Here is a 72,089-nt window from a genome sequence, read left to right on the forward strand (position 1 = left end):
GAAGAGTGAAACAGGTGGTATCACTATACCAGATCTTAAACTATACTACAGAGCAATAGTAAAAAAACAGCGTGGTACTGGCACTAAAACAGGCTGGTAGACCAATGGTACAGAATAGAGGACACAGAGACAAACCCACAAAATTATAACTACCTTATGTTAGACAAAGGTGCTAAAAGCATGCAATGGAGAAAGGATAGCATCTTCAACAAGTGGTGCTGGGAGAACTGGAAATCCATATGTAACAAAATGAAATGGAATCCCTATCTCTCACCATGCACAAAAGTTAACTCAAAATGGATCAAGGATCTAGGAATCAAACCAGAGACTCAGCGTCTAATAGAAGGAAAAGTAGGCCCTAATCTCCATCACGTGGGGTTAGGCCCCAAGTTTCTTAATAAGATGCCTATAGCACAAAGAATTAAAACCAAGAATCAACAAATGGGACTAATTCAAACTAAAAAGTTTTTTTTTTTTCTCAGCAAGAGAAATAATATGTGAAGTGAATAGGGAGTCTACATCCTGGGAACAAATTTTTACCTCTCATACATCAGATAGAGCTTTAATCTCTAGGGTATACAAAGAACTCAAAACATTAAACAACAACAACAAAAATAACCCAATCAACAAAGGGCCAAGGACCTGAACAGACACTTCTCAGAAGAGGATATAGAATCAGCCAACAAATACATGAAAAAATGCTCATCATCTCTAGCAATCAGAGAAATGCAAATCAAAAGTACTCTAAGATACCATCTCACTCCATTAAAAATGGCAGCCATTATGAAGTCAGACAACAACAAGTGCTGGCGTGGATTCAGGGAAAAAGGTCCACTCATACATTGCTGGTGGGACTGCAAATTGGTGCAGCCAATTTGGAAAGCAGTATGGAGATTCCTTGGAAAACTGGGAATGGAACCATCATTTGACCCAGCTATTCCTCTTCTTGGACTAGTCCCAAAAGACCTAAAAATGGCATACTACAGGGACACAGCCACATCAATGTTTATAGTAGTACAATTCACAATAGCTAGACTGTGGAACCAATTTAGATGTCCTTCAATGGATGAAGGGATAAAAAAATGTGGCATTTATACACAATGGAATATTACTTAGCACTAAAAAATAACAAGATCATGGCATTTTCAGGGAAACGGATGGCATTAGAGCAGATTATGCTAAGTGAAGTTAGCCAATACCAAAAACAACAAATGCCAAATGTCTTCTCTGATATAAGAGAGGTGACTCAAAATGGAGTAGGGAGGAAGAGCATGAGAAGAAAATTACCTGTAGATAGGGAAGAGAGGTGGGAGGGAAAGGGAGAAGGGGAATTGCATGGAAGATGGAAGGAGACCCTCATCATTATACAGTATACAGGTATGAATGACAATGTGAGGGAAAAAAAAGAGAAGTGTGTCACATTAGATTGGGTAGAAAGAAGTGATGGGAGGGGAGGGCAGGGGAAGGGGGAAATGGAAGGACAGCCAAATAAAATAGACATTATTATTGCTGTGGGTATATATGTGACTGCATGATCAATGTAATTCTGCAACCTGTACACTTAGAAAAATTGAGAAATTATATACCATCTGATTCAAATGTCATCTTGATATGTCAATATCATGTACTGTCATGTGTAACTAATTAAAACAAATAAAAAATATTTTCCATAAACATAAAACAAAAATGCAATACATGTTTCTAATCACATTATTCCCCCCATGATGAATGACTACCTTCTGTATAAATTGACAGCAATAAATGTCTGTAACAAATATTTCCATAGCAAAAGTTAAAAAAAAGAAATATACTCAGAATTGAAAATTTGGGAGGTAGTGGGTTAAGACAGAAAAACACACTCAAGACTACATTTGTAAATGTCAAACACCATTAGTATGTTTGTTATCATTATTACCTACAAATGAAGAAATTGAAGTCCAATTTACTGTCTTGGGAAAAGTACTTACTCCTTCTATGTTTCGCACCTGCAACGTGTGGCTAATTATAGAGCATGGCTCACAGAACAGTGGCAGGAATTAAATAAGCTAATACATAAAAAGGTGGAGCAAAGTGCCTCTAGCTAACATGTGGTATTAAGGTTAGGTATTTATTTTTATGCTCATTTCATAAACACTCACGACACAGTAAAATGTCTATTTGTGAGGATACCTGGGGGTATGAAAAAATACTGAATCTTTTGCTAAAGATTTTTCTCAATAGTTTTAGGATAGTCTGATGGGGTGGATAAGCAAAATATATGTCAGAAGATATCTGAGTTCTTTTCTGACATTGATATAACATCCCACTTTAATATTTCTTATATATGTGCTGAGGCCTATTATAGGTTTGGTTTGTTTTCTTGTGTTTGTCTTGTGTTTTATGTGCCTTTCCAGTGATGTTGTATAAATGAAAACAGAGAACAGAGAACATCCTCCATGCAGACAAAGACATAAATATAGGTTTAGCATCTCTCACACTTGGGTTTTGTTTTGCTTTCCACTAAGGGAGAATCTTTTAGTTCTTCACATTAACATTTGTTTCTACGGGAAGAACCATGCCACATGGAGGCACTTAAGGCAATTGTATTTTGTACTTCAAGGTGGTTTCCTGTTCTTTGCTCAAATACATCTTTCCAAGGACTAGTCTTGCTTGAACAGTCTAAACTCTAAACCAATAATTTTCCAGGTGCTAGAAGCTACCAGTCGTGAAAGATTTCTTTATGAGTGGCAGGAGAGATTGCTTTATATTTTTAATAAGAACAATGAGACTAATTCTTCTCCTTGAAAAGGTCTAATTTAAGGCTGTTCTTTCACTTGCCCTTTCAACATCAAATCATCCTTATTCTCAACAGTTGAGAAATTTGGCAGAATTCATAATTAGCTTACAAGTCATGAAATCCTGAATGCAGACGTTATTTTTGCTCTAAACATTGTCTTGGAAAAATTATTGGCAGATGATTTAGCAGTCCAGTGTTCTTTGATGCATTTCTGTATGCTTTAAGCTTAGAGTCAGTGGTGCCTATTAAATCCCCAATAAATATTTGACAAAGAATAATAATAGCTTAAATTGTGTTGTGCATTATGTTGTTTTATTTGTATTATCTCATCTAATCTTCACCTGATGAGGTAGACACTGTTATTATCTTCATTTTACATGGGGAGAAACTGAAAAATAGAAAGCTCAAGTAATTTTCTCAAATCCAAGAATTTTTAGAGGTGAAATTATTAGATTATGAGAGGTTTGACTCAATCACTGGATTGATTCACACACACACACACACACACACACACACACACACACACACACACACACAGTCTGGCTTATGATTTCCAAACTATTATTTTTTCATTTATTGGTACCAGGGCTTGAACCCAGGAACACCTGACCACATCCTGAGCAATTTTTTTTATTTTACATAAATAAAATATAAAATAAAAATTGATATAGATTAACTGGATATAAACAGTTTGCAGGTAAGATGTGGCTGAAGGACTTAGGTCACTGGGGGTGTGACTTGGGGGTATATTTTGTTCCTAGGGAGCAGAGCTCTCTCTGCTTTTTTGTTGCCAGTGTCATGAGCCATTTTCTTCTGCCATATCCTACTGTCATGATGTTCTGCCTCACCTCAAGCCCAGGGGTCAGTAAAGTTGGCTCTCTATGAATTGAGATCTCTAAAGCTATGAGCCAAAATAAACTTTTCCTCCTTTAAATTGTTCTTATCAGATCTTTTGGTCACAGCATCACAAAAGCTGACTCAGACAATTGCCTCCTCTTGTTTGCAGGTCTTCAGACTTGGACTGGAACTGTACCACTGACTTTTTTGGGCATCCCACTTTCAAATAGCTGATTATGGGCCTTCTCAGCCTCCATAATTACATCAGCCAATCAGTCCCTCATAATGAACCTGCTTATATATATTAATACATCTCATATTGGTTCTATTTTTCTGGAGAAAAACTGTATTACTCAGGACTCTTTAGTTTTACTTGTTTTACTGCTATAACGGCCCCAAGTCTGTTTTGGGGGTTAGAGCATGAACTTTGGAGTGAGACTGACCTGGGGTGGTCACATACAAGTTAGGTGCTTTTGGGTAAGTTCCTTGCCAGCTAATATCCACGTAACTTTCTTCTTGCTACTTTTTTTTTTTTTACCTGAAAAATGACTTATATTTAGGTCAGTTTGCGCACCAAAATTAACTCCTGTGAAACTATCATGCCTTGTTCTCTGTCCCCAAGTAGGGTTCACTATTCCCTCCTCGGAGCACCATTTATGACACTTCTGTCTCTTGGCTCCTCTATATGATTCATGTAATTCCTTCCATATGGCATGTTCTCTTATCTCTGAGACTCTATACATGTTTCTTTTCTGACTTATGATACGATCCTTTGCCCCTTACTATACCATCTCCTCATTTTTTAAAATTTCTTAGTCATGTTTCTTCCTTGGGAAACAGCCTGCCTTAAACCCTATTGTAACACCTGATCCCAATTACTTTTTTATTTTTTTGATGTTTTTCTGATGGATTGTAAGCTCCATAAAGGCAAGGATGTATTTTTATTGTTTACTGATATATCTTGCATGCCCATCAAAATTTTGGACACACTCTTGATACCAAAATATTTGCTAGAGGAGTTAATGTATTCTACTTAACAGAGTCTTTTGAACAAATTGTTCTGACTTATGAAATCCATTTCATGCTTGCGGGGCTATAAGAATATGTATATGTGTATATATAAATATATATGTGAGTAACTGTTTGCCTATCTACCTATCTATCTGTCTGTCTTTCTGTCTGTCTTGATATGGCAATGTTCCATTACCCAAAAGAGTGAAAGTAAGCAGTAAGACTCCTGAAATGTACTGCATAGCATACAGGGAAGGTTCAGGGAATAAGCCTGTTTGGGAATATGCTAATATTATTTGCTAAAAACATTATTTTTTTTTCCAAAATGGATTGAACAATAAGATAAAGGAAAGTTTATGTTTCATGATCAGTTTTATTTTTGTATCAATATAGCTGCAAAAACTGAAGAAAAAAAAAAGATGCTGTTCCTTTCTCAAAAAAAAAAAATGGTGAGAAGAGATTAATTGGGGAATAATCATTGGTTTGCTGGTGACCATCTTACACCCTTAAAATGCTTTGAGAATATCTTCTTCAAAACTCAGCAAGACAGTAACACAGAATAGGGGAAAGATGAACTAGCAGATTTTCCAAACACAGGGTTTCTTTGCAGTATATGCTCTGCTGAAATAGATATTGCAGAATTATATTTCTTTGAAGATGAGAAAACTCCACAGAAGTTACATTAACAGGAAAAAGTTTCAGACTGAGCATAGATATTTGAGGATACTGAAACGGTGTCCCCAAGTGGTTATGTAAGCGCTAATGTCAGGCGTTCTCCTCCCACGAGTCCACCAAATAACAAATTCAAGATTATTGTGTTTGCTCACCTACTACCTGATCCTAAAACTCTGATGCTGTAGAAAACTGACATAGGTCACAGACAAATCCTCTTACAACATTTTTAGTATAAAATTGTGGGGAAAAGTTTAACAGATACAGAACGAAATGGTATATTTTATGTACTTACATAATAAAAAATTGAATCTGGAGATTACCTGTAAGTAGCAAAGATTTCAAAACATTCCTGTTCTCATATAGTGTTTATCCAATTAACTGAGGGATTGGAAGGAAAAATCTAAGGGAGAGAACCATAGTTTTCAGCCAGAGATCTGAGTCTTTAACATTTGGGTTATCCTATGTGCCTTCTTCATTATTCAGTTCTGATGGATACTTTCATTACTTTTTATTTAATGGTCTGTCTTCTCCCCAATTATGATGGGCTTTCCATTATGATCTCCATTTGTGTTCTTCCCTCTTCTGTGATACAATTATTGGCCCATGTCCAAAGCCTTATGTACTTTTTCTAGGTTTATGAAAAAAAATTCATTTTAAGATGCTGGAGATAAGATAACAAGTGAGTAATTAGTCTTTGACAATATTTGTATTCTTCTCTTCTTCCAGTATCCATCTACTACATTCCCAGCCTCTTACAACTAGGTGATAGTTCTGGCCACTGAAATACAAGCAGAGTGATGAGTACCATCTCCAGGCTGATTCTTAAAATCTTTGATGAAGATCCTTCTCTGTCATTTTTACCTCTGTGGTCTGGTGGCTGGCTCCAGAGGAAAGTTTTCCAGTACCAAAATAAAATGAGCACATTTATACTTTTGAATCATCCCCTAACTACATTAAAAATAGTAAAAAAAGCTGGTAAAACTAATTCCAATGATATATTTATCGAACATAATATATTATCATTTCAAAATGTAGTAAATCTTAAATTATTTGTTGTATAGTTTATAATCTTTTCAACACCATGCTTTACAATCTAATGTTTATTTTATACTTAGTATCTATGAATCAGATTTCTTTCACTATAACAAATACTCAAGATAATCAACTTATAAAGAAGAAAGATTCATTTTGGCTTAAAAAAAAAAGAAGAAGGGACTGTGCCTCCACACTTCCCTTCAGGGGCACACCGTCAATGACCTACACATTTCCCAGTAGACTCCACCTCTCATTAACATCACACTGGGGACTAAGCTTTTTCCACATGGACTTTGGGGGGCCATTTAAAATCAAAACTAGCATAGCACATCTCAATCCAGACTATATCCACATGTGAAGGGTTCAGTGGTTACATATGGTCAATGGCTATTCTACTGGGTAGTGAATTTCTGTAGAATGAAGTTGAGATATTGGAACAATTCTCTACTGGAAAGCCATGGTTCAATGAAGGACTGGGGGGAAACGACCTAAACCTGAACTGTGATGTGAGTCAGAGTAAGACATTGAGGTTCCTGGGTTTGTTTATTATCAGCTCATGCACTATTGAAGATTAGATTACTGAGTAGCAAATACTCACAACCTTTCTCCCACCTTCTCTTTACTTCCACAGTAGGAGTATATACTTCCCTGCATCACTGAACTTGGGCTTGGCTATTTGATTTGCTTCACAGAAAAAACAATGTGCTGGTGTTAAGTCTAGGCCTTAAGAGTATTGTATGATTATGATATACATTTTTTTTTAGCTTTTATTCTCTTTTCAAAAAACCTGAATTAGATGATCCACTGGTCCCAGAAATATTAAGTATTGTTTGCAACTCCATTTTGGGGTAAATTTTTATGCAGTGTTATATTGACAGTAGTTGACCGACACAACCATTCAAATAGAGATTCATTTCCCAAAGAAGAATGTCCATCCCACTACCAATCCACAGTTGTCTTTTCCAGTGGAATTTCCCATGTTATAGCTTCTTTTCTAGTCTTTCTTCCCTTTCATAAGCCCCTAACTCAATCTTTCCGTGTTAGCAGTTAGCAGTAGTGTGCTGTTTTATAATTATTTACATGTGCAATTTCAAAGGTTAGTCGTTGTCTTTTTAAAGCTTAAGATTTCAGTCTACAATTGTTCCTTCAGTAATTCAATGCTTCATTTTTTCAGCAATTGATTCCAGTAGCCATTCCAGTACCTTTAATATGTTTCAGGTACTGTTATTGTCTACACAGTGCAATAGTAAATAAGAACTGTTGTCATGGTATATAACACAAAAATATAATAAAAAGGGATGTAGTGTTGCTTTAAAGAAAAATGAAAATGATTGGAGATGGTGATTATTATTTTGAAGTGATTTCACAACCCTATATTCTATACCCTGAAGAAATATAAACCCTTTCTAAAATTTGCACCTATTGCTAGGAGCTTGTATTCTTATACTTCTTTGTGGCTTCCAACTGTTTCCACTGATTTAGTTCAGCTTAGGGTTATTTTTGCTTTCCTACTTGTCTTTTCTTTGTCCCATCCTGCATTAACTAAGTTAATTAAGCTAATATCACAGAAAGTGTTCACACAAAGGCATTTATGTGTAAGACTTTCTTTAAGGTATTAAGAATATGGAAGGATTTTCATTATGGAAACACAATTTAAAATTCAGTATTAGTTATTCCTGATTTTAAAAGTCTCAGAGTGAGACCTGAGCCTCTTACCACAAAATTTCATTGTTTACATTTTTCATCTTCATTCTTTTGTTCTAATTTCTAAATTCTGATTCTTATTTTCCTTTAGCAAAGCAATTGTGTTAGCTGTTTCCTTTCCCTGGCTCTGCCCGTCCAGGATACTAGTCTAATTTTTCTACTAAATAGCTTCCAAAGTTATTTTTCCATATATGGAAACACAGGGTTAGAAGTACCGCTTTAAAGTTACACAGTTAGAACATGTAGAACTGAGATTTTAATCTCAGATTTCTGACTTTAATATTTGCAAAGTTAAAACAAATTTTGTAATCATCTCACTTAAGTTAGAAAACACATAACTTCTGATAAGTTTATTTGCTTTCCAGAATCTGTCTAGTGGAAAATAACTTTATGTGATCACTTCCATATAAGCTGAGTCATTTCACAATATAAACTCAAAGAAGAATTTGTACATTGACATAACAATGAGATCTTAATTCTGGGGGTGGGTGAGCTACACATTATTAGGTGTCAGGGGAAGGCAGTTTTACCTGTGGCTCTCCTCTGTCCATTGATGACATCCATTGAACTATGAGTCATTTAGACTGGACATCACACAATGGCCTCTTGCTTTGACGTATCAATTGCCTATGTCTGTTGTCTTTCCATGGTCTTTGACCATGTACCATATGCACTGAGCTGGCTCTTCATCATTTTCTTGAGCCTCTTCCAGTCACCTTACTTTCTCTCAGTCACTTTAATTCCCCTTTGGGAAGAATTAGTAAATCTCATATGCTTTTGCCCAAACCAGACTAATAAGTGGAAAACTTGGAGACTATCAACACACTCCTTTAAGCCTTGCCCCTCCAAAGACTTGATGCAGCATTGGTATTAATGACCTGTAAAAGACGCTCACACCCTAATCCCTAGAACCTGTAAATTACCTTACTTCTGTGGCACTAAGAACTTCAACAAAGTGATGAAGTTAAGGATTTCAGAGATGGGAAGATTCTAAATTACCCAGGTTGACCCAATATAATCACACAGGCTGTTAAAATCTTTTTATATGTCAGAGCTGGAGAAGAAATTCTTCTACACCATTTTAACCTTTACCTTTACAGAGGTGGCTTCTCAGAGGAATAACTCCTGAATTTTTCATCAGTTGAAATTTCTCCTCCTCAGCGATTAATTCCAGTAGCCATTTTAATTCTCTGCCATGGTTGCTGACCTAGTCCCCTACCTAGCTCTTTTCCTACCTCCTTTCCAATTATGGACCATATGTGAAATGCTCTCAGTAACTCTATTCTAACCGTCTCTTACTGACATCTATTTCATATTTTTCAGATTGTCCATTCTATATTATTATACCCATCAAATTCTTGCTCTCTTCTGGTAAAACATAACCCAGACTAATTTTGCCTCTCCTTTCTCACCTTCAGTTCTCAAGCTGATTTACACTGATGCATATTTATGCTCTCTCAAGCTGAGTCTTTAGCATAACTTTCAACCCCTTGTCTTTGGTTCACTCCATCTCCCACTGCCTCACTGAGTTTTGCAAATATACATCTCTTTTCTTAATCCCTCTTTTTCTCAATTTTAAAAAGATATCACATCACTCATTTCAAAAAGAATTGAGACTGTCAGTCAAAAAGTTCCTCAACATTTTTCCCCTCTATCACTGGTTTAGGACTGTCATAGGAATTATACAAAATGAGGGGGGAAAATAAAGTATTGTTCTTGCATTTGAAGAGCTAAGAGAATTTACATTATCAAGTACAAAACAATTTCTATGACAGTTCTTAGTGTAATTCAAGCTGCAAAGGCATTGTGTTGAACTTTATTCAAATCATTAATAATCTGAAAGTCCTGAATTCCTAATTTCTAGGATTTTGATCCAAGCAGCAAAGTTGAGACTAGCTCAGGTGAAACAGCATGTAATCAGTAATTATTTGATTTATTATTAATCCTGTCTCTGACCAGTGGTAGGAGAAACAAAATGTCAGCTGTGGCCTGAAGCATTCTCAAGCAGTCAGGCTAAAATTCATTTTTTTTTCTTTTTCTTACATGTCATATTATTTCTTTCAATGGCTGCCTTCTTTAACAGGAATACAAACTTTTTGCCATACTTTTTTCATGGTTGTGTCTACTTGGCCTTGTAAGGTCCTTCCACATTTTATTTCTAATTTTAATTGCATTCATTTAAAAAAAATTTTTTAGACTTTGATGGACATTTATTTTATTCATTTATTTATATGCGGTGCTGAGAATTGAACCCAGTGCCTCACACATGCGAGGCAAGCGCTGAGCCACAACCCCAGCTCCAACTATGTGCATATTTCAAATGTTGTTCCTATAAAGTGACTGTCCCCTTTCACGGATTTCTGAAAAAGAACTATGCTCAATGCAGCTAACTTGTTGACTTCCTTTCTTCTCCCATAGATTACCCCTTTGATCAATACTTCCCTTTTTGCATTCCTAGCCAAGCATAGTTTGAATGTATAAACCGTCCTCTAATTGACAGTTATATCCATATGAGAGCTATAACCCTTCTTCTAGACCTGACAGCTTAATATTTCATGTGAAGTTTTTTCCCCCCAGTCAGTAGCAGAGGCCTGAAAGTTTGTGAGCTGTTTTGGAAGTACTTAACTTTCAACCAGGGACTAGTGTATGTAAAAGGACGAGGTACTGTCAGTTTCAATGTGCTATTCAAATACACATCTCCTTCAGCCACCTGAAGGGTAGAGATTTTACTCATTCAATCTCAAATGTATTTCTCTGAGCACATCAGAGTTGTCTTTTGAAAAGAGTAGTATGGTTCCTTGAATTATTATAAACATAATCTTAAATTTAGAAAAAAATATGATATGCTTATTGGGCTTGTAAATGTTGTAGTGAAAAAGATCTAGAAAGATATTATTTAAATTCTTAGTGCATTTCTCTCTCCTGTATGTATGTAATAGTTCCCCTACAAGCTCTTTGGGGCATATTGTGTCACCTGTGAGACCTCCAAAATCAAACAGCATTTTCAAATATGAAAATTATCCAGTTTGTTGTCATGTATCTTGCTAAAATAAATTGTCATTCTAAAACTGCAAGACTGTTCTGTCTCTTTGCTTTCCATTTTAACCAAAATGTATTCTGAGCAGCATCTGCCTAAAATAGTATCTATGGAATGAGCACCATAGAAAAATAATTTTGGAGAAATCAAGGAAGCATGACCTTACACAAATCCCTTGAGTCTCCAAAGCAACATTTTAAAAATCACAGTTTTTAATCAGAGGAACCCTGTCTACTCAGAGTTCTTGAATGTGTAGTTGTCAATTGTTGTCAAGATTAGTTTTTTTCCCCTATGCCAAATTATCTCCCATTTGAAATTATATGATTGTTTTGAAACACATGATATAACAAAGAACATGAGGCAATCCCTCAGGGTGCCCCACATGCAAGTTTTGCTTCAGACTGTCTTGTTAGGAAGTACAGTCCAAACTTTCTCTTGTCTCAATTCTAGCAGCCTATGAGCAGAGAACAACCACATTTTGCTCTGGCCTGTTTGTATACCGTGTGTGCGAGTTTGCGTTCATTCCATTTTTACTCTTCATGATTTGTGAGGCTTGGTGAAACGTGACACAAAAAGACTTCAACACATAGTCATTGTGGTTTCCAAGATCTTATCCTTGCTTAGACAAAAGCAGAAGTTTGAATTTGGTACTTCTCTGTTGAAAAGATGGATTTGTCCTCAATGTACAATTTTCCTTATGTGGTTGACTGTGTTTTATGGGAAAACTTGGCTTGGTGTTTCTTCATGTAACAGTCATCTTTCATGAAAGTTGGGCACAGGAATAAAGAAAGAGGTTCAGCGTGTACGGTGTGGAATTAAATGATTCAAATTAATCAGGGATAAGTTCAAACAGAAAGGAGGGGTTAATATTCTTGAAGGGCATATAGCATTCTTGAGACTTACCCAAACTAGCCACATAATTTTCCTAATTCACATTCATGGATTAGCAGACAAGATTTGGAAGAACACAAGATTTGGGACCAGAAAAGCCTGAGTGAGAATACAAATTCTTCTATTTATCAGTAAAAAGATTTTGAACTAAGTAAGCAAACTTTCTGAGGATCATCATCCTTATCTGTGGAAAGAGAACTATTGATGAATATTTCCTTAAGTTTTTGTAAGGAATTTTATAGTGCATGCAGAATTCCAAGTACCTATGTTACAATAGGCATTTAAAAATATTATTTACATTTTTATTATTTTGCCAGAAAAATAGGATTATGTGTGCTATTGATTTGTTTTAGTAAGGCTAAGGGATCTTAAAACTATGCCCAGTTTAGGGAAATTAAATTCTTAAAGTTCAATTTTCTAGGAGTATGTCTGAATGATCCATTTAATGGTGTACACCTAAATTTGAATTTTTAACACATCTTTCAAAAACGTGGAGACCATTCTTTTTTTCCTGTAAAGAGACAGATTGAATTTTAGGATTGTAAGCCATAGAATCTGGATCACAACTAATTAACATGGTTATAATAGTGTTAAATAAGTTCTAAAAAATGCAGAAAAAACTAAGCATGACTGTGTTCCAATAAAAACTTTATTCCAAAAACAGGCAATGAGAGCTACAGTAATAAAAATGGCATGGTATTGACACCAAAATAAACATGTAGAACAGTAGTATAGAGTAGAAGACACAGAGACAAACCGACATAAATACTGTTATCTTGTACTAGACAAAGGCTCTGAAAACATACATTGGAGAAAAATAGCTTCATCAACAAATGGAGCTAGGAAAACTGGAAATCCATATGCAGCAAAATGAAATTAAATCACTGTCTCTCACCATGCACAAAACTCAACTCAAAGTGCACCAAGGACCTAGGAATTAGATCACAGAACCTGAGCCTAGAAGAAAAAGTAGGTCTAAATCTTTATCATGTTGGCTTAGGATCTGACTTCCTTAACCAGACTCCTATAGTGCAAAAAATAAAATCAAGAATCAATAAATGAGATGGATTCAAACTAAAAAGCTTCTTCTCAGCAAAGGAAATGATCAATAACATGAAAAGAGGGCCCCCAGAGAGGGAGAACATCTTTACTACATGCATATCAGATAGAGCACTAATTTCCAGGGTATATAAAGAACTCAAAAAACTTAACACCAAAAAACTGAACAACCCAATCAACAAAAGGGCTAAAGAACTGAACAGACACCTCTCAGAAGAATATATATAATCAATCAACAAATATATGAAACATCTGTAGTAATTAGAGAAATGCAAATCAAAATTACTCTAAGTTTTCACCTCATTCCAGACAGAATGGCAATTATCAAGAATTCAAATAACAATAAGTGTTGGTGAGGATGTGGAGAAAAAGGTACACTCATGCATTGCTGGTGGCCACTGCAAATTGGTGCAACCCGTCTGGAGAGCAGTGTGGAGATTCCTTAGAAAACTTGGAATGGAACCACCATTTGACCCAGTTATCCCACTCCTCAGTTTATATCCAAAGGACTTAAAATCAGTATACTGTAGTAATGCAGCCACATTAATGTTTATAGCAGCTCAATTCACAATACCTAAACTATGGAAGCAACCTAGATACTCTTCAATAGATGAATGGATAAAGAAACTGTGGTATATATACACAATGGAATATTATTCAGCATTAAAAAAGAATAAAATTATGGCATTTTCAGGTAAATGGTTGGAGTTAGAGAATATCATGCTAAGTGTAGTAAGCCAATCCCCAAAACCCAAAGGCCGAATGTTCTCTCTGACATGATCCATAATGGGGGAAGGAGACATGGGAAGAATGGAGAAACTTTGGATTGGGCAAAGGAAAGGGAGGGGAGGGAGTGGGCATGGGGGTAGGCAAGATGGTGGAACAACAACAACAACAACATAAAAACCCCATCATTAACCTAGGTACACGTATGATTGCACAAATGGTGCAACACTACCTTGTGTACAACCAAAGAAATGAAAAGTTGTGATCCATTTGTGTACAATTCTGCTGTCATGTATAACTGATTAGAACACAACAACAAACAAACAAAAACAAGCAATGAGCCAGGTTTGGCCTGGCTATCATAGTTTGCTGATCCCTAAAGTATGAGAACAAATATAAATACATAGATCTCTTTCCTTTAGTGCAATTATAAGTTAGAGAATGTACATGCTTCAAAATATTTATTAAGTGGAAAAAAAACCCATCAATTTTCAGAGGACCTAATTTTCAAATATTTAACATAAGCTTTGCAAAGTGGGTCCAGAAAACCTTTGGGAGAGGAAAGGGACATGAAGGGCCTACAATGAAATAAAATCAACTGTGGAAAGAGAAAGTCAATTTATGTGAGGAAATACTGAAAAAAAAAGTCCTGATAATTTTGAGCATTGACTACAAGAAAGGCAAAAGTGTGGGGGACCTGTAGGAGGCAGTATTGGGAAGGCAGCTCTGGGAAGAAGAGAGCAAGAGAGAAAGAGGGTCCTTTTGGAAACCACATGCTGAAGAAAAGAAGAGCAAGGGAGAAATTTATGATCCTGTAAGATAAAAGAGAATTTAAAATAACTGAAGGATATAACCCTTCATCTCCCTTCCCTTAAAAGAGCCATCTATTAAGTAGACTGCATGTTTCAACACTGACATAAAAGTGGCATCTTTAACACTGCCCAAACTGCCAATCTGCTCACAGAAATGTGGGAGTACAGGTAGCTTTATATATAAAAGCTAGCATAAGAGAAAAAAAAGGGACATACAAACACATGTATTTTAGATAAAGACAATTCTGCATCCTCCATTCTGAATGAACCAGAAGAAACAATATAATTCTAACACATGATTCCACTTTGACACAGGCTTCATCAAACACAGAAGGAAACATCAGATAGTTAAAAACTAAGTATAGAAGTTAAAACATGTAAAAAGAAGTAATAAATTGAAAATAAAATGAATTCAGGAAAAAGTAGGGGAAAACCACAACATCCTATCAGAAATGAAAACTAAATTACAATATCTGCCCAGAAAGAAATGGTTCATTTAAAAACTAAACAAGGTCCTCTAAATAAATCCAGAAAACAGGGTTTCAAAAAAAGGATCTGAGAAAAAACTTTAAAAAATTAATGCATTCAGGGAAGATCCAACATAATTATAATTGGAATCTCTCAAGATGAATATTCAACATTGAAAAAACAACTAATATTTAAAATACTGAAATAAAAGGAGATTCATATTTACATGTTAATAGGACCAACCAGGTAACAGGTAAGATTGTCCTAGAAGTATCAATTCTGATATATATTTGTCTAACTATTAGTTCCAGATATAGAAAAAAATTCTCAGGGCCTTTGGAAAATCACAATGTAGATCAACACGTGAAAGAAGCATCATTTTTAGGGAAAGAAAATGTGAGGGAAATATTTTATATATATCCAAATTGTTCTTTAAGTATCATGACTTTGTAAAAATAATTTTAAATGAGTAATTATTAAAGGAATATTGTACTCTTGAGTCTTTTCTGGGCAACTTCAAGAGAATGTACATCATCCAGTCAAGAAACAACAAGAGAAATCTTAACAAAGGCATTGTTTAATTACACACACACACTCACACACACACACACACACACATATCTGAAAAATACTATGTAAACATTATATATTCTCAGTATTAAAAAATGACTAATATTTAGAGAAAGAAGTGATTATGAGAGAGTAGAATAAGCTCACTGATTATTTTTTGAGCAATATATAGAGGCCAGAGTACCATTAAAAGCAAACTAATACACCAGATAGTAAGAGATTAATGGAAATGAGAGTGTAAGGTTAACTAACAATTATATGGGTGTAAAGATAGCCATGGAATCAAAGCAAAGCATAAACCTTTCTAAAGGTCCAAAATAAAAACTAAAGCCAAAAAAATGACAGATAAAACATGGAAAATAAATACTACAGATATTATTTATACAGTTAAGATTTATCATTCAATAAATGTAAATGTGCTTTAAAAGCCACCAAGAGATTTTAAATTTTTCTTAGAAAGCAGACCCAATTATGTGCTTTAAAGAGACAACTTAACAGTAAAATGACTCTTTGAGCAGCAAGCAAGTCAGAAGGACTGAGGATGTCTAGAAGCAATGAAAACAACCAGATTGTGATTTTATTGTCAATAAAGTTAAATTCAAAGGAAGAAAAGTATTGAAAATAAAAAGGAAGGATAGTTATTAATTCCAAAACCCACACATCATAATAAAGACACAATAGTTGTGGACATATGTGTAGAAAGAACGCAGCAACTTCTTTTCTAAAAAGAATTAAAAAAAATTAAAAAATTAAAAAAAAAAGAATAATCAGACATAGATAAACATGCACTAATGGGGTCAGATTTTAAGACACCAAATTGTAGCCAGAGACAGAGGAAGAACAAAAATAAGTAATATGTAGAAGGGCTAAGTAATCAATTGGTAAACAATTAATTAGATCTTAGGGAAATGTATGTATGGGTACTGATACCAGAGAATCCAACTTCTTAAATGCACGTTGAGTATTTACAAATATCAGCTCTGCATTAAATTAATATGACAAATAACACTCACTAGTAACGAAATGAATTAAAAATCAATAACTAAATAAAAATATCCTTTCATCTAAATATTAAAAAAGTTCTAACAAACTTTCTCTTAGGGAAGAAGGGAAGTGAAAGCAAGTTACAAAACTTTAAAAATTGTATGATGAAAATGCTACATATGAAAACTGGGTTAAATAAAAAAGGGCAAGCTAAGAAAAATCTTAAAGCCTTGAGTATTTAGAAAAATTAATGAATGAAGCCTGTGGTCCCAGCTATTAGGAAAACTGAAGAAGGAGGATCACATTTTGCATGCCAGTGTAGCAAGACACTCCTTCAAAGTAAGTAAGTAAATAAATAAAAGCTTTAATTCTCAACACAAAATAACATATTCAAAATGACATAATAAAACAAATTGAAGCTTAAAAGCTTGAGACAGAAAATGATAATGACAAAAACAAATTAATAAGGTAGAGATTTGAAAGTCAGTCTATTTAATTAACAAATTGAATACTGACATTTTAGGCAAAGTTAACAGAGCAAACTGCTAGCTAACTTCATGAATAGGCAAAATAAGAAATGACAAGGAAATCAAAATTTTTGAGCTGAGTGTTGGCACATGCCTGTAATCCAGTGGCTCTGAGAGGCTGAGACAAGGATGATTTCAAGTTCAAAGCCAGCCTCAGCAACTTAGGAGGGCACTTAGCAACTTAGCGAGACCCTGTCTCTAAATAAATTATATTAAAAAAGGGCTCAGGATGTGGCTCAGTAGTTAAGTATCTCTGGGTTCAAACAAAACAAAACAAAACAAGCAAACAAACAAAAAACTTTAGAAACTATTAAAAGAGACTGTACTGTTAACCTCTATGAAAATATCTATGAAGACCTAAATGAAATGTGTGATTTTCTGAAGGAATACAGTTTACTTTTTGATGAACCCATTAAAGATAGAAAATTTAAACAAACTAATTTTTACATAAAACACTAGAAGTTACCAAGAAACAATCTCACAAAGCAAGTCTAGCAAATGTTACAAGTCTACAGGGTCCCAATGTTCCATAAATTGTTTTTGAGCATAGAGAAATGTTCAAATCTCTTTATGAAGCAAATATACCATTACTACCTAAATCCGGTGAAAATAGTAAAAAAAAATAAAATTGTTGATCAATGTAATATGTAAACATTAATGCAGAAATGATAAATAAAATATTAATAGTAAGAATAGAACACTGTAAAACAAAAATAAAATTTCATGACCTGTAGGATTTATTCCAGGAATGCATGGTTCGTTTAATAGTTCAAATTGTACCAGTACAATATACCATATTAATTAGTCTAACGAGAAAGTAGCATTGATAAATACTTCCTTAACACAAATAGATATTTATGTCTATTATATGGATATATGCACATATATATGGCATTCTAGATAAAGATAATTGCATATTAATATTTAATGATTTTAAAGTTAATTTAGTATATTTTTAGTGAGAAAATATTAGAGACATAGCCTCTTGAAGATCTGGTCATCAAGGCAAAGATGCTGATTCTATTCACTAATATTTAGCATTATGCCAGAGGTTTAGCAAATGAAATTAGACAAGATAAACTAACTAGTCTTACAAGAATTGGACAAGAAGTACAACTATTTCTATTGCAGATGATATAACAGCATGCTTGGTAAATATTAGTCAGCCAGTGATAAAACTTAAAAACAAAAATTCAGTAAAGTAGTTTAACATACAGAAATCAATTACCCCTCTCTACAGACAACAGGCAGGGGTTATAATAATCTCCTATTTACAATAGAAAAAAAAGATAAAGTATTAGAAGTAAACTTAAAAAGGTATATGCTAAACCTATGTGAGAAAAATTATTACATCCCAGAAGACACAAAAGTAGTCTTAAACTAATGAAAATAATTCTTATTTTCCAATAACAACAATAAAATAGATAGTTCTCCTTAAAATGAATTTATAAGCTTAAAACAGTCCCAATAAAAACGGCATTTAAAAATAGTCAAGTTGAGAAAGAAATTAATATTGAAAAATGAATATGTCAGAATATTCAAGAAAACACTAAAAAATAATTACAAGTGTCCTGACAGATAGTAAAATATACCACAAGCTTCTTTTGTTGTAAGTATGCTTACTGGTCCATCAATGAGTAGACAGGCCAATGGAATGAAACAGGAAATCTAGAAGTCAACCAAAATAATGGAAATTTGACTTTTGATGTAGCTGAGATCTCAAATTATTGGGCAAAAATGTACTTCTTACTAAATGCTTTTGGAATTGTTGGATAGACATATGGGGGAAAAAGTATCTCCAATTTATATAGCAAATAACTCCAAATGAAGAAGATATATAATGTAAAATAATAAAACCATAATATAAGTGAATCAATTTCTACCTATACCTCAAATTCCATATTTAATAAAACAATTACTACATTCAACTATATACAAATAAAAAAGTTAGTATGACAAATTAAACTGAAATAATGGAATGAAAAATAATGTGTTTGCAACATGTATCTCAGGTAAAAGAGAACAATTCCTAGTTTATACAGAACTCTCCCAAATCAAGAAGAGAAAGACCTTGTAGAAAGAAGACATGAATAGTCAAGTAACAATATATTGAAATGGTCCTTAAATTTGGCAAATGATGTTTAATCCCACCCACAAGAAATAAAATAGAATTTATAATCACAATTCTCAGCTATCAAATTGGTAAGAGTTTATAAACTCTGCTGGGGTTAACCTTCCTGAGCTACAGCCTGGAAATTCCTCCAGTACAGTAGGCTGGACTAATTGTAGATGTTGTCTCATCCATTTCACATCTCAGCGATTGTGGTTCTTTGTTGCCCAAAATACAATCTCCTGAAAGCCCTTTTCTTATTTTTTTTTCTGTTTATATCAAAGGGAAGGGCAACGAAGTCATATTACCTTATCCATTATGTTACCTTATCTTCTAGAAGTAAAAATCTCTGGTTTGAGCCATAGCTTATTTTGACCGGTAGATGTTTACAAATCTGCAAATGTTACTTTAGAAGAAATTGGTTGGAGAGGGTGCCAAGCTCATTTTTATTGAGATTCTTCTTTGCTTCAGGACCTTGGCATAATGTTCTAGATGCTTTGGTTGCTTGCTAATGGTTTTAAACAGCTGTTTGGTTTAACCAGTGCTATAGTTCTTCTTACAGTGGATTGGTATAAGAAAATCTTTTTTATTATAGGCAGAGGAAAAACCCTCACCAATACTTTTTCTAATATAATCCCTTCCTCATCCTATCTGATATTTCTTTCTAGAACTCCAATTATAGATAATTGAACACTCTCAATTTGTCCTCTGTATCTTAACATCATTATTATATGTTCAAATGGTTAACTCTCTGTGTTGAAGTCTATTGTTTAAAATCATAATTTATTTCATGCATTATGTCTTTAACTGCTTAGTTTATCTATTGAGTATTTACTTTCAATCAATATAATTGTTATTTTTCAGGGTTTTTAGTCCTTTTTACAATATGTCTGGGTCATGTTTGACAAGTCTTTCTTTTTTCATATTTTAGTAGTCTCATATTTTTTGAAACATATTTTATGTTTTGTGTCTGATAATTCTGTCTTTAGATTTTTTTAGATATGATTCTTTAGTTTCTTGTTCTGAATAATTCTTTTCTAAATTAATTCTTGGGGAAGTTTTTTATTTTCACTTTTATTTCAAAATTTCCTTGGAATTCCATTTGTGGTAATTCCTTGAGCTTGGTTGTAAAAGTGAATTAAGTCTGTCTGGGCATGGTGGTGCACACCTGTAATCCCAGTGGCTCAGGAGGCAGGAGGATCACAGGTTTGAGGTCAGCCTCAGCAACTTAGCATTGCTCTAAGCACCTTGGCCAGACACTTTCTCAAAATAAAAAATAAAAAGGATTGGGGATGTGGCTTAGTGGGTAAGTGCCCTTTGGTGCAATCCCTGGTATCCAAAAAAAAAAAAAAAAAAGTGCATTATGTCATAGGTGCCTGTGTACATATACACTAATATATCTATTTGGCCTGGTAATGGTTGCATGACAAACAAGGGCAGAACTATGCTTTTTGCCTTTTGGAGATAGGGGTACTTCAGGCAGTATGAGTTCCAGCAAAAAATTCTGAATTTTAGGGCAGAATTTTTCCTTCTCTTTATTCAAAGGCTAACACTGAGTAGAAATTTACTTAGTTTTTAATCTCTGTTTTTTAATTGGCCTGGTCATGCCTCCCTTTGGGGAGGGGGCATGGTTTGTTTCATTGGGGGTTGCTGGTCTATCTTGCCCTAATTGGGCAGCAATTCTTTTCTGTTGGGCTGGATAGGTGTGAGGGGCTCCCAAGCACTCAGGATTGGAAAATGTCCCACGTCTCAGAAAACAATTGCCAAGAAGCTCACTTATATTTTGGCACCTTGCTCTTTTGACTTTTTTAGGCTTCAGTTTCTCTTTTATTGCCAATTCACTCATTGTTTAAAACAAGTTTCAATAGTAATTGTTGAAAATGTAACTCCATAGGTTTACTTTGGACCAGAAGGATTTGTATTGTACATTTAGTCCACCACACTGCTAGAAACAGAAGTCTCTCCAACTTACCTGTCATACTGAAATCCAAGGTACATACTTAATTCAACTGATGTTAACAAGTCATCACATGTTCAAAACATTTGTTTCTTCTCAAATGTCTTCAAGATAAAAGGCATATTCCTTAAGGGGGCACCTACTCTCCGTCCTGATTAGATCTTGGCTTAACGCTGTAGCTTAAACTCATAAAACTCTTCCTTCTATTCTTTGTTCTATTTAACTCTAGATTTTTTTCCCTATGTAACATGGTGTATGTTGACTTTCTTCTTTTGCCTGGTACACTCTTAGTGAGAGGTTTAGCTATGGCTTTTGTTGATTTGCCTAACCTACCTACGCTCCTTCTCAGGACTGGGGTGAGGTTTTGAATAATGTCCGGTAGGAAGTGTTCTTTGACCTGTGACTCCCTTTCTTCATATTCATCATCTTCCAGGAGCCCTCTAACTGCACCCTGTCTTTACGTTGTAAGCATTTACCATATTGAGGTTGAACATTTCCTCATTATCCTCATCTGCCAAGCCTATGATGGTGCTTTCCATATTAAAAGTTTAATAAATGTTGAATGAATGAACATAATTATTATGAATCTCATTACATAATCCAGCACCTTTAACTGTTCATTTTAGCTTTTCTGAAATAACTAAATGATATTATTTTATCTGTTATGTTTTTTTAAAATCGTCATAGAACCCTTTCACATACATGACCTCATATGTTACAGGTAACGTAGGCCAAATTTAGCTCTGCCCTAGACCTGCCAGACCATGAGAGTGATGTAATCCTTAGTGATGTTAAAGCCTAAATGCTAACAGTGGAATAACTCTGCTGTGTTCTATTGTGAGAAATACTTCTAAATTTTTCCAATTGTCTTTATTGTACACTTTTATCTTACTTACAGCTGTAAAAAGTTTTGGTCAAATCAAAATTAAGTTTTCTTAGTTTTTCCCGTGGTATAGTTTGGATGCTAACAAAATCAATTTGATATTGATATTTGTCTCCTCGAGATTGGTCATTTTCTCAGTGCTCTGATGAAATCAAAAGAGATTTGATTAGCAAAGCTTTTCTCATGAGACTTAGGAAAAATTTTCAAACTTTGGAAACATGTTAAATTAAAAGGCTGAGAATATAAGGACATTTTATCAGGTAAGAGTGTGTCTTTTGGACATTGCTTAAGCAGACAGGAGCTCAATGAAGTGGTGAGTTTGATCTCCTTGAGTCCTAGCTATTGTGAGCAAAGACATGCATCCGAGCAAGGAATTCAGACTGGAAATATGACAATAAACCCAGAGATCAGAGCTTTGCCAACTTTTTCTGGGGAATAAAGTAGCAGAGGTGTTTGAGCTCATAACTCATTTTAGAGCGGTTCATTTCAAAAAATTGGGATGGAATTTACATAACATACAATTAGCCTTTCTTGTACAATTTAGCAGCATTTAGTACTTTCTCGGATTTGTGAATCCTTATCTTCCTCTAGTTTCATTTTTTAAAAAAATCACCTCAGAATATACCTACTCCATACTTTTTAAGCAATCACTCTTTATTTTTCCCTATACCCATCTCCTGGCAAGAGCTAATTGCTTTCTGTCTCCATGGTTTGCCAATTCTTGATAGTTCACATAAAAGAAATCATAAAATGTGACCTTTTGTGTCATGCTCCTTTAACTTAGCATACATAATGTTTTGAGGTTTATCTAAGTGACATTTCTGTGCTTCATTGCTTCTTATGACAGAATAATATCACATTTTACGTATTGTTACTAGTTGCTTATCCACTCAACTATGGATAAACATTTGTGTTATTTCCACCTTTTGTTTATTATAAATCACATTACTATGAAGAAATAGAACAGTATTTATTCAACAGCCTATTTTAAGTTCTATGTAGTATAAACCTAGGAATGAAATTTCTGATTCTTTTACAGTCTTATGTTTAACATTTTGAGAAATGATCAAACTGTTGTCTACAGTGGCCATCTTACATTCCCAGTGGGAATATATAAATGTTACAATTTCTCTACATCCTCATTATTTTTTATTTTCTTCTCCTCCCTCTTCTTCTCCCATCCTTACCATGCCTTTCTCCTCCTCTTTCTTTTATATAACCATGATAATAGGTATGAAGTGGGATGTCATTTTGATTTTGACTTGCACTTTAATGATTTTAATAATGTTGAATATTTTCTCAAATGCTTTCCAGCCATTTGTATGTATTCTTTAGAGAAATATCTACTCAAGTTATTTTTTTCATTACTGAAAGAGTTTAAGCATTCTTCATATATTCTGGATGTATATAAATCCTTTTCTAATATGTAATTTGCAAATATTTCCTCCTACTCCTAGGTTGTCCTTTCAACTTCTGAATAGTATTTTTTAATATATGTGTTTTATGCAGCCTTATTTGTTTTTTTTTGTTTGTTTCTGTTGCCATGACCAAAACACCTGAGAAGAACGATTTTAGAAGAGGAAATGTTCATTTGAGGCTCCATTGCCTTGCATACAGTATCAGAGGTCTTAGTTTATACACAGCCAATTCCATTGCTCTATGCCTGTGGTGGGGCAGAATATCATGGTGAAAGGGTATAGAGAAGGAAAGCAACTTAGGTCAAGGTTACCAGGAAGAAGAAGTAGGAGAAGAAGAATGAGAAGGAGAAGGAGAAGGAGGAGAGAGAGACAGACCGACATACTGAACTTGGCTAACCAGGGACAACACATACACTCCAAAGTCACACCCCCAGTGATCTCCCTCCTCCAGCTATACCATACCTGCCTATAATTATAACCCAGTTAATTCAGTCAAGTGGATCAATGTGAACATTAGGTCAGTACTCTCATAACCCAATTATTTCACCTCTAAACTTTCTTTCGTTGTCTTACACATAAGCTTTTGGGGGATACCTCCTTTCCAAACCATAATAGTACATAAGTTGTTATTTTAAGGCCAACATACCTATTTATTGCTCCTGCTTTTGATGTCAAGTCTCTGAATCAATTGCCAAAATCCAAAGCCATGAAGACTTACTCCTATGTTTTGTTTTGTTTTGTTGTAATAGTTTTCTTGCTTTGACTTTTACATTTAGATCTTATTTATTTGGGGACAATATGTGTACTTGATGCGAAGTAGAGGTCCAGATCCATTGCCTTGCATACCATTATATAGTTGTGCCAACATAATTTGTTGATCGTTCTCTATTAGTGGATTTGTTGCCCTGTTCTAAGTTGATTGGCCATAGGTGTATGGGATTATTGCTAATTTCTCAATTCTGCTTCTTGGGTTTGTGAGTTTATTCCTGTGCCATTACCACATTGTGTAGGTGAAGCTTTTCTTATATGTGTTATGTTCTCCTGAGCATTTCCTCCAAAGAGGGGAGCCTTTCTTCTCATTATCCAGTGGCAGAAGTGGGGCTTATAACAGAATCTCTGTCTTTCCTAACTCTAATGCTTGCCACTTACCTGTGATAACAGATAGAAAAGAATTATGATCCCATCCATAAAAGGCTCCTTACAGGTCATTTTCCCAATAGATCTTGCATGATGTTTTGTTAGGGAGTCTTGTTTATTCCTTGCAACGGATCCTTGGATGTGGTACTATGGTAGTGTGATGTTACATATTCAATTATAATTCTGAACAACTCAAAGCAAGCCACAAAGTGGGATGTGATGGTGTAGTAGAGGAGAGGGAATTTTATAGTCCATTATGCTTGAACTGGCTGAGTCCCAGTTACACTTATAACATCATGACCATGTAATTTTAGCCTCTTCAAACAAACTTCTATTCAATTACCTTATATTAAATGTGGATGAAAAACTTATCCTTTAGTATTTTTGTGATAAGTAGGCATAAAGTAAATAAATTTCCCCTAGTTTAGTACCATATGCCAAATGTTGGTAACAGAAAATCATGCTAGAAAAAAGCTATTAATCATTTTGTATAATATATATAATAACATATATGCATTTTGTAATATATATATATATATATATATATATATATATATAATATATGCAGAACCTTATGTGGAATACAATCCTAAATTTAAATCAATTGCAGAACTTGGAAGACCAACCCACCATACACTTTTCAAGATACTTCCTAGGAAAACAGCAATTTACCTACTGACCATTGTACTTTGGTTTTAGTGTTAGGACTTTTTCCTTAATATGCTAGCAGGTAGAAGTGTGTATGTGTGTGTTTGTGTGTGTGTGTGTGTGTGTGTGTGTGTGTATGTGTTGTATTTGTGAGTAAATATTCCCTCTGTTTGCTCTTCTTTTCCATGCTGAGTTTGTAAGCCTTGGTGTCAGGCATTTTCTTTTATTAATATGCTGTGTAAATATGCCTGACATCTATAAAAGTATATGCTGCATATCCATAAAAAACAAAGAAAGGTAATACCAATGCCAACAACTGAATGAATGGAGGTCTTCTGACTACCATCTCAAGTCTATCCAGTTCTCAAATTTGAAACTAAGCCAGTTTCTAAGGTAATTGGATTGTGGATAAGAGAACTTACTTAGAGCCAATTTTATTTTTCTGAAAGTATTTGATTTTTTGTTGCTCCTCTGATATCAGAAGCATTATTACTAGGCTATAGTCTCTGAAGAGAGAGCCAGAGATTTGTATACACTTGTATTCTATTTGCTACCCCTCACTGACTGTATTACTTTCAGTAGTCACATCACTTTTTGAAATCAAATATAAATCTGAGATTTATATTTGTAAAAATATAAAGATAGTATATTTGTCTCATATACTAAATAAAAGGAATAACTACCTCATAGAGTCATCTGTAAGAATAAATTGTAATCATGGACATAAAAGTGCCCTGTGAACCATAAGCACAACACACATGTGAGTTCTCATTAAAAACATTTAATATCATTTACAGAACTGTGGAATCTTAAATTAGGAAGGCTCCTTACAGGTCATTTTCCCAATAGATCTTGCATGATGTTTTGTTAGGGAGTCTTGTTTATTCCTTGCAACGGATCCTTGGATGTGGTACTATGGTAGTGTGATGTTACATATTCAATTATAATTCTGAACAACTCAAAGCAAGCCACATCCCCCAACGGTCTGGGGTAATGACTTTTTCACGTGCAAAGGCAATTAAAATGCCTTGGGTGAGTACAAGAGAGATCTTCCACTGTAGACTTTCCTACTCAATCATCTAGCCAGGTCTTTTGGGCATGTGCAGAGAAGGCAACTTCCTCTTATGCTTTCTTCCTTATGCTTAGAAGAATACAATTTGAAAACAGGGAATACAGAGGCAGGGCATCTTCAAAAAAAGAAACTTAAATGTTGCAATGATAACTACTATGTAACTTGGTTACTCTGTAACAATGGTTTGGCTTCAAATATTTTGTGCAACTCTCTAAAAAAGAGGCCTGTAGGAAGATGCTATTTGTAAATCTATTTATTTTATTTACTATCTTCAAGAAATATGCTCTTCTTCACTGTAGTCATGCATTTTTGTCTTGTTTTCAAGTGTAATTAAGAATTGTATCAGAGTTAGTATTTTCAGGATTGTAATTGACAGAAGAAAGCCAAATCATAATCTTTTCCAAATCTTTCATAATTAATGAATAATGTGTGTATGAAACAAGACCTAGTAACTCAAGTACATAAAATTTGATTGTGTTCTTCTGTGTCAGGAACTCTGGTTTGCATATAGTATTCATTCTTCCTTTTTTACTGCCATCTTAATTTGGGGATAGGGAGAATCATCTTTCTTTAATTCTTAGTGCAAGACATTTGGAAGTAATGAATTCACTCTGATTACTACTTCAGTAATAACTTATTTTAAATTAAACTTTTATTTTGATATAATTATAGATTTATATAAAGTTATAAGAAATGACCCTGAGAGATCCCATAAGCCCTTTACCCATTTACCCCCAAAGGTAGCATTTTACAAAATCATACAATGTAACAACCAGACTATTGCTATTGATACAGTCAAGAGGCATAGAATTTCCAATACCTCAAGTATGTTTTATGTTTCATTTTTATGACAATACCTGCTTCCTTCCTACCTTCACCCCTTTCTTAATTTCTGGCAGCCACTGGTATGTTCCCTATATCAGCCACTGGTATGTTCCCTATACCTATACTATTCTATAATGTCATTGCAAGGAAGCTATATAAATGGAATGTAACTTTTTGAGATCATCCTTTTTTACTCTACATAATTCTCTGTAGATTTATCTGTATTGTTGTTTGTATCAATGGTTTGCTCTTTTATATTTTCTGTATACTATTCCATAATATTGATGAACTACAGTTTTTTAACCAGCCACTGACAATAGGACATTTGGGTTGTTTCTAATTTGGGATTATTACAAATAAAGCCATTACAAATATTGTACAGTTTATGTGTGAACATAAATTTTCATTTCTCAGATAAATGCTCAAGAGTACAATTCCCCGTCAGTATAGTATATGCATATTTAGTTTTTAAATAAACAGTTGAATTGTTTTCGGGAGTAGCTGTACAATTTTATGCTATAAGCAGCAATTGTTAGTTGTCCAATTTGTCCACATCCTCACTGGCATTTAATATGGCCATTATTTTTTATTTTAGTCTTTCTGATAGGTTTGTAGTGATATCTCACTGTGTTTTTAATTTACACTTCTCTAAATGACTAATGATGTTGAGCTTTTTCTCATGCCCTAATTGACATGTGTTCATGTCTTTCGCCAGTTTTATAATTAAATATTTACTTATTTATTTTTATTTTGGGATTTTGGGTTATTTCTGGGAACTAGGCTCTTTTTTGAGGGAGGAGTATATATGCTTTGGAAATATTTTCTCCTAAGCTATAACTTGCCCTTTTATCCTTTTAACAAAATGTTTATTTCTCAGAGCAAACATTTTATCTTGATAAGATCCAATGAATTTTTTTTCTTTTTATGACTATGATGTGGGTTTCAAGTCTATGAATTCTTTGCTTAGTCATGGATCCTAAATATTTTATTTTAGTTTTTTCCTTTAAGTCTTATGATTTTACATTTAATTCAATGATCTATTTTGAAATGATTTTTATATAATTTGTGAGACTTAGGCCAAGATTGCTTTCATTTGTAGAAATGTCCAATTGTTCCAGAACCACTTTATTAAAAAGCTATCTTCCCTTCCTTGAACTGTTTCTGCACATTTATCACAAATTAGTTGGGCAGGGGTTGGAGTGATAAAACACTTGCTCAGCAGTCACAAGACCCTGTGTTCAAATTCCAGCACCATACACACAAGAAAAAAGTTGGGCTGCATAGGTCTATTTCTGTGTTCTGTATTCAGTTCCATTTCTTACTGTATCTATCCTCTTACCAACACCACATGGTCTTGATTACAGTAGATATATTGTATATTTAAATCAGCTAGATGGGTTCTTTTGCCTTATTTTTCTTTTAAAAATTGCCTTAGTCCCTCTAGTTCTTTTGCTGGCTACCTTGATTTTGGAATAAAGTTGTGTACATCTACAAGAAATCTTGCTGGAATTCTGACAGGAGTTATGTTAACCTGTGTATCAATTTAGAGATAATTGTTATCTTTACTATATTGAATCTTCCAAGGCATGAACATAGGCTGTCAATTCATTTGTATCTTCATTAGTATATGGTTTGGAATTGAAGGTCCCCCCGATATGTTTGTTGGCGTATTATAGTTGTATGATATGATAGGATTTGTTTTTACTTATTCACAAATGCATAAAATATAGCAATATAATTTGGCCAGTATCACTCAAAGGTATTTTCCCCCTTTCCTCCCTTGTTACCTTCTCCTAGGCCTTTTCCTGTATATTACTGATTTCCCTTCAATTTTCATGAGATCTACATCTCACCCTGCTGCCTTTCTTTTTAGTTTTTCTCTCTAGCTTCAACTATATGAGAGAAAATGTATGGCCCTTGACTTTCTGAGTTTGACTTATTTCTCTTAATATGGTATTCTCAAATTCCATCCATTTTCCTGCAAATGACATACTTTAATTCTTCTTTATGGCTGGATAAAACTCCTTTTTGTATATATGTCACATTTTCTTTATTTATTCATCCACTGACAGACCCCTGGGCTTGTTCTATAGTTTGGCTCTTGTGAATGGGTATACATATATCAGTATAATATGATGACTTTAATTCTTTAGAATAAATACCAAGGAGCATTTGATGCCACTGGGTCATGTGGTAGTTCCATTACTAGTCTTTTGAGAAACCTCCATACTGATTTCCACAATGGTTGTACTAATTTACAACCCAACCAACAGTGTAAAACATTCCTTTTTCTCCACATTCTCTCCAGCATTTATTATTATTTGTATTCTTGATGGATGAGAGTCTAACTAACTAGAGTGAGATGAAATTTCAGTGTAGTTTTGATTTTGTTTTCCATAATTGCTAAAGAAGAACTAATGCCAATATTCCTCAAGTTATTCTATGCAATAGAAAAGGATGAAACATTTATTCTATACAAATTTATTCTATACAGCCAGTATCACTCTCATATCAAAACTAGATAAGGACATATCAAGGGAAGAAAACTACAGACTAATATATCTGGTGAATGTAGATGCAAAAATCCTTAATAAAACGTATTAAGAAGACTGTACATCAGGACCAACTTGGTTTTAGACTAGGGTGGATGGGTGGCTTAACATAAGCATATCAATATGTGTAATTTACCACATACATAGAATGAAGAATGAAAATTACTTTTAGTCATCTCAAAAGAGGCAGAGAAGGCCTAAAAAATTTAGCACCCATTTATGATAAAAATCACTGAAAAACTAGGAATAAGAAGAACCTACCACAATATCATAAAGGCTATATACAGTAAACCTAAAATAAGCATCACAGTGAATGCTTTCAAAACTAAAAGTATTCCTTTCAAAATCTGAAATAAGACAAGGATGTCCACTCTTACCAGTCCTATTCAGTATACTACTGGAAATACTAGCCAGAGTAATTAGGCAAGAGAAGGTAATAAAAGGGATAAAAGGGGATTTCAAGATGACAGAACAGAGAAGGTCACTTTACTGAATGCTCCATGGTATGAAACAAAGAAAGCAGATAGGCAGCTTCTCAGCAAGATGGGTGAACAACAACAACAACAACAACAAAATAAAGGTGGAAGGACTTTACTGAAATTTATTAGTGGACAGTCAAAGCACATTGACATTCAAAGCAGATCAGGGACTCAAGAGATTGGATATAATAAAATAAGGAAGAAACTCCCAGTTCCAGAACTGCTGCCATGAGGAGCCAGAGTGGTCTTTCCATGAGCAAAGTGAAAGGATAAGGGAATTAAAGTATTCTGAAATATTAGGAGGCCTGAGGTGTGTCTGGATATGGACAGTTAGAAATCGAAGACACTACCTGACTAAACTAAAAGGCATATTGCACAATATTTTTGTGTGGAAAACAAAAATAAAAAAAAACATAACAACAACAGCAACAACAACAACAACAAAAACTACATCTCTCATCGCTTCCTGTGGAGGAAGGAACCATTTTGCCTTCAGGGTGTGGGGGCTGGAAGCTGGGGGAGCTGATTCCTGTCAAACCTGAGTTTGGCCCAAAATGTAGGCCTGCAAACCCACACTAAATGACATAAATTGTGCCTAAGTGACCAGGAGAAAACAAATATAGAAAGAGTTTACACAGGGTCTACTGGTCATGGAAATCTGCCAAAAAATAAAAATGAAGTAATCAATAAATCAAATTAAAATTAAGAATTAAATTAAAAATTAAATTAAAAATTCAATGAAAAGTTTCAGTAACAGACTAGACCACTTGAAAGACAACAGTTTCAGGCAATGAAGACTAAATATATAATCTTGAAAATAAAGCTGACCATGGATAAAAGATGTTAAGAGAACATGAACAGAACTTCCAAGAAATATAGATTAACATGAAAAGAACAAATCTAAGATTTACTGGGATAGGTGAAGGCTTGGAGATACAAACCAATTGAATATTCCATCTTTTCAAAGAAATACTCCAGAAAATTTCCCAAACCTATAGAATTAAATGGAATAATCAAATACAGGAGGTTTTCATGACTCCAAATATTCCATACTACAACAGACCCACACCAAGACAAATTATTATGAAAATGCTTTACATAGAGAAAAAGTACAGAATTTTAAAATCTGCTATCAAAATTGACAGGTCAGTTTTAGAAGGTAATCAATCCATATCTCATCTGATTTCTCAAACCAATCCATCAATGCTTGGAGGTCTTGGGATAATATACACCAAGCTCTGAATGAAAATGAATGCTAGCCAAGAATACTATACCCAGCAAAACTAAGCTTCAGAAATGACAAAGAAATAAAAGTCTCCTATGATAAACAAAAATGAAAAGAATTCTCAACTAGAAAGCCTACACTACAAAACATTCAATAAAATATTTCATGAAGAAGAAATGAAAAATTAAAGTGAAAACCAGTAATGGGAGAAACTACGCTAGAAGAATAGTCATTCAAAGGAAAAACTAATTCAAATTAAAAACCAGAAATAAAGCAAAATGACAGAAAATAAAAATCATTTCTCAATAACAGCATTAAATATAAATGGCCTAAAATCATAAATCAAAGGTTATAGACTGGTAGATTGCCTTAAAAAATAAGACCCAACAATATGCTGTCTCCAAGAGAATCACCTCATGCGCAAAGACATCCACAGACTGAAGGTAAAAGGATAAGACAAACATATCATTCACATGGGTCTCGTAAACAAGCAGGGGTTTGTAGTCTCATATCAGATCAAGTGGACTTCAAGCCAAAGTTAATTATAAGGGACAAAGAAGGACATTTCATATAGCTTAAGAGAGTTAAACATCAATAAGTCATAAAAACCATCAATATTTATGCTCCAAAAAATGAGACATCTCTGTCCATCAAACAAACTGTTTTCAACTTTAAGAATCAAATAGATCACATCACAATTATACCAGGTGATTTTAACACATCTCTCTCACCACTGAGTAGATCCTACAGACAAAACTAATAAAAAAGCTATAAAATTAAATAATAGAATTAGTAATTTAGACATAAAAGACTTATATTGAACATTTCATCCATCAATGACTGAATATACTTTCTTCTCAGCAGCACAGAGATTCTTCTTTAAAATAAACCATGTCTTTGACCACAAAGCAACTCTCAGCAAAAAATAGAGATAATACCTTGCACTGTATCAGATCATAATGAAATTAGAAATCTATGATAAAATTTAAAAAATAAAAGCTACTTTAACAACTAGGGACTAAATAATACGTTATTGAATGACCAATGTATAACAGAAGAAATCAAGGATGAAGAAAAAAAAATTAGAGGTAAGTGAGAATAGTGATACAGCATATCAAAATCTCTGGGACACCATGAAGACAGTTCTAAGAGGCAAGTTCACTGTATTGAGCATTAAAAGAATAGGAAGTCAACAAAAATGCAACCTAGCATTAAATCTGAAAGCCCTAGAAAAATAAGAAAAAATCAACACCAAAACCAGTAGAAGACAAGAAATAATTAAAATCAGAGCTGAAATCAATTAAAAAAACAAAATATTCAAAAAATTGATGAAACAAAAATTGGGTTATTTGAAAAATAAAGTTGACAAACTCTTAGCCAAGGTAATGAAGAAAGAGAGAAAGAAAAATTACTAAAAATTACTAAAATGCATGATGCAAAAGGAAATGTCATGATGGACAGTATTGAAATTCAGATGATAATCAGAAACTATTTAAAAAATTTATACTCTAACTCAATAAAAAATATTGAAGACCTTAAAAAATTCCTAAAAACATATGACTTACCCAAATTAAATCATGAGGACATAAAAATTTTAAACAGATTAATTTCAAGCAAAAATATTGAAAATACCATCAAAAGCCTACCAACAAAGAAAAGCCAAGGACTTGACATACTCTCATCTGAGTCCTAGCAGACCTTCAAAGAAGAGCTCACACCAATCCTCCTCAAATAATTCCATGAAATAGAAAAGGAGGGAATCCATCCAAACCCATTCTCTGAGGCTAATATCACCTTGTTACCAAAACTAGAGAAAGACATGTCAAGTAAAGAGAATTAAGACCAATATCCCTGATGAATATAGATGCAAATATTCTTAATAAAATACTGACAAATCACATACAAAAGCATATTTAAAAGACAGTACACCATGATCAAGTGGAGTTCATCCCAAGGATGCATATGCTCAACATATGGAAATTAATAAATATAATTCATCACATCAATAGACTTAAAGACAAGAATCTTATAATTATCTCAATAAATGCAGAAAAAGCATTTGACAAAATACAGCATTCATGTTCAAAACACTAGAAAAACTAGGGATTGTAGGAAATACCTCAACATTGTAAAAGATATATGTAAAACTCAAGGCTAATGTCATTCAAACTGGAGAAAAGTTGAAAGTATTCCCTCCAAAAACTTGAACAAGACAGGGATGAACCCTTTCATCACTTCTATTCAAACACTTTAGCCAGAGCAATAGGACAAAAGAAAGAAATTGAAGAGATGCACATGGGAAAAGAATAACTCAAATTATTTCTATTTGCTGATGACATGGTTCTATATTTAGAAGACCCAAAAAAGCTCCACCAGAAAACTTCTAAAACTCATAACTGAATTCAGCAAAGTAGCAGAGTATAAAATTAACACCCAGAAATCAGTTGCATTCCTATATACCAGTGTGAAACAACTAAAAGAGAAATCATGGAAAATTTCCCATTCACAATAACCTAAAAAAAAAAAGAAAAGAAAAAACACTTGGAAATAAATTTGACAAATAAAAATAAAATCTACAATGAAAACTATAGAACACTAAAGAAAGAAATTGAAGAAGACTTTAGAAGATGGAACGATCTCCCATGCTCTTGGATAAGCAGAAATAATATGTCAAAATGGCCATACTACCAAAAACACTATACAGATTTAATGCAGTTATTAATAAGGTACTGATTATGTTTATAGAAAAAGCAGACATGAAATTTATTTGTAAAAATAAGAGGCCCTGAATAGCCAAAGCAATTCTCAGTGAGAAAAGTACAGCAGGAAACATCACAATAACAAACCTTAAACTATACTACAGAGCAATAACAAAAACAGTGGCATGGTATTAGCATCAAAATATATATGAAGATCAATGATACAGAATAACGAACCCACATAAATACAGTTATCTCATTCTAGACAAATGTACCAAAACATACATTGGAGAAAATATAACCTCTTTAACAAATGGTGCTGAGAAAACTGGTAATCCATATGTAGCAGAATGAAATTAAACCCTTATCTCTCACTCTGCACAAAACTCAAGTCAAAGTGGATTAAGAACCTAGGATCTCTAGAGTATATAAAGAACTCAAAAAGCTAAGCACCAAAAAAACTAATAACCCAATCAAAAAATGGGACAAGGAACTGAATAGATACTTCTCAGAAGAGGATATACAATCAATCAACAAATATATGAAAAATTGTTCATTATCTCTAGCAATTAGAGAAATTCAAATCAAAACTACTCCAAGATATCATCTCACTCCAGTCAGAATGGCAGCTATTATGAAGACAAACAACAATAAATGTTGGCAAGGATGTGGGGGAAAAGGTAAACTCACACACTGTTGGTGGGACTGCAAACTGGTGCAGCCAATATGAAAAGCAGTATGGAGATTCCTTGGAAATCTGGGAATGCAACTATCATTTGACCCAGCTATCCCTCTCTTGGTCTATACCCAAAGGACTTAAAAACAGCATACTGCAGGGACACAGCCACATCAATGTTTGTAGCAGCACAATTCACAATAGCTAAACTGTGGAGCCAACCTAGATGCCCTTCAGTTGGTGAATGGATAAAAAAAAATGTGGCATATATACACAATGGAATTTTACTCAGCAAAAGTAAGAGACAACAAAATCATGGCATTTGCAGGTAAATGGATGGTGCTGGACAAGATAATGCTAAGTGAAGTTAGCCAATCCCCCCAAAAAAAACAAAATAAGGAGGCTGACTCATTGTGGGATAGGGAGGAGAGCATGGCAAGAATAGATGAATTCTAGATAGGGCAGAGGGGTGGGAGGGAAAAGGAGGGGGCAGGGGACTAGCAATGATGGTGGAATGTGATGGTCATCATTATCCAAAATACATGTATGAAGACACAAATTGGTGTTAACATACTTTATATACAACCAGAGATATGAAAAATAGTGCTGTATACATGTAATAAGAATTGTAATGCATTCTGCTGTCGTTTATTTTTTTTTTTTAAATCAATTAAAAAAAACAAAGAAAAAAAAGAACTTAAGCATTAGACCTGAGACCCTATAGTGACTAGAAGGAAAAGTTGGCCCAATTCTCCATATGTCAGCTTAGAAACCAAATTCCTCAACAAGAATCCTACAACACAAGAAATAAAATTAAGAATCAATAAATAGGATGGTATCAAACTGAAGAGCTTCTTCACAGTGAAGAAAACAACCAGGCATGTGAACAGAGAGCCTACAGAATGTGAGAAAATCTTTACTACATGTACCTCAGATAGAATATTAATCTCCAGGATATATAAAAAAACTCAAAAAACTTAAAACCAAAACAAATAAACAAACAACAATGACAAAAAAAAAAAAAAAACCCAAGTAACCCAATCAATAATTAGGTTAAGGAACAGGCAATTCACAGAAAAAAAATACAATTGATCAACAAATATATGAAAAAATGTACAATATCTCTAGCAATTAGGGACATGCAAATCAAAACTACACTGAGATTACATTTCACTTCCATCAAAAAGGCAGTTATCAATTCCAACATGGTGGCGGGTGCGGAGAGATCAAGTCTCTGACCTCTTCAGGTGTGCGGGTATAGGATCGGCTGAATTCAAGCTCCCGTTCGCCTGCTTCCCGCAGACAAACAGCTGTGACTCAGCACTAATCCATCCGGCTGAAACAACTGGTCAGCCCTTCTGATCCTACGGAGGTAAAAGCCAACCGAGCCTTCATAGGTAGTGGCCACAGGTTTGAAATGGGGTTTGGGAGAAACAGTAAGGACCCACCCTTTGCATTGGTCACCCGGCAAAGGGAAACAAACTGTCGCCATTTGCAAGAGATACCTCCACGGCAGAGAACTGATGTCACCAGACTGCGGCGGAGGAGATAACTTCATTGAAACCTGTGGCTACAGGTGTGTAATCCCCTAGCCTTCCCTCTCCACACATCGGGGAAACCTTAAGGGCCCCTCCCAGCTCTCCCATAACGGCCCCTCCTAGCTCTTTCGTGAGCGTGATAGCCAGACCGAGGGAATCAGACGTGGCATGGCACGCGCGGCTCGGAACTCCCGGCTACTGCTCCCACCAGTGCTGACAACTGAGGTCTCTTGCACCAGCTACCTGGGGCGTGGCTACCGGAGGGCAAGTAAAATTCGCTGAGGATTCTCAGCCCCAAGCTCTACAAACTTAGGGTCTGAGGGAATGGCAAAAAGGGAGAGTGTGCCCAGTCGTTCATGAAAACAGGGCTCCCGGGAGCAGCAGACCTGGCGTGTAGCCAGTATTGTGGTGAGCAGCACCCGTGAGAGGGGCCTGGCTAGAGGAAAAGTGGGGAAGTGACTAGTCACAAGAGGAGGCCCTAGGCACTCAGGATTGGAGACTTGCCCAGTCTGGGAGGAGGAGCTGCTGCACAGTGATTGGTTCCCGCATATTGACAGGAGAAGCTTGGCCTGGTGGGCACAGCGCCACCTACTGGAAGAGAAGTTAATCAAACTCTAAGACTGCATTTATTAGTTTTTTTTTCCTCTCTCTTTTTTTTTTTGATTTGGGTTTTTTCTTACATTTTCATTTTTCTTTCCTGTTGTTTTTCAAATTTTTTTCAATTTTTTTTCTTCTAATTTTAATTTTATTTTTTTTATTATTATTATTTTTAATTTTTTTTCTTTTTTATTTCCTATTTTTTTCTACTTTTGTCTTTTCATTTCTTTTCAATTTTCTTATTCCCCCTTCCTTGAATTCTACCTAGTTACTCTCATTCTCTTTAGTGACTTCTTCCCTTCCCTTTTAATACCTTTCCTCCCAAGCATCAAATAAATTTATAGGAGTAAACAGTAACTCAGCAGTCAAACAGAACAAGAAGTAACATGAGCAGCTTGAAAAAGCAAGGAAGAAAAGGAGTACAAACAATGCAGGACAGCCTAAATATTCAGGAAGACCTAGAGTCATCAGAAAAATGGTCATATAAAGAACTCAAGGAACACCTTAGACAGATGGAATGGAACCTTAAAGAGGATACGAGACAGTAAATTCAAGCAGCGAAAGAACACATTGAGAATGAACTACATGAACAGATAAAAGAAGAAGTTAAGCATCTTTATCAGGAGATAGAGATTATAAAAAATAATCAAACAATAATTCTAGAAATGAAGGAAACGATAAACCAAATTAAAAACTCAATTGAGAGTATCACTAACAAAGTGGAGCAAGTAGAAGCCAGAACGTCAGATAATGAAGACAAAATATATCATCTTGAAAAGAGTCTAGCCAACTCAGAAAGGCTGGTAAAAAAATCACGAGAAAAACATCCAAGAGTTATGGGATAACATAAAAAAACCAAACTTATGAGTCATCGGGGTAGAAGAAGGTACAGAGATTCAAACCAAGGGAATGAGTAACCTGCTGAATGGAATAATTACAGAAAACTTTCCAGAAATAAAAAAGGAAACAGATATACAAATTGAAGATGCATACAGGACACCAAGCACACAAAATCACAATAGACCAATGCCAAGACACATTGTTATGAAGATATCCAATATACAGAACAAAGAGAAAATATTAAAAGCTACAAGAGAAAGGAGACAGATTACTTTCAGGGGTAAACCAATAAGGTTAACAATAGATTTTTCATCACAGACGCTGAAAGCAAGAAGGTCATTCAGCAATGTATTTCAAACACTGAAAGACAATGGATGCCAACGAAGAATTCTGTATCCAGCAAAATTAAGCTTCAGGTATGACAACAAAATAGAACTCTTTCATGATAAACAAAAGTTAAAAGAATTTGCAGCCAGAAAACCAGCATTGCAAAGCATTTTGAACAAAACACTACACGAGGAAGAAATGAAAAACAATAACCAAAACCATCAGTGGGAAGTGCCTCGGTAAAGACAGAGGGTGAGGGGAAAGATAATCATGGAGAAACAAACTAAACTTTTTAAAAAAGGATAAATAATCTAACATGGCTGGAAATACAAACCATATATCAATAGTAACTCTAAATGTTGATGGCTTAAACTCTCCAATAAAGCGAAATAGGCTGGTATCATGGATTAAAAAAACAAATCCAACAATATGCTGCCTCCAGGAGACACATCTGATTGGAAAAGACATACACAGGCTGAAGGTGAAAGGATGGGAAAAAATATACCACACACACGGTCTTCGTAAGCAAGCAGGGGTGGCCATCCTCATGTGGAATAAAATCAATAATCATGTGGAATAAAATCAATAAAATCAATAACTTCAAGACTAAGTTAATCAAAAGGGATAAGGAAGGACATTATATACTGTTAAAAGGAACCATTCACCAACAAGACATAACAATTATCAATATTTATGCACCAAAGAATGGTGCTGCAATGCTCATAAAACAAACTCTCCTCAAGTTCAAGAATCAAATAGACCACAACACAATAATTATGGGTGACTTCAACACACCTCTCTCACCATTGGACAGATCCTCCAAACAAAAGTTGAATAAAGAAACTATAGAACTCAATACAACAATCAATAACCTAGACTTAACTGACATATATAGAATATATCAACCATCATCAAATGGATATACTTTTTTCTCAGCAGCACATGGATCCTTCTCAAAAATAGACCATATATTATGCCATAGGGCAACCCTCAATGAATATAAAGGGGTGGAGATAATACCATGCATTTTATCTGATCATAATGGAATGAAACTGGAAATCAATGATAAAAGAAGGAAGGAAAAATCCTACATCACATGGAAAATGAACAATATGTTACTGAATGCTCAATGGGTTACAGAAGACATAAAGGAGGAAATAAAAAAATTTTTAGAGATAAATGAAAATACAGACACAACATATCGGAATCTATGGGACACAATGAAAGCAGTTTTAAGAGGGAAATTCATTGCCTGGAGGTAATTCCTCAAAAAAAGAAAAAAACAACAAATAAATGAGCTCACACTTCATCTCAAAGCCCTAGAAAAGGAAGAGCAAAACAACAGCAAATGTAGCAGAAGGCAAGAAATAATTAAAATCAGAGCAGAAATCAATGAAATTGCAACAAAAGAAACTATTGAAATAATTAACAAAACTAAAAGTTGGTTCTTCAAAAAATTAAATAAGATCGACAGACCTTTAGCCATGCTAACGAAGAGAAGAAGAGAGAGAACTCAAATTACTAACATACGGGATGAAAAAGGCAATATCACAACAGATGCTACAGAAATACATACGACAATTAGAAATTATTTTGAAAACCTATATTCCAATAAAATAGAAGATAGTGAAGACAACCATAAATTTCTTAAGTCATATGATTTGCACAGACTGAGTCAGGAGGATACACACAATTTGCACAGACCAATATCAATGGATGAAATTGAAGAAGCCATCAAAAGACTACCAACCAAGAAAAGCCCAGGACCGGATGGGTATACAGCAGAGTTTTACAAAACCTTTAAAGAAGAATTAATACCAATACTTTTCAAGTTATTTCAGGAAATAGAAAAAGAGGGAGCTCTTCCAAATTCATTCTATGAGGCCAACATCACCCTGATTCCGAAACCAGACAAAGACACCTCAAAGAAAGAAAACTACAGACCAATATCTCTAATGAACCTAGATGCAGAAATTCTCAATAAAATTCTGGTGAATTGAATACAAAAACACATCAAAAAAATTGTGCACCATGATCAAGTAGGATTCATCCCTGGGATGCAAGGATGTTTCAATATACAGAAATCAATAAATGTTATTCACCATATCAATAGACTTAAAAATAAGAACCATATGATCATCTCGATAGACGCAGAGAAAGCATTCGACAAAGTACAGCATCCCTTTATGTTCAAAACATTAGAAAAATTAGGGATAACAGTAACTTACCTTGACATTGTAAAAGCTATCTATGCTAAGCCTCAGGCTAGCATCATTCTGAATGGAGAAAAGTTGAAGGCATTCCCTCTAAAATCTGGAACAAGACACTCTCACCACTTCTATTTAATTTAGTCCTTGAAGTACTAGCCAGAGCAATTAGACAGACAAAAGAAATTAAAGGCATAAAAATAGGAAAAGAAGAACTTAAATTATCACTATTTCCAGATGACATGATTCTATACCTAGCAGACCCAAAAGGGTCTACAAAAAAACTACTAGAACTAATAAATGAATTCAGCAAAGTGCCGGGATATAAAATCAACATGCATAAATCAAAGGCATTTCTGTATATCAGTGACAAAACTTCTGAAACGGAAATGAGGAAAAACACTCCATTCACAATATCCTCAAAAAAAATAAAATACTTGGGAATCAACCTAACAAAAGAGGTGAAAGATTTATACAATGAAAACTACAGAACCCTAAAGAGAGAAGTAGAAGAAGATCTTAGAAGATGGAAAAATATACCCTGTTCATGGATAGGCAGAACTAACATTATCAAAATGGCGATATTACCAAAAGTTCTCTATAGGTTTAATGCAATGCCAATCAAAATCCCAAAGGCATTTCTTGTAGAAATAGATAAAGCAATCATGAAATTCATATGGAAAAATAAAAGACCCAGAATAGCAAAAGCAATTCTAAGCAGGAAGTGTGAATCAGGCGGTATAGCGATACCAGATTTCAAACTATATTACAGAGCAAAAGTGACAAAAACAGCATGGTACTGGTACCAAAACAGGCGGGTGGACCAATGGTATAGAATAGAGGACACAGAGACTAATCCACAAAGTTACAACTATCTTATATTTGATAAAGGGGCTAAAAGCATGCAATAGAGGAAGGATAGCATCTTCAACAAATGGTGTTGGGAAAACTGGAAATCCATATGCAACAAAATGAAACTGAATCCCTTTCTCTCGCCATGCACAAAAGTTAACTCAAAATGGATCAAGGAGCTTGATATCAAATCAGAGACTCTGCGTCTGATAGAAGAAAAAGTTGGGTCTGATCTACATATTGTGGGGTTGGGCTCCAATTTCCTTAATAGGACATCCATAGCACAAGAGTTAATAACAAGAATCAACAAATGGGACATACTTAAACTAAAAAGTTTTTTCTCTGCAAGGGAAACAATAAGAGAGGTAAATAGGGAGCCTACATCCTGGGAACAAATTTTTACTCCTCACACTTCAGATAGAGCCCTAATATCCAGAGTATACAAAGAACTCAAAAAATTAGACAATAAGACAACAAATAATGCAATCAACAAATGGGCCAAAGACCTGAACAGACACTTCTCAGAGGAGGACATACAATCAATCAAAAAGTACATGAAAAAATGCTCAACATCTCTAGCAGTCAGAGAAATGCAAATCAAAACCACCCTAAGATACCATCTCACTCCAGTAAGATTGGCAGCCAATATGAAGTCAAACAAGTGCTGGCGAGGATGTGGGGAAAAGGGTACACTTGTACATTGCTGGTGGGACTGCCAATTGGTGCGGCCAATTTGGAAAGCAGTATGGAGATTCCTGGGAAAGCTGGGAATGGAACCACCATTTGACCCTGCTATTGCCCTTCTCGGACTATTCCCTGAAGACCTTAAAAGAGCATGCTACAGGGATACTGCCACATCGATATTCATAGAAGCACAATTCACAGTAGCTAGACTGTGGAACCAACCCAGATTCCCTTCAATAGATTAATGGATAAAAAAAATGTGGCATTTATACACCATGGAATATTACACAGCACTTAAAAATGACAAAATCATGGAATTTGCAGGGAAATGGATGGCACTAGAGCAGATTATGCTTAGTGAAGCTAGCCAATCCCTAAAAAACAAATACCAAATGTCTTCTTTGATATAATGAGAGCAACTATGAACAGAGCAGGGAGGAAGAGCAGGAAGAAAAGATTAACATTAAACAGAGACATGAGATGGGAGGGAAAGGGAGAGAAAAGGGAAATTGCATGGAAATGAACGGAGACCCTCATTGCTATACAAAATTACATATAAGAGGTTGTGAGGGGAATGGGAAAATAAACAAGGAGAGAAATGAATTACAGTAGATGGGGTAGAGAGAGAAGATGTGAGGGAAGGGGAGGAGGGATAGTAGGGGATAGGAAAGGTAGCAGAATACAACAATTATTAATAGGGCATTATGTAAAATTATGGATGTGTAACCGACGTGATTCTGCAATCTGCATTTGGGGTTAAATTGGGAGTTCATAACCCACTTCAATCTAATGTATGAAATATGATATATCAAGAGCTTTGTAATGTTGTTAACAACCAATAAGGAAAAAAACAGGCAGTTATCAAGAATACAAGCAACAATAAATGTTGATGAGTATTTAGGAAAAAAGATACACTTATACATTGCTGGTGTGATTGCAAATTAATGCAACCATTATGGAAAGCAGAATGGAGATTCTTCAGAAAATATGGAATGGAACCACCATTTGGCCCAGTTACCCCACTCCTTGGCATATACCAAAAGCTCTTAAAATAAGCATACTATAGTGATTGGTTACATTAGTGTTTACAGCAGCTCAATTCACAAGAGCCAAGCTATGGAACCAATCTAGGTGCCCTTCAACAGATGAATGGATAAAGAAGATGTGATACAGAAACACAAAGGAATATTAGTCATAAAGAATAATGAAATTATGGCATTTGCTGGTAAATGAATGGATCTGGGGACTGTCATGCTAAGTGAAATAAGCCAATATAAAAAAATCCAAAGGCCAAATGTTCTCTCTCATTTGAAGTTTCTAACCCATGATAAGATGGGGGAGGGAAAAATAGAAGTTCATTAGACTAAACAAATGGGAATAAAGGAAAAGGATGGGTAATGCAAATAGGAAAGATAGTAGAATGAATTGGACACAATTCTCCTATACATGAATTTACAACCAGTGTAAAGACCACATCATGTACAAGCACAAGAATGGAAAGTTATATTCCAAGTATGTATGACATGTCAAAGTACACTCTATTGTCATGTACATCTAAAAATAACAAATAAAAAAATTGAGTATAGGAGGGGGAATAAAATGAGGAATGAGAGGGGAAATGGTGACTGAACTAGTATAAATCAGATTTCATACATGTATGTATTGTCATATTGAACTCAACTAGTATGTACAACTATAATGCAGTAATAAAAATAATATTAAAAACTGCATTACCAAAAAAGGGATAAAAACAGGGAAGGAAAATATCAAATTATCACTGTTTGTAGATAATATGACCCTATACTTAGAAATTCCAAAAGAAGACTACTATATCCAATAAATAAATTCAGCAAAGTAGCAAGCTAAAAAATGATTATACAAAAATCTATAGCCTCACAAAGGCCATACCCAGTAACCTCAAAAAATGCCTATGAATACATCTAACCAAGTAGGTGAAAGACCTACAATAAAAGGTAGAACATTGAACAAAGAAATTGAAGAAGACCTAAGAAGTTGAAAAGAGCTCCCACATTCCTGGGAGGCAGAATGTTTTTTAGGTTCAGACAGAATTAATATTGTTAAGATGGACATGTACCAAAAACAATACACAGATTTAAATGCAATCTCCATCAATGCCAATAACATTCTTCTCAGAACTAGGAAAAAAATCCAAAATTTCATTTAGAAAATAAATACGAAGAATAGCCAAAGCAATTTTAAGTTAAAAAGAAAAAAGAAAGAGAGAGAGAGGAAAGAAAGAAAGAAAGAAGGAAGGAAGGAAGGAAGGAAGGAAGGAAGGAAGGAAGGAAGGAAGGAAGGAAGGAAGGGGGAAAGAAAGAAAGAAAAGAAATGCTGAAGGCATCACAATACCTGACTTCAAATTATAGTACAGAACTGTAGTACCAAAAACTGTGGGATGTTGACATAAAAACAGATACATAAACCACATGAGACAAAACCACACAAATAAAGTCATGGATCTTTGACAAATATGTGAAAAACATACATTGGAGAAAATTCAGCCTTTTAAACAAATGGTGCTATATGAAGAGTAATGAGACTAGACTCTATCTCTCATCTCTCCCAAAAATCAACTCAGAATGGGTCAAAGACCTATGAATCAAACCAGAAACTATGCAACTCTGAGAAGAAAATGTAGGGTCAACACTCCAACATATAAAAATAGGCAATGACTTTCTCAATGAGACTTTTAAAGCTAAAGAAATAATACCAAAGGTTAATAATTGGATGGCATCATATTATCTTTTGTACAACAAGGAACAATTAAGAATGTGAAGAGAGAAAATCTTAGTTATCTGATGTTCTGACAGAGGATTAACATTCAGAATATAAAAAGAACTCATATATTTAACACCCAATAAACAAAAACCAAAACAAAATCAACCCTATAAATAAATGGGCAAATGAGCTCAACAGATACTCAAAGAAGAAAGACAAATGGCCAACAAATATATGAAAAAATGTTCAACATTATTATCAATTAAAGTTAATTAATTTTTAAGAATTTGGAATAATTTTCAAATGAAACTATTTGATTTCTTTCTTATTTCATTGTAGATATTAAATTATGAATTTGTTTTTCTTAATAGTTAAATGTCTATTCAAATTATCGATTTTTCCTTGGGTGGTTGTTTATGTTTTTTGAGAAATGGATCCATTCATTTCTTGTCTAACTTACAGATATAAAATTATTTGTGGTACTCTCCTATCCAAATTTTGATATCTCTAGGACTAGTAGTGATCTTCACTGTTTAATTCCTGTTATTGGTATTTTGTATCTTCTTTCTTCTCTTTGTCAGTCTCAAATAAACTTGTCAATTGATCTTTTCAAAGAACTGGTTTTTTTTTGTTTCATTGATTTTTCCCTGTTTTCCTATTTGTAATTTTATTGCTTTTTATTATTTGCTTCCTTCTGTTTGCTTTGGGTTTATTTTGCTCTTTTTATAATTTCTCAAGACGGAAGCTTAGATATTGGAATTTTTCCTTTTTTTCTAATATAAGCATTCAGTGCGATAAATTGCCTACATGATTATAGCATTGAACACATTGTGTTATAATTGATGGAATTTAGTGCTTTAGTTGTATTTTGTAATTTTTATGTTGTATTTTCATTTATTTCAATGCATTAATTTTTTCCCTTGATCTTTCCTCTTTGACTCATGGATTATTTACTGTAGAAGTGTGTTGCTTAGTTACCAGGTATTTGGAGGTTTTTTATATCTTTTTATATTTGATTTATCATTTGATTCTTTTGTGAGGAAACACCACTCTCTATATGATTTCAATTCTTTCAAATTTGTTGAGGTTTATTTTATGGTCTAGGATATAACCTACAATGGCATATGTTTTCTGGATACTTGAAAAGCATATATAATATGAAAACAAAGAAACTGACTAAAACAGGTGTCATCGTATTTAACAGATACTTCAGCCTCACCCAAGAACTTGAACACAGCAAATACTAAAAAAAGATGTTCATGTCCTATGTCATCAGAGGAATGCAAGTTAAAGCAACAGTGAGATATCACTATGCACCAATCAGAATGGCCAAAATTGAGAATACTGGCAACATCACTGGCAACAGAATACTGGTAAGGATGTGGGGTTACAAGAACTCTCCTTCATTTTTGGTGAGAATGCAAATTGGTACAGTCACTTGGGAAGGCAGTTTGGCAGTTTCTCAACAAACTAAACACAATTTTACCATACAATCCAGCTCCTTGGTATTTACTCAAAGGATTTAAAGAATTATGTTACCACCAAACTGACACATGGATAGTTATAGCAGTTTTATTTCTAATTGCCCTAAATTGGAAGCAACCAAGATCAGTAGATGGATTTATAAATAAATTGGGGTTTGTATTCAGACAATGAAGATTATTCAGGAATCAAAATAAGTCAACTATAATACTAAAAAAAGGACACAGAGAAAATTTTATTTTATATCACCAAGTGAAATAAATTGGTCTTAAAAAGCTGCACACTGTATGATTTTAACTATCTGACATTCTGGAAAAGGCAAAACTATGGAAATGAGTAGTTGCCAGGATTAAGGAAACAGAGGGATGAATAGGCAGTATACAGATTATTTGGGGGTAGTGAAATTTGTTTTGTATGATTCTTTGATAGTAGATACATATTATTGCAGATTTACCCAAATTCGTTGAAGGTATGTGTTAGCTAGCTTTTGATCACTGTGACCAAAATGCCTGACACAAACCTTCGAGGAAGGAAAAGTTATTTGGGTTTCAGTACATGGTTGGCCATATCCTTTGCTTTTGGCTTGAGGTGAGGCAGAGTATCCTGGCAGAATGGTACAGGAGGAAAGTTTCTCAGTCATGACAGTCAGGAAGTAGTCAGAGTCAAACAGACAGGAAAGGGCCAGGGATAGATATAGGTGCAAAGAACATGGCCCCAGTGATCTGCTTCCTTCTGCATACCCTACTTGCCTACAGTTACCACTTAAATAATGCATTTAAATATATAAACCCACTGATGAGGTTGTAGCACTCACAAGCCAATCATGTCACCCCTGAACATTACTGCATTGCCCAACACATGAGCTTTTGGGGGGATATGCTAAACTATAATAAGGTATAACAGCAAGAGTGAGCCCTAATATACACTATGGGCATGGAAGGAAAATTATATGTCAATGTATGTTCATCACCTGTAATAACTGTACAATTTCTGTTGGAATACATCAAATTGGGGAAGAGGTGTGTGTGTGTGTGTGTGTGTGTGTGTGTGTGTGTGTGTGTGTGTGTGTATGTTGGGGTGGGTGATAGCTGGGAGTATATGGGAAATCTCTGTACTTTGACCTCAATTTTGCTATAAATCTAAAACTGCTCAAATAACAAAATATATTTGAAATAAAATCTATTTGGCTAGGGTTGAATAGAATATTTTATAAATATCAATTAGTTTAAATTAGAGTAGTGACAATTTCTAAACTCTTCACATGATCAAGCTTAAATTGAACAAATTTTTGGTATTTTTTCATCATATAATTATTTTACAATGCAGCTTTTTAGGTGCATTAGCTGAAAATCTGGGTTTTATACTGGATTTCTTTCCCTTATATAATCTGAACTCTAACATTTGTCTTCCTACTCTGTAAATTTCTAAAAGATTACCTAAGTTTCTTAGCCTCTTGACTTCTACTTGTGATTTGGCCAATAAGTAAAGAAAAACAGTGCTAAATATATGTTTTACCTCTTTGCCTGTTTCTCCTATATGGGACCTTAGCCAATGAAATCTATTAGAAACTCTCAGGTGTGTGTGTGTGTGTGAAAAATTAAATATTCAATTCAATTTTCTCTAGTCTTCATACCTTGGTGTTTGAGTTGATCTGATACAAGATAATATGCATTGAGCACTCATTATCTGCCAGGTATCATGCTAGAATCTCTGTTTAGATGCCCTTCCCTAATGGATCTTATATTTAAAAGGGCCAATCAGCTCACAGAAGGTGTGTCACCATAGTTTGGTCAATCAAATAATGTCTCATTGATAACTGGATGCTTCAGCTTATGAATAGAAACCAAGCCAATATCCAATGATACAAGACTCAATTACAGGGTATTTGAAGAAATTGTTGGTAAAAAGAAATTTTCTTCACAAGGGACTTGGAATTCACAGAATGTAAGCCTGAACATACTTGGATACAAGAGAGGGAAAAGATAATAGTTTTATAATAGACAAGAGATTAAATTAACATAAAGAAAAATGGAACTAAGAGATGAAAAGAGTCACAATGTTGATTATTATCTTTTTAATTTCCAGCACTATTTCCATGTGATGATACCAGCTTGGCTTATATCCATCTACTTTGGGATTTTGTCAACTACAACCTCATCAACACATATTTTTAACTATCAAATTATATGAGTACTTTTTGGTATTTATTTTCCTTGGCTTTTAAAAAATTTGCACTGATTTAAACTTTCTTTTTTCTTGAATATTTATTTTTCTTTTCTTTATTTTTCCTCTTTTTCAAGTGCTGGGGATCAAACACAGGGCCTCATACAAACCAGATGAGTGATCTACCAGTGAGTCACATACCCAGTCCAGAAAATTTCTTTTCTTTTGTCTTTTATGTTATCACTATCCACTCGTATTGCTTGTAATATTCATATTAATTCAGATTCTTTTCAGTTTTTTCTCTCTTCTTTCTTAATATTGACATCCCTCATGATTATATCTTTAGGTCTTTGTCCTACATTATCTAAAAGAATGCTTTTGCATGTCTTAAGCTAAATAAATATCAACCAGAATTTATTCAAGGACCTGAGAGTCATTCTTGACCCATTGATTCAATCTCTCAACTACCTTTTCTTTCTATACCTCAATTACAGTTAACTCTGCTTCTCTGTTCATTGAGGCCTTCATAAATTCTCACTTGTCCTATTAGCAATAGACTCTTATCTCTCTCTGTTTCGAGTCATATTCTCTAAATGGTAATCAGAGTGGTAGAATCTCATTGCAAAAATGACCATGTATATTCCTTACACTGCTCACTGATTCAAATAGTGCCCAGGATATGGGTCTAGCTTGCTGATCTCCATTTATTGATCCTCATTTTGACCCTTTACTCCTGTCAGAGAAGGCTGTTAGGTGTCACTTGAAAAAAATGCTTTCTTAGGCTTTGATTCCATTGCACCTTTCTCTCTCTCTCTCTCTCTCTCTCTCTCTCTCTCTCTCTCTCTCTCTCTCTCTCTCTCTCTCTCTGAACGTGTATTTCTGAGTGCTAGTCTGCTGAACTCATAGCTATGCTTCAAATCACAGCTAAAAAAATTTCCTGTTTGAAACATTCTCCAAACTCTGTCAGGCAGTTTTAGGAGTTGTCAGTATTCACATTGTCCATCCAATATTACTCCATTACTGCATTTATCACATTACATTATAATTGACTATGGTTCTGTCTCTTTCATAAATTTATAATAATGTAAGAAAGGAGAAATTTTAATTAGTTGTTGAATTTACAGAATTTGGAACTGACAGTAGACACTTATTAATCTAATTGAATACAATAATAAGGCAGACTTTTCTTTTACTCTATTTAAGTAGGCTGTCAATATAGGTTCACTTATTTTTTTCACCTGTAAATTTACTTATGGACTATGATCATATTTGCCATTCTTAATCATCTTTAGGAAAAATAAAATAACTTCAGGAAAAATATATGCATTTTATATCTACTTAATATCACAGAAAGCTAATTAACAATCCCAATAATATTCAAAGGGATTTATGATACTCTGTGTTAGTCAGTTTTGTATTGTGACAAAATACCTAAGTAAAACAACTTAGAGGAGGAAGGACATCTTTGGGCTTATGGTTTCAGTAGTTTCAGTCCATGGTTGATTGGCTCCAAGGCAGAAACATCATAGCAGAAGGACATGGCAAGGAAAGCTACTCACCTTTTGGAAGCTGTGGGTAGAAGGGAGGAGACAGACTAAGCATAAGGAGGCAGGGGAAAAAGATAGAGTTTCCAAGGGCAGGCCTCCAAGGTCCCACTCCCTTCCACTGGGTCTGGTTCCAACTTCTACAGTTTCTACCACCTCCTAACAGTCCATTCAGTGATAAATACATCAGTGGAGTAATCCACTGAGGAGATTAGAGCTGTCATGATCCATCACTTTCCCAACATTGTTGCATTGAGGATCAAGTCTTCAACACATGAGCCTTTGGAGAACATTCCAAATACAAACCATAATATACTCTTTTTTTTTTTTTTTTTTTTTTTACAGATGTGTAAATGAAATGGGTAAGAGTTAAGAAACTGTCCTAGGGATAAAGGACTAGTTAATTTTGGAAATGAAAAATTAAAGTATTCATAACTTTAAAGGACTTACTTAATCACTGAAACACAATTCATTTTTTTGGGACCAAGTGGACAAATGGTTGAAATTTTGATAAACCTCAATAATGAGACTAAAACTTGTCATGTGACTGATTTTTACCATCACTGCCAAATGCCAAGGACAAACACTATGCCTTTCCATACCCAAGGTGACCTTCATAGACTTATAGAACTGATGCCCAGTTCCCAACCCTTTTCCAACTCTGCTTTTTCCCATAGCATTTATCATCATCTAACATATTATAAAATCAATTTATTTATAACTTATGTTATTTTCTGTGTCCACCTACTTGAATCAAAAGACAAAAATTAAAGAAAACACAGAATCTATAAGCCTACCTGACACATATTATGTGACCATCAGAGCTACAGAAAGACATGTAGAATGAATTGAAAACAAATAAGCAAATTAATGAATAAAAATACAAGCAGAGCCAAGAATGAATGTAGGTTGACAGGATATACCTGTTTTTTTTTTTTTTTGAGGGAAACAAAGAATGTTTATGAATAGGGGTAAACCACAGTATCTTTTCTAGAAATTTAATTTATTTGGAATTGATTTTTGTGTGTATGGTATTAGGCTCTAATTTAAATTCCTCCTTGCATGATTAACCCATATATATTCACAATATGTTTGATATGTATTTACACATTTGCATATGAATGTGTGTATATTTACAGACAAATGGCATGCATTTTTAACTTCCCTATGTGTATATGTATGTATATGTATGTATATATACCATGTTTAAAATAATCTACTAATTCATTGATGGACTCTTAGGTTGATTCTATATCAGGGCCTAATGAAACGGAAGTGCAGATATCTCTTCAATAAACTGGTTTCATTTCCTTTAGATATAGTCCCAGTTATGGGATTTGTGGATTATATGGTAGTTCTATTTTTAATTTTTGAGGCATCTCCATACTGTTTTCATAACGGGTACACTAATTTACATTCCTACTGATAATGTGTAATGATTCCGCTTTATCCCCCACATCCTATCCAATGCTTCTTATATTTCCTCTTTTTATAATAACCATTTTATAGCTGTGAGGTTTTATTTATTGTGGTTTCATTTTGCATTTCTCTGATAATTAGTGATTTTGAGCATTTTTTTCCATATAACTATTGGTCATTGTATATCTTCTTTTGAGAAATATCTGTTTGTATACTTTGCCATTTTTTAATTTGAAATTTATTTAAATTTTATTATTTATTTCTTTATATTTCACTATTAAGTTTCTTGAATGTTTTAGTTTTATATATATTTTTTGAATGTTAATCCCATATAAAGTTCATGTCTTGCATGTATTTTCTCCTACTCTTTGTTGTCTCTTCGTTCTGTTTTTTTTTTTTTTTTTTTTTGCTTGACTATACAGAAGTTTTTCAGTTTACTGTAGTTTTGTTTATTTTGCTTCTGCTTCCGTGTTTTCAGGTTCATATTCAAAAAGTCATTTCCCAGACCAATGTCACAGATTTCCCCCCGCCATACTTCCTTCTTGTAGTTCTGTAGCTTAAAGTCTTACATTTAAATCTTTATTCCATCTGCAGTTAATTTTTGAGTATGGTTTGAAGTAGTGTCTTATTTCATTCTTCTACATGTGGATAGTCAGTTTTCCCTAAACAGTTTACTGAATAGACTTTTCTTTCTACTGTGTGTTCTTGGGGCATTTGTCAGAAATCAATTAAACATAGATTGTGTGGACGTATTTCTGAGCTCTCTGTTTTCCTTCACTGGTCAGTGTATGCCAATACCATGCTATTTTGATTACTATAGGTTTGGAGTATATGTTGAAGTTACTTAGTGTGGTGCTTCTAATTTTGTTATCTTTGCTCAAATTTATTTTGGCTATTAATTTTTTTTGGTGTAATTCTAAATGGGATTCAGGATTTTTTTTCTGTGAAAAATGTCATTTTACTATAAATTGCAATGAGTCTGTAGATCACTTTGGACAGTGAGGTTATTTTAACAATATTAATCCTTTCATCCATGAACCTGGACATACATGTATGTCAATACAATCATTATGACACAAAAAACTAATGTTTTCCATTGATTCGTGTCTTCTTCAATTTCTTTCATCAACTTTTCATAGTTTTCAGTGTACAAATCTTTCATTTCTTTGGTTACATTAATTTCCAAGTATGTTATTATTTTTGTAGGTATTATAAGTAAAATTGTTTTCTTGGTTTCTGTTTTTAATAATTTATTTTTAGTTCATAAAACTGCTAAGCAGTAAAAGACTTTTACTAATTTTAATTTGTTGATTTTATATCCTATAACTATACTAAACTTGTTCATTAGTTCTAATAGTTTTCTTTTTGGTAGGATTCTTAGGATTTTCCCTCGATAAGATCATGTTATATGAAACAGGAACACTTTAAATTCTTCCTTTCCAATTTTGATGCTTTTGATTTCTTTCCCTTGGCAATTTGATTTGGTTTATACTTCTAGCACTATGTTGAATAGAAGTAGTGAGATTGGGAATCCTTGTCTTGTTCCTGATCTTACAGGAAAAGCTGTCAACACCTTAATGTTATTTATGATGTTAGCTGTGAGTTTGTCATATCTTGCTTTTATTGTGTTGAGATACATTATTTCTATGCCAAATTGTGGAGAGTATAAAAACTTTCAAATATTAAAGAGAGTTGAATTCTGTCAAAAGTTTTGTTTACATCTATTTTTGCCATGTTTTAATGTTATTATTTAAAACATTATGTATTTTGTATGTCAAGATATATTTAGGTTTTTTAAGACATTTTACACTTACTTTGTCATTCATTTAAACTTGAAATTTAGACCTGTGCTTTGATAAAACATTTCATGTCTGAATTGTGTTAACCATATTTTCTTCTAGTAAAAATTGGTTGGTACAAAATCTTAAATTTTTAATTCTCCTGAAAAGTTTTTATATGCATTCATTCAAGAAAGTTCTTTTCTATAAGAATCTATGATGAGAATTATTTTCTCTCTTTGCAATGATAATATGATCCAGTATTTTGCATCCATTATTATTAAAGATAAATTAGCTGTCAGTCTCACTGAGGCACCTTAGAAGGCATTCTGTTTTGTTTTGGTTTTTTTTATTCCCTCTTGAGATGATTTTAAGATATTTTCTTTCATAACATCATATCATTCTGAAGTCTCAACATTCCTCTTTCTTGGGAATTTTGGGGTTCTTAAATTTATAAGTACTTTCGTTTAGTTCTGGAAAGTCACCAAACATTATCTATTTAAATATGGTCTGTGTCACATCTTTCACCTCTTCTATTAGAACTCTATTAATATTAATATTCTCATTTTTTCATTTATGTATCTTGAAATCTATTTAACCCTCTATGTGGATTTCTGATCAATTTCTTCAATACTATCATTCAGTTAAATGATTTTCACTTCACCTGTATATAATCTACTTGGACGCATATCCATTTAGTATTTATTTTTTGTAACATTTTAACATCTGTAAGTTTTTATTATCCCTTTTCAAATTATTTTGCTCTTTAGTCATTGTACCAAATTTCTATTTTACTTCTTTAGATGCATTAAATATAGGTGGTGAATATATTGTGTCTAATAACTTCAGTATTTAAATTCTGTGTGACTCCAATTCTGTTCAGCTCTGCCTTGCAATACATGTGCCCTGGGGTATTTACCAGCTCTTTATTATCAATTACACTTTTTCTCTAGAAAAAGTGGGCAAAAGTGGGTTGCTTCTAATGGAATTGGCATTTGTTTCTGCCAGGTGTCTGGAGGTCTTACCAGACTGAGTCTACTTTCCAACAAATTCTTAGCTTGAGGCTTCTCTGATAACCAATGTAGTATGAACTCACTCTGCAAACATTAGGAGGTCTAGCTTCTTGGTTAGAATTTCTCAAGGAAAACAGTTTTATCTTTAATAACATGAAAATTTGAGATGATCAGTTATTTTCTGTAAAACTCAGGAGTGGGGACATTAGAGTGTTGCCCTTTGGGGATTGCCTCTTATAAGTGGAGTGACTTTCTATTAGGATCTCTACATAGAATGGACCCTGGACTTTTAATTCCTATGTCTCAAGCTTCAGAAAACTAAAAAACATGGCTTAATTTTCCTGGTTTTGTACATTCTCTCAATAAAAGCTATTCTCAACAATCATCTTATCTCCCTAGATTCCTGCCTTACTTTGGATTTATTGTTCTCCTCTTATGTGCAAGTCAATGTGAATAGAACTTGGAATGGATGCAGAATTTAACAAGTTGCAGGTCCTAACTTTAAATTAATCACAGGCTAGTAGGGAGAAGAGGTCACATATGCACAATATATGGAAAAAATGGTGAAAAAACTTTTCATAGAACATTGCAACATCAGAAAGCATATGTACCCACCTTGTTTGGGGCTAATACATATGGCTTTAGAGAACAATTTTTGAAATTGTGATGCTTAAGGAATATAAGCAAGACATAAGTCTCATGAGGGTAGGCACCTAATATGACTTGGTCAATATAATATTCTTTCTGCCTAAATATTTCTTAAATTAACAAATGTTCAAATAGGATGTAGTTAAATCTGGCTACTTTATTGCCTTTGCCTGAAAGAGTTAAAACTACTGATGAATCAGTTGTTATATTATGTTCTGAATCATTTTTCAGAACTTGTGTCCTAAATTTCCTTATATTTCCTATGTTGGTAAGCAAGTATCTGCCTTCATCATATGTTTCTTAAGTATGTAAGAATAGAAGAACAATGGGAGGTGGCTCTGAAACTCAGAGAGTCTGAAACCCATGACAGAATAAGCAATTTGTCCAATCAACATTTTTCATTATTTAATATTTGCAGTTCTTTCTGGACTTCCTTTAAAGTACAAGAGGTGAGTTCTCTCTGACTTTCAAATTTGTATTTAAGTAGTTATGTCATAATGGAAAGAGCTTTGGAGACAAGGAAATCTTGATTGAATTTTAGCTCTAGTACTTGTTTGCAATATGAACTATTATGCTTTGTTGTTCTTATCTATGAGAGTAAAACTTCCTACTTTTAGAAATAATAAGTTGCTACTTTTAGAAATAATAAGTATTCATTACATGTAATATATACTGTAAATAAACATGAGTAAATTATAAAAAAATTATGCTTCTTGTTATGTATTAGGTATATGATCAGTGAAAATTACATGTAGTATATAAATTGGATACACATGTAATATTTCAAGTAATTATAATCTGATTAATCATATTAATATATACAGCATTGTTATTTCTATTATTATTATTTTTATAATATATCTGAATGTTTTCCTACCTGAGATTTTCCTTTCATTACTCGAATTATCTCCAACTTTATTTTTGTTTTGAACAATACAATTTGGGAGGCTTTTTTTGGCCAGAAACAGATATAGTTACCAATAGTTTTTAAGTGAGTTGACCATGCAATTTTGGCTTAAAAAGGTTGACTCAAATCCTGCTAACCTCTTAATGTCTCTAGCTCCAATCTGTACTAATAGTAGAAGGTTCACATCATTAGATACATGGGATGGTTAAAAATGTAAATGTTGAGAGGAATCTGGGCTCATAAATGTCTGTTATCGTAAATATACATTATAAATACAAAAATAATTTGGTTGGAATGTATATTAACTTATTTTCCAGCTGTGCCCATGTCTCCCTCACCTTGTGCTTCCTCTGTTGAACTCTTCTTCTTGGGATTCTTTACTTAATGTCATTGCTTTCCTTTTTCTAAGTTTCAGCAAGATGTCCTTCCTCATTTCACTGTGCCCAACATACTTGAACACCTCACATTTGATGACAAAGAGTCACAATAAAGAAGTAGCCCAGCTTTTTCTAACTTTCCTAAATGAGATTTCATGGTATAGAGCAGAGTTGAAACTATTTCAGTGGGCAAGATTGCCAAGGGACAGAATGCAAACAGAGGAGAAAACAAAGTCAAGGACAGAGCCTTGGGGAACACTTATTTTTAGATGATGAGAGAACAAAGCCTGAGAAGGAGAAAAGAAGGACAGATCAGAAAAATAGGAGTGTAATGGAAGAGAGGGGCTAAGAGAGTTGTCAAAGGAGTGTGGTGAATGGAATTGACATAGGACAGCCTGGGTTTTTCTCTGTAAAATTATGGAAGGACCATCATGGAACAAAGAGGGTATAGAGGTAGAACCAAAGAATGAGGACCTATTTATATGATAACCATGTGCACTCAAGTAAGGGCCCAATGGAACCAGAGCATCACTGAGATAGGTGATGAGAATAGGAATAGTGGTGGGAAGGGACTGAGGTCCCGTAGGGAAAAAGAGCCTTAAACCTTCTACAATTATATGTGTGAAAAATATAAAAATGGGAAGCAAATCACTTGAAGAGCAATTTATGGGTATTTACAAGTCATATAGGCACAATAATGCCATTCTGTGATTTACAGGTGATCCAGGAGAAATTTCTAAGATAGCCAGGTCTAAGAAATATTACATGGCCAAAGATGTAACATAGCATTAGAACCCGCTCTCCCTCATGGATTACATGGTCCAACAGCCAGAGACTGGTATCTCAGAAGTACTCATAAAAAAACACCTATCATGGTTAGTATTGCTGTTTAACAAATGGTGTCACCAATAATGGTCATAAAATCTGTGCACTGGATAAATTCTAATCATTTTCTATGTTATCAGCATGGAGATGTACTTATAAACATTTTATACATCTTATGGAGCCAATAAATTGAAAATGTAATATGTTTCATTTAAAATGGAGGTTGTTAAAAAGTGAAATTAATGTATCATCAGGCTTCTTGTTGATCTTTGTGTTAAGAATTTAAATCCATGGGATAGATCACGTTGCAGTTAACATTGGTATGCGGAAGGAAAAGGTGATCCCATATTTATGACAGCCTATTTAAAATGGGCAAGAAAGAGTCTCTTATAACAAGGTTATATTGTATTGATTTGCCTTTCAAGTATTTATTTATTTATTATATGTGCCATTTTTGAAAAATGAAAGACACAACAAAAATTCATGGCTATTTCCAGCTTCCGGGGAGCTGGATAGATGTAAGAGTGTATTTATGGCATATTTATTTCCTAATATATGCAATGGAGTTGATTCCAAATGATTTGACTTTAGAAGCAGAATATAAATCTCTACAGGCACAAGTGGAGTTAAGGTTTCTATTAAATCTTTGTCTAAAATACCTCAAAGCAAGTTATAAAAAAATTCCTTTCCATGCATCATATTAAATCTGAACTTACTGGGGTCCAGTGACGGAATAGGTCTCCTGGACCACTGTGAACTATCACAGCATTCAGCACCAACTTGCATTTAATTTATTGAGGAAATAACATATTTTCCCTACTATGATGTATATTTTTAAAATAACTTTGGTCTCTATGCCTGCATACAAGTGAAACTCTGGGGGAGGAAACCACTGTTTATCTAGCTCCTCCTAGATGCCAGGCAGTTTTCTGGGCATTTTGATAATGAGTAGCATTTATATAGTCTTTACTGTGTTCTAGCTATTGCATCTTCAATGCTTTATATATATTATGCATTCAATCCTCACATTAGTCATATCACAATGACCATCTTCCACATTTTTCAGATGAGGAAACTCAGAATCTCAGAGATCCTATAACTTGCCCAGAGTTACCCAATTCATAATTGATGAATCTTGGCCAAGAGCTCATGTTTTATTGACCAAAAAAATCATTCTTTTTTTATTATATTCCAAATTGTTTCCTAATACCATTTCATCTAGAATTAATGCAAAAGTGAGAATTTGGAGAATATTTCCTGAATCTAAGACCATTATGAAAACATGATCCTTAATTACCTTCCAAAGAGAAAACAAAGAATATAGTATTCATTCATTCATTCATTCGTCTAATAATTTTTTATAACCAGTTTAGGCCAAGCCATACACTAAGGGCAGAAGATAGAGACACGAAGATTATTCTTGATCTTCCCTGGCTCAAAGTCTTTATGGGAGATGGACCAACAAAACAATCTTATGATGCAGTACCATAGAAATGTTCACAGGTAGGGAATGCAGTGAGGTTACCAAAGATAGCTCCTGAGTGACCGACAGTCACATTGGGCCTTACAGACCAGCAGCATTGAAACAAGAGACATGGTGGGGACAAAGAAAAACAAATGAAACATGTTTTAACTTCCCCTTTCAGTCAGAAGCTGTTTTTTTCACTCTCTTTCACTTTCAATCCAGGGCAGCAGCTTAATGAGAGAAGACTCTTGGCAGAGAAGAGTGAGAGGGGAGAGAAGAGAGAGTGAGGAAGGAGAGAGAGGGAGAGAGAGCAGAGAGAGGAACTCTCCTGAGACTTCACTGCAGTTCTCAGTTTGGCATTGTCTTTTTATCCGGTTTGAGAAATTATACCCTTTCTCGGGAATTGATTGTCATTTTTGATTTTCTGTGAAGGAGGTTGACAGTTGAAAGACTGCTGAACTTTTCTGAAATTCCGCACTGTCACTTGCTTCCCTCCTCCTGCAGTCCTTTGCTTTCCTAGATTAACATCATGATGGCAATTTCCTTAGTAGCCAGAGAGGGATTTGAACCCAGAAGTTGCTCTGGACTGGGGAGGATGGGAAGAAATAAGCAGCAAGTTAAACAGCCACCATAATTGCATTTATGCCTGGGCTCCAGGTCAAATCAGAGAAGCTGGGCTGTGAAATACGGGGGTTGCTGAGAGTGCTGTGAGAGTGAATTATAAGTGCAGAGCTATAAACCTTCTGCAGACTTCAGAGCTTGCACTAGCCAATCATCTCAATTGCAGTGCAGCCTACTTTGCTAATGATGGTGCATCCAGTGAAGGGAATATTTCTTTGTAACTGTCCCTCAATCCTCCCGTTGCCCCCTCCTCTCACAGTCACAGGCAGAGAGTTCAACAAATAATATGAACTAAAAAAAAAATGTTTGTTCCAATAAAGTTATACCTTAATGGAAGCATGATACTACTTCTGGGACAATGGAAAGCTTTTCTCTACCTCACTCCCTCGGATTCTTTCCCATCTTAGTCCAGCACTGTTGTGGATATTCTTGTTTTTCACTTTTTCCATGCCTGGGCTTTTTTTTAGCACTCTCATGACAGAATAAGTATTGTTTTCTCTTAGTTCTATTCTTGTTGACTTGCATATTGTCTAATGCAAACCTTATCCTCCGAGGACACTGCAGTCCCCCTTCTTTCTCGCCCCCTCAGCAGTCTTCCCTTTCTATATATACACCTTTGATTTTGTGCAGTTTTCCTACCTTGTCAAAATCCCTGTAAATACATATCAACTGTGGCATCTGTGTGGATGCTTTTCTCTATTGTGAGGTTTGGAACTACTTGAAGTTCTCACTTTCTGATGCTTAATACCTTCCCAGTTTAAGATTTTAAAATCTACAACATTTGTTTTCTTTACTGTAATTTTATTTATTCCCACTCCTTTGCCATGAATTGGTCCTAATGGGCATTTATTGATCGTTCGATACAACTATAAAATAGAGAAAGTCGGTTAAGACATGTTCCCCTTAGGCAATCATTTTGCTACCAATACTTTCTCCCCAAGAAAATATTTGGTTAAAGAATGAAAAATAATATCACTGGAGGAATATCTTAGATTTGGAATACTTTTAATTTTGCAGACACCTAATTTCAGGCAAATGTGAGGTTTTCTATAATTTTTGTTATCTTAATCACACCTTGTACTAGATTATACCTCAATGAGCAGTGTCAGTTTCTATCTTTCTGCACAACATTGTAAGTCCTTCAAGGATGGAGTCTTGCTCTTATTCATTTTTGTGTCCCTAGCACCTGGCATATAGCAGACCCTACATAAAGATTCTTAAATGTATCTTTTTTCAATGTCCTCTCCCAAGATTATCAGAGCTTTAAATTTTCCCGTAAATATTATATAAAATGAATACTATTCTGGTTCAAGCTATACTTTGTTGATTTGCATTGTTGTGTCCGAATATAAGCAACTGTTCTGCACATCCAATGCCCTTTTAAATTGTGAATATGTTTTACACAAACACGTATTAGAACATTCAATTATGCAACCAACTTGAGAGAATGCATTTGAAAATATGAACATATGTGATTTAAAAACAGAAAGGTAAAAATTAGCATCTCAAAACTTCTAAGGAAACAAAAGGATTTCAGATGAGCTGGGTCTGTGTATCATATAAATGTTAAGAATAGTTCAGTCAAATCTCTAGATGCTGTACTGTTCATATACAGATTTCTATTATTTAATGAATGCCAAAATCTTCAAAGCCAATGCAGATGGACTGACTGGCTATTCTGATTGTAATCAACCACAAAAAGAAACAAGATGCCCACATACATTTTTGTTCATTGATTCATATGGGGCAGAGTGGGAGATATAAAATGTACAAAGTCTGTACAGTGAACTGAAGATCAAAGGTGCAAACCATGCACCAGGGAAGTAGGAGACATGAATAAGAACCCAGATAACATTTTCATGAAGACAACAGAAATGCTGCAGTAGAGGGGAGGAGCTCACGCTGAAATGAGCAAGTACAAGAGCTGTGCTGTGCAGACTCCTTAGCTGCTGCTTGGAAGGATCTTCAGAAGCCCTAAAAAGGAAGAAAAAGTACCTTCCGTGTGAATAGTGAAAAAGGAGAAAGAGATGGAGAAAAATTAGAAGCAGTCTGTAGGCTGGCATGCTTTGAGCAAGCTTACCTCCATGAGGGAAAGGAGGGGAGTTAAAGGCATGAACTCTGGAGGAAGTACTGAGGGAGAGACTGAAGGGTTTAGATGCTGGGGTATTGCTTTGTCTCAACTAGGGTCATGTGGTCAGCTTCTAGGTACATATTGTCTGAAGTAGTGCTCTACAGGTCTTCCACAGTTCTGCATCTTGTTATGAAAAGTTAGACACTATCTTGTTCTGCATATTGCCATGGAGATTTGTTTACACAGTACAGAAAAATCAAGTGAAAATTGAAAAGCAAATATGAATATTTTTCTAGGTCTTGTGGGTCATAAAGCTGCACTCATATTGAGACTGGATGGGTAATTTGGAGTTCATATGGTAGAAATCATTTGAAAGAGAATGGAATTTCAGGGGGCACGGTTGACTTTTGGAATAGTTAGGCCTTTACTAATTCACGAAGTATATGTTTATTGGGAACATACTATAGTATAGATACTGTGATGGGTCCCAGGTAAATAATGGAGAATAAAAAGGACAAGATTCCTGTTTCTGTGACACCCATGGATTAGTAAAGGAAGAAAATCATTGAATAAGCAGTCACAATGAAACTATGATCACATTTTGCCAACAGATACAGAAGAAACCAAAATCCATCATGAAAGATTAAGATGTTTGAGCAACAGAAACAAATGTTGTAACTCCATATCTGCATGTTATGTGTACTGTGTTTTGACTATGGGAAAGTTAATGCTGGCCAAGCCTCAGTTTTTTAAATCTGTAAAACAGAGATAAAAACAGCTATTTCATAATGCTGTGTGACTAAAGTAAAATGGGTAAAGTGTCCAACAGACTTACTTTGGCTATTATGGATAATTAACAATTCACTAGAAAACCCTTTGTTCTAATTATGTTGCCAACAATGTGATCTATGTTCTCTTCACTTCCCTAAGTAAGTGTTGTAGGACCTGACCTCAGACCTACGGGGGTATAGATTACTTACAGGTGAACTTCAAGGTCAAATCCATTACCTTTCCCCGTGCTTTTAGTTCAGGATCCTATGTTGTCATGGCCAATTAGCCACAGAAACAACTTCCATATCAAAATATATACAGAATCTCCCTTGTAATTACCCTATTTTATTACCAATGAACCACACACATCCTTTATTTTTTGAGGTGGTAGAGAGGACTTCCGTTGTTTCTATGGACTGATGTTTTGATTAATCTGTCACTGGTCTATGCATTTCATCTTTTAAACATTCTAAAGGGAACTGGGTAAAGAAGATTCATTCCTGGTGTTGGGTATTATAGAAGATCTGAAGAGTATTAACATTTCAAATCTAACAATTAGCCCAGTGGGGTGAATGTAACTGAACACTGGTTTGAAAAATTGGGCTTCTATAATGCCCTAAGGCCAACATGCTAATGAATTAATAATCCCACTTGCTAGGAGCTGAAAGGGAATGGCATGACTCCTAGACTCCAACTCAGAAGTTAATTTCTTTACAATGGAATTTTTACATGTTTGTATTTTTAATGTTCTGTATCATCTTTTTTCTTAAAGAAATGAATTCTGGTTCATCAATTAATGCAGAAAATTTAGTTCTGGATATTGAAAATTCTAAGCATTGACTTTGAGAGGATCTTAGCATTTAAAGTGAAAACTGTTGATGTGTGGATACATCATTTCCTCCATCATGCTTCAGCTACATATTTTAATGGTAGACACTGTAGATTCAGAGCAACTTTTTCCTAACCTGGAAGTCATTCCTAGTTCAGGCAGTGCAATACATAACCTGATTAGGAAAGCAGCAACTGCCGAATATTATTGTACATCATGCAAGAGAGGCTTTTAACAAATACTGCATCTTAGTTTCTGTCTCCGGTACATAGAAAAAGGAATTCCAGAGGTAAAACACTCAAATCTATAATTTAAAAAATCCCCAGGTGATTCTGGTGCATGAGGTCCAGGGATATGCTTTCGAATACTAGCAGAAAGCATGTGGAAAGTGTCTGTGTGTGTTTGTGCGAAGAATATGAATCCTTTTAGCCCACAGGTACATTTCTGACAGTCATTCCAGGTGTAATCAGTAATTTTGCTGATTGCAGATGTTCTCTTTCTAGTGATGCCCCAGATGTGCTGTAGTTCAAAATGAAGCTCCATTTCAAGTATCGGAAGGGAAGGTAACATCACTCTCTTACAAATATTTTCCTTTTTTTGGAGTACTCCACTGAGAAACTACTGAAAATAAGGTGTGTATGTGTGTGTATTTGTGTGTATATATGAGTGTGTGTTTTTTCCTGGAACAATAACAGCCTTGATAAGAAGCCCTTTCATTAGGATTATAGCGTAAGGGGCTATAAAAAACATCCTTAGGTAAATTGCCATTTTATAAGCTTCTCAGTTTGAATTATTTAGCTTTGGTTACTATGGAACCGCAAGCCTTGTTCACTCTGCAGAGGAAAATTCTAATGGTCCCCCAGTGTCCTCAGACTGTGGAAGAGCTCATTAAAGGAGAAGTACTGCTCTCTTAAAGACGCACAAGCCAACTGCAGAATGTCCACATCAGGGTTTTAGGTGTACCTTCCATTCGGCAGAGCTTGCACTTTGGATCAGGGTTGTTCTTTGAAGTGTTAAGATGCTTCCTTGTTGGAAATAGTCATTATGCTTAGGTCAACACTCTCTGAGGAATCTGACATTTTGGAACAAGGAGTTTAGTGTAGTCTCTTTTTATTATTATTATTATTTATTATCATCATGAGTGAAATTATATGTATTTACTACTTATATAACATTATTTTCTCCTTATACTGCTAGTGATTTGAGTATAGGTTTTCATGTGATTCTCTTGATTCCAAAAGAGGATCACTCCATTTTATAAACGAAGAAACAGAGATTCAGAGTTGTCAGATACATGACCAAGTGAGTAAAAGAGATTGAATTTGAACCGAGTTCTAACTCTAAACCTTGGGCCTCACCACTGAGTTAAGATATAGGGTGTGGACATGGTAATATCAAAGCATTTGATTGCTATTGCCCAACTCTTCTTTAAGAACCAAGTCTATAGTAACTGCCATTTGAGCTGAGGGGAGATTCTGTGTGTCCTAGTCCAGAACCTGTGCTCCCTTCCATCATCCCAATACTGGTATCAGGAATTTTCACCTGCACTAAGTGACCACAACTCTGCTTTATTTCATTTGCGTTTATGAGGTCTTGGTGTTAGAGAGCTAGTCAGCCCTGAATGGGTGAGCTTGGGGTCGGGGGAGTCTGGAGTGGGGGGATTGAGGATGAAATGTCACTAAAAATCACAGGGCACCTTATCTAATAAGCAAGCACCTGAAAGAATCTCCCCCAGCCATAATTACACCCCCTTGACAAAAACTATTGTTTTAAGATTATGTCACACCCTACCAAGTGGCCTGGACTAACTCTTATCACCAAAACTATGTCAGGGACCACAATTACCCTGGCAACCCAAACATCAAGACCCTCACAAAGAAAGTGTGCTGAGGGATATTCAAAAGGTAACAACTCAGTAAGGGGGCAGGAAATTGAGGCAAAAATAGGGGATTCAATTTCCTTAAAAACTCCCTGCGAGAGGAGGGTGGTCCATGAAGTTCCTATGCTGTCAGTCAAAAGTCAAGAGGAGGACCTGGGAAGGACTCTGAAAACATCCCTGGGACCCCCAGTAACACCGGAGAGCAGGAGAGGTCTGCCATCCATTAAAGGCAGTATTTCTCTCTGAGAGGATCTACTCTCTCCTTGGAGTGTCCCCCTTTCTACTTTCCTACCTCTTCTAATAAACTCATGCCTCATACTCTGAGTAAATTGTCTGAAAAATTTCTGGCATTTTCACAACAACTGGTGAAGAGTGGGTCCTCTGCAGTTGCCTCGGCTTTATAACAGGCCTCTGCCCTTTAACTGCCATTTCAGCTGAGGGGAGATTACAAAGGAAATGGATTTGTGGTCCCTTATTTTTCCACATCACAAGGTAAAATGTGTGGAGAGCATGCAGTCTTCAGGCATGAATGGGCTAATGTTGAACTTGGAAGCAAACCCTGGTCAGGACGCGGTAGGATAGATAGGGCAGTTTGCCAGAAAATGGCTAGCCCAATATGACTGATAAAACATCGAGGCAAAGAGGGTTGAATTTTTCAGTCTTATATGGGAAACAAGTGAAAAATTATTTTGGCAAACATACCCAAAGGTTCTTTTTTGATTCATTTGTAAAACCAAAGTATTTTATTGACTGAGGGTTCTTCACACAGGAGAACATTGAGGGCCAGAGAGATGAACAGACTCACGGGAGAAGTCCCAGAGTCTGAAGAAAGGGAGGGCCAGGAGTTGTCTCAGAACAGGGAGACCAGCCTTCCTATACTATCTCAGGTCCCTCCCTAGTCAAGAGGTTGTGCTAGAAGCAGTGAATTCTGGGTGGGGGAGGGATACTTGAGCATAGGGAGGTGAACTTTGGAAAAGAGCAAGAGATATGTAGGAGTGGGTACATGACTGTTGAAAGAGTATGGCAAACTGTACCAACTTACTATGTGTGCAGAGTTGTCTAGGTCTGGGGGTGATACCCTTAATTTTAAGCTTCTGGTGGGGTGTGTGCAGACTCAGTTAATGAAGCCACTTGCATTCCTCAGAAGAAGCTTCAAAGTTATCATTTCTTTTTCTTTTTTTTTTCTTTCTAGATTTTATTGCCTCAACTTTCACCTTTCATATGCAAAAGCAGCTGCTTAAAAGCCTGGGAGGTTCTTTCTAAATTACTTTTGCATATGTGAGCTGCTTTTAACTGTGATCCCCAGTGTCAGTTCCTGACAAGGTTTCCTCCAGAAAATTAAAGGCAGTATTTCTCCACAAGAAGGTGCTGGCTGGGTTGGTGTTGCTGAAGTGGCCAATGTCCTCAAAGCACATTACAACTGTCAAGGGAAAAATGACAAAGATCCTTTGGAGAAGTAATTCTCAAATTTTGATGTACATAAAATTGCCTCATGAGCTTGAGACTCACCTTCTGAGCTAGAGTTTATGATTTAGAAAGACCAAACTCCAGAACCTGTCTGCTTACGAAGGGACTAAGATATTTTGGCTACAAGATGTCCCTGGAATGCATTTGGAGAAATATTCGTTTATAGTTTTGCTACTCAAAGTGTGGTCCTGACCATCAACATGGTCAATGCTGGGTGTTGATTTAATTACAGAATCTCAAGCCTCATCCTCAACCTTTCAAATCAGACTTTTCATTCCAACAAAATTCTAATGTGATACTTATGCACACTAGAATTTGAGAAGCAATGGTTCAGAGGATACATTCATTCATCAGGGCTGCAACAATGAAATACCACAGACTGTGGCTTAAACATCTTAAATGTATTTTCTAACAGTTTTGGAGGCTAGAGGCCCAAGATAAGATACCAGCAAATTTAGTTTCTTCTGAGACTCCCTCCTTAAGCTAGTAGGTGGCTGCCTTCTCGCTGAGTCTTCACATGGTCTTTGCACACATCTGTTGGTATTGGTGTATACAATCTTCCTCTTCTAAGCACACCAGTCAAATTGGATTAGAGGGAATCCTTTTAACTTTAATCATTTTAACTTGGTCACCTCTTTAAAGCTTCTCTCTCCAAATACAGTTACATCCTGAGGTACTAGGGGTTAGGGATTCATTGTAAGGTTTTTGTTTGTTTGTTTGTTTGTTTGTTTTGTTTTTTTGTTTTGAAGGACATCATTCAGGACTTAAAGGGTGATTGTGAATATGGTAAAGTGGTGAATGTGAATATGGAATTGCTTATATGCAAGGCTATCACTGGGAAGAACCCTGAGAAGTTCAAAAACTCTAATGAGGTCCTAAATCCTCCCCTTATCCTTTGTTCTCCATCTTGGTAAATGTTGTTATTTTTGGCTTAATTTGCCAAAGATTGATGCATGGTAACCTCATGCTCCCTCTGCCTTGCCATCCACTTTAGTCACCACATCCTACCATTTTGCCCCCTCTGTCGTTCTAATACAAGGATTCTGATTCCTACTGCTTTTATCCCTGCCTCCTCATCGCACATCATACCAGGTGCACCCCTCGCCCACACTGAAAATGTTAGATCACTTTTCTTATGAATATCTTAAGCTTCTTTTTTCAGAATTGAGTACTTTATTTATATTAGGAGAATGTTTGTTATAAAATAAAAATTATGTCATCTCCTGCTTTAAATCTTTCTGGGCTTGCAATCTCTAAGGAAAAAATTCAATCTTAGGGCTGGGGATGTAGCTCAGTGGGAGAGCACTTGCCTGGAAAGTGCAAGGCCTTCAGTTTCATCCCCAGAACTTCATGAAGAAGAGGAAGGGGAGGAAGAAGAGGAGGGCAACCATATTATATTTCTCCCCTTAACTTATTTTGTGTAACATCTGAGCCTTTGTAGAAACCATTCTTCTGCCTGAAAAACCATATTTCATTTTTTTTCCCCTTCTGCCTCCTCCCTTATTACCATTCTAATCTCAGCCCACAGGTCACTTCTTCCCATAACCCTCATTTACCTCAATTGCCAGGTGACTCTTTTCAGGGCTTGTGTTGCTCATTACATGTTTTGTTTATTTTTTTTCCTCTTTATTTCCTATCATGGGATTAAAAATCCCATGGTGACAGAAATTGTGTTTCACTTACAACTGAATTGCTGATGTCCATCTACGCTGACACATACAAAGCACTTGTACGTACTTGACCAATGTGCTAGTGGAGCCGTTGCTTATGTGAAGGCCAAGGGTCTGGGAAATGGAGCACCAAAATTCAAGGGCAGGTAACTATCACCAGTCTGATATTTTTAGGGAGTAACTTCTAATTGGAAACAGTGCTCCATTTTGCCTAAAGATCTTAAAAAATTTAGCCCCATATGCATGTAGTTTTACAACCAATAGTGTACTTGTGGGGACTAAGGAACAGACTATTTGACACAAGGTTAGACACTGTGCCAACTTAGCCTTATGCCATCTCTGGGACATTTCAGTCTTCCGTGAGTGTCTAAGGTTACCTTCCTCGAAGAATCCCTGTGAACTCAGGACTGGTCTTGCCTCCAGAGGAAGTGGCTCAGTGAAAACATTATCAGGCTTTGCTTTGTCAGCCCTCCATGGCCACACGGGGAGTGCTGTGGTCTTGTAGGTATCCTTGTGTTTTTCTAGATCCTTTTTCTAGTACCATTGGTGCAATGGGTTTCAGAGAGTAGTTGCCCATGCCTAGGTACAGTGGGGGACTTTAGCTGAACATGGAGGTTTAAAATGTAGTTTAATAGCTCTTTTTCATTAAACTAGATTTTAAACAATAACTCATACAATCCATATAACAACCACATGGGACAAGCATTATCCTGTTTCTCTGTTTAGGTCAGTTTACCCAGATTGCATAGCTAAGAAGTATAGAAGTTCAAGCTCACATCTCTTCCTCTCACTCAAGTGTATATTATTCCTCCTGTTGGGAACACTCTTCTTCAGATCATCCAGACCACACTGCCATCTCCCACCAATTTTCCTGTCCCCCATCTAAATATTACTCACCCTCAAGGCAATAGTTTGAATGGCTCTTCATATTGCAAAGTTTAAATGTCTAAGAGAGATTTCCCTTAACATGTAGAAAATCAAAGTTGTGTTTCCTGCCTTAGTCTGTCTTCCCTATCACATATTTGTCTAGATACCAAAATAACCCAGAGATAAGGTTCATGGTGAAATCCTTCATATTATCTTCTTCCTGTGCCAACACCAAAACCTTTGAAGTCATCCTCATCATTTCTCTCCTGTCTTTACCAATTTATTGATTAAATCCAATAAGTACTGCTCTTGCATCTCCACTGCTACCCTTGTCTCCACCTGGAGATCATTGCATTAGCTCTCCAAGCTCCACTCTGCCCCTCAATTAATGCCCAAATCTTCACAGAGCAATCTTTTAAAATGTAAGTTAGATGATTCCACCCCTGAAGCTCCCTGTTTTACTCAGAAGTCAGCCCCAACCTCTGTGCTTCCTGGCTGCCTCTCTTCGTCTCTATCCATTTAGTCCTACCTTTACCAGATCTGCTGCATCTTCCTAATCCTCAAAATATCAAGCATTCTTCTGACTCTGGGCCTTTGCACTTGTTTCGCCTTCTAGAAGGTTCTTACTTCTCATATCTGCATTACTTTCTTCAGTTCTCTGACCAAATGTGACCCTATCAGAGTGGTAATTTCTTTGATATATATACCTCTCATGTCTGACTCTTGTATTTAACTTTGTAGTTTCTTCCTAGCATTTACTGCTGTCCAACCTATTATGTATTTATTTCTTTACAGCTTATCTCCCTATACCACAGGCTTTCCAAGGGCAAAAAGTTTTGTTGCTCTTTCCTGTATCCTTAACACCTGGAAGAGTGCCTGAAAAATATCTTTTAAGTAAATAAGTTTATTTAAACTCAAAATTCAGGGGCAGATAGTTAGTTTAGGAATTTCCATTTTATGTTCTCATTGTACACCTTCATCTCATTCTTCAAATCGTTAGTCATAGTTGTTATTTGATAATGGTACCATATCCATTTTTCCCTACAGAACTGCAAATTCCATAATGTCAGATAAAATCTGTGTTGCTTTCCACTGATTAGCCTGATCTCAACAGAGTGAGTTAACTATATAGGAAGTGTAATAAATATTTCTGATTATAAAGAATTTTGCCTGGATGATTGGTGATGACAACATTAGCCAGAACCAGAAACAGAAGGAAGTGGACACTTGTCAGAGAAGATCAAGGATGGAGACAGACAAATCATAAGCAGATCCAGAGCCCAAGAAATATAAAGGTACTGAAGGTCTAGAGGTTTGTTCTTGTGAATATTGCTGATATTTTAATCCTTAGGAAAGTGTAAGAGTATGTAAGTATATATTTAGCCCGTGTGAATAATATTAGTAGTATAAACTAATGCATATTAAATACTTACCATATGGTGCACAGTTTTAAGTGTCTTACAAATATCAACCTATTTAGTTCTCATAGAAGCTCAATGCATGGGTACTATAACTGTACCCTTTAATACATGAGAAACTGAGACAAAAAGATGTTAAGGAACTTGTCCACATTCTCACATCAGTCAAGTGGCAGAGACAGGCTCTAGATGCATCTTGCTCTAGAGCCAAGATGGCTGAAGAAAACAGGGAAGAAAATGGTTCCTGCTAATTCCTTCCACCATATTTTAGTAAGCATTGATCAAAAAAAGTCATTTACAAATTAAATAGGAAAGTGACTTTAAGGATTTGATACTCTGTCCTGAGAGTGTTATGGCTTTATTTTTATTAAGTGCAAATCTGTGAACTGGTTATGGCTTTGCTTAAGCTGCTCTCGGTACAGAAATGGTCTATAGATAATGTGAGAGCAAAGGCTTTCTATTAAAGCACCTTGAATTGTTCTTGGCAGCTCACCCTCCAAAAGGAAGGAGCAACAGAAAACTGAGCTGAAACATGCTTTGCATGCTTCCTATGCCAGCTGCCTGTCATGGTCCAAAATAGCTGAGACTCTCCAGAAAGTGTAAAACTGTCTTAAAGGTTCAATTACACTTTCGGCTTTTTGTTTTCTTAAAAAGAAGTAGTTTAATTTATTCAATGTTGCTTTAAAAAAAAAACTGGTACTATATATTCTATTTTGAATTGAGTTGCCACCAATGCAGGCTAAGGGGACTGCCTTCTACCAGACCAGATTGTGGAATTGCTTTAATGCATCCGTTATCTATGTAAGTCAGAATTGATGTGGACTTTTATTTTGTCCACATCTATATTTTTATTTTACGTATTGATACATTCTTGATACCATGCTAGATGTTTCTTTTTCCCAGAAGAACTGTAAATATACTGAATGGAACACATTCCTGTATGTGTAGTTGAAAATACATATATTGATGGCAAATCTGTTTATCAAATTTTTAAAGAAACATGATATTGCTGAATTGCAGCATCAGATAAATATTTGTGTTTTTCAGTAACTGCTTTATGGAGCACAAAAACCTTGCCAAATCTCCAAAGGCTGTAGACATTTTAAAATAAGACTCACAGAATTTGATTTCTAAAATGCCTGTGAAACAGGCCTGCAAGACCAACTGCTTTGCACCTCATTAGCAGATTCTAGACAGAGATCTTGCACCAGGGAGCCCCAACCAGCTGACCTTCCAGTGAAGACACGAATATTAAAGTATCCTTACATGTAGGTTCTAGTAAAATCAAGTTTGCTTTTTAGTTTGGCTTTTTAGTTAGTAGTTCCATCAAGCAGTCAATTTTATCTGCATCACTGGGTGATTATTTAAAAAAGGGTCACTGTTCATCTGCATGCGTGTGTGTGTGTGTGTGTGTGTGTGTGTGACAGAGAGAGAGAGAGAGAGAGAGAGAGAGAGAGAGAGAGAGAGAGAGAGAGAGAGAAATTACTAACAGTCTTAACAATAAACTGTTAACATTGGAAGCAAAATTCCATCTCCACAATCTTTTTTTCCATTCCTGCTTCATTTAGTAGTTTTCTGTTAATATTTAGAAGGGCACAAGAATGACTACTCAAAGATCTCCCTCTCTTAAAACATGATATGGATGTCCCTGCAATGGATAGGGCAAATACTGCAAGATTCCTGCTGTGTTTTTACTAAGCTCAGTTTGCTCTTTCCTGGGGCCTTGGAGAGAAGCCCATTTATTCGCTTGAGCATTCTGGATATCATTGACATTTTCTCTGACTCTGCCTCAGGCTGTTGTAGTGGTGAGGGCTTTTAACAGGAGGGTTAACTGCCTGAATGTCAGCAAGCTTCAACATCCACATGCTTTAGCAGCAAATAGATTCATGTGTTTTTCTACTTTCAGGTAGGTCTGAGAGCAAGTCACATATTAATGTGTTTTATGTGGGGATGGGAGCGTGGAGTGGACTTTGAGGGAAGTTTATGACTCTTGCTGATGTCCCTACATTTGAATATTGGCAATTATAAGCTGCCTGGAGTTTATGGTGATAGAAGATGGACTGGAGGCTCACACAGCATCCTCAATAATGATATGCTACCTTATATTCTGTGTTTCAAAGCCCAACTTGAATCCATCAAGCATAGGTGTCAGGATGGAAATTGCTAGATCCATCTGAACTTAACTATTCTGTTCTCCAGACTCCTCCTGGCCATTAGATATGAAGCCTGGCTGCCAGGTTTGTCTTGTTGATTGCTTCATTGTCTTCAGTTGAAAAACAAAGATGACAATGGGACCTT

The sequence above is a fragment of the Ictidomys tridecemlineatus genome, chromosome 11, assembly GCF_052094955.1.
Source record: "Ictidomys tridecemlineatus isolate mIctTri1 chromosome 11, mIctTri1.hap1, whole genome shotgun sequence".
Lineage (NCBI taxonomy): Eukaryota > Metazoa > Chordata > Mammalia > Rodentia > Sciuridae > Ictidomys > Ictidomys tridecemlineatus.